Below are 58,186 nucleotides of genomic sequence, written 5' to 3' on the forward strand. Positions count from 1 at the left end.
GTTAACGAGGTCGCCGTAAGAACGTAGTAACAACGCAAGTCCGGTATGACATTGATATGTTCCAATAACAACAATATTTTCATGCTGTAAAAATCCTTATTAAGATGCACTGTCCTAATGATTTAGTATGTTAAACTCAGAAATGTACACACGTTATAATAGCATTGGTTGTAAGTTTAAGACATACTATGTTTCAAAAGTCGGTGGAATAAAGCTGAAACTGCCTAAGACATGTTACCGCTTAATAGAGGGATGGCCAATTATTTTGATTGTTATACTTTATAATTGTTTATTTTATCGACTTAGATATATATAACAAACATGCTTGGTATTGCAATCATCCCCATTTGCTAATTAAAACACAACAGCAGGAAAACAATTAACTACTATATTGTATTATTATTAAGTACAAGTTGTATATTAAAGGGGCCTTGCCACGTTTGGTTATATGACAAAATAAAAAAAATGTTTCAGATTCGCAAATGTTCGTTGTAGTTATGATATCTGTGAGGAAATAGTAATACTGAACATTAACCATGCTCTAAAATATCCATAATATAAATCTTTTCACGATTTAAAATCTGATAATAATAAAGCGTTAAACGCGATACGATTGAATAATTGAGAGAGTTTTGTTGTTTTCGTTATATTGTGTGATACTTCAAGTATTGCTTATATAAAGTATACAATACATCGGTCATTGTTTGAGCGCGGATGGCCGAGCGGTCTAATCGATAGACTTTTACTCCAAAGTCAGTGGTTCGAGCCCAGTTGAGGGTTACTTTTTTCTTTCTTAAATGTTAATATTGTTTTTTGTGTTCTTGAGCTTTTTAGATCCAATATTTACATTTATCAATATAAAACATTAAATGGTAAACTTCAATACATGCCAAAATCTGTGCAAAGGTCCCTTTAAACTACACGTGCAGTGTATGGACTAGGCTTGTTTGAGAATTCTTATCAGCTTAGTAAAACTCAGCTTAGTTTCAAGTCAAAGAAGCACATATTGTTTAATAAACATAATTTGATTGACATGATTAACAGTCTAAATAAATGACATTTCTCCATTAAATACCACAATTCATTATCGGTTATACAACTGAATATTATACGTTTTAATACATTTTATATATTCTACCATCAATTGCTTTTAAACTGCAATATAAACAATATGTTAAATCAAATATTTGTCAAACCATGGCTTCTTATGTTTCTTGCATCATGCGGCGTCTCATCTGGGTCTACGTTGTTTGCCAAGGCCTTTTTTCAAGAAGCTAGGCATAAATGGGTTAATATTTAATTTATTCCTCAATCAGGAGAGTGATCGATGGACAGACGGCCTCTTGTTAACTCCTTGTGACCGTTTATATAAATAGAGCAATGACGTAAATGCCACTAGGAGATATTCGTAGACCGGAAAACGCGTAAAAAGTACTTCGTTGGTATAATAATGGCATTTATATTGTTGATGTTGATGGTACTATGTTTGTAAGATATGTCTGAGACAACGGAGCCAAAGTGTTCTTCTTTCAAATACGTGGAGAAATTGTTGGAAAAGATGGTGAGAATGGAATTCAAAATGGAGCAGGCGTTAAAGCGTATTGATGATTTTGAAGGGCTTATTCTCAGACAGAACCGCACAATTCAAGGTGAGTTCATAACAGATTTGTTAACATGTGTCAATGCCTTTTTTTCTTGCTTCATGTATTATTTTTTTGCATAAGTGACAAAAAAAGATTATAGACCATAAACAACGCACACCAACAACACAAATGGTATATATGTTATGATAAAATGCATACTGTTTCTCGGAATTAAACAGAGCAACAAGAATAACATTTTGGTATATAAGCGCGTAACAAAAGTCTTTCCCAACGGCTTGCTACAACCATTGGATATTTTCCAAATACATTGTAATAAATTGTACAATTGACAACTGTGAAATGCTGTTCATTAGGCATATTTGCCTTCTGGCTCTGGGTGTTATTTTTTTTAATGTATTTCTTGTCGTTCCATATCTCATGTCGATACTGACATACATGTACCAAAATATAGCTTGCAGCGTAATAATGTTTGCAATTCTAATAATTTTATTAATGTATGACAGTTATTTTACAGACGCAATTGGTACGTAAAAAGACATTGAATCGAGACTTGATTCCAAATTATCGATGTCCTCAACTGGAGCAACATATATCCGATGGGGTCGATCATCGTGCCCTCATCAGAACAGCAGTCTCATGTACCATGGATTTGCGGCAGGCACTCACCATTCTATCAGCAGAGGAGCCGCCGACTTCCACTACCTGCCGAGCCTGAACTGGAAACTGTTGTCACAAGAGCCGACTATATAAGCAACATACACGCGTCAGAGTACCATACACACGGAGCAACAGCCTTGTCTTCATTGGTAGACCTCGAAGTGCCATGTGCTGTTTGTTTAACAAAAACTTCAACAACCATTATGATTCCAGCAAAGAAAACGTGTAACAGCCGATGGACATTGGAGTACCGCTGGTTTCTGATGACTGAGCGCGACACGCATGCTAACAACAAGCAATATGCATATGTTGACATGGAAGCCGAGTCAGCCCAGGGAAGTAATGCAGCAGATAATAATGGCGCTCTGTTTCACTTTGTATTCCCGACGTGTGGAACATTTAAATGTCCTCCTTACAACAGCGCATCTGCACTTGCATGCGTTGTTTATTCCAAAATTTAGGGCAATCAAGATGTCAAAACATGATAAAATATGTGTTTATCATCGACAGAGTGACAGCATGAGATTCTGACTAAAGAATATTTTAGAAACAATTATCTGGCCTTGTTTGTGCGTTAGAACAGTAACACACGTTAATAAGAGTGTATGACTATGATCGAAACAAAATGCTTCATATATCGTATAAATATATTTCACCTGAGCGATCAAATAAACTAAGTTAACTGTGATTTTTAAACTGATTGAACAAATTTGAGACTTTTTGAGTATAAATAACGAATCTAGAGTTGTTAATGACCCTATTGTCTATTCGGTCGTTAATAACTTTTTATATCCATGTATGCTCTACCATGCTTTACACGTACAGACATATCTTCGTATGCTGATAAAATGCAAATCTTGTAATTACTAATATTCTCTTCCTTGGTGACTTCCGATGACTTCTCATAATTTAACCAATTAAACGAACAACTTCTGCAAGTTAAGATTTGAACAATGTAATTGTTTCGACATGGAATATGAACCATACGCACACGTCGGTAATTTGCAATCAAATAAGGTTGATATTTATGGAAAACAATGTAACGTAATAACGCTATTGTTCTACACATTTACATTATAACAATCGTGTTTATGATTTCTTCAATAAACACTTCTTCAAAATATGATAAGTTTATATTTTGCAAATTACAAGGAAATACGTTACAACATGTCTTCACTCATAAGTTTTACGAATTCACAAAACGTATGCATTTTTTAATTGTACGCAAGATTGTGTTTGTTATATCAATGCGCAAGCTTCATTCGATCGCTCAGTACGTTTGCGAATTAGCGACTTGTAAGGATATCTGCGTAACATGTCAAAATGATCGTATTTTTCAACACAAAGTGAAATAACAACATTTTAAGTATAATGATACATGTTCAAACATTATTCCGGTGTTTTCTATAATTTGTTAAAATGTAATTAAAATACTGCCATTCACAAAGAGAGAGGACAGTGATAGCATACGACTAATGTAAACATTTACAAGTTATTCAAATAATTGTCAAAAAATATCAGCCTATTTGTCTCTCTGAGAAACGTCTGAACGTTTTCGTGCAGTTTTCTTTAGAACTGTGAAGCTGGGCCGAACGTGTTATACCAACATATACACCAAGTTAATGCATCATTTAACTTTTGAAGTTATGATTACGCTTTTGTATAGCTCACCTGAATATAGTACAATTTGTCGTGAGTCAGTCGTAATCATAGTCCGTGTTTAGTCCATATTACCTTTGCCAAAATGGATGTGACACCTTTTAAGTGGTTACTATGAAGCTTAGAAGTTTCCTTATACACGTATTGTCATATGAACAACTTAAAAATCTCAGTGAGCCAACACACTATCTAATTAATTCATTTAAGCGTTTAACCGCCGAAAGGCAAGGCACTCCCTTTTTATATGTTGGGGGAATCGCAGTGGGTATCAATTTAATTCCGCTCTAGTTAATGACTAATTAAACTCAGAGCAATAATCATAAAAACTGTTATAACTGTGTATTTTATTAGAATCATCAACGAAACACACCCAGAATACATTATTGGAAAAAACGGTTTTGTAAAATTGCGTTTCATGTATCAGACTGGCGTTAAAATAGTACCCTTCAACAACAAGGAAAAATTATTGGAATAGATGGTGGGAGTATAATTTAAAACGGAAATTTAAAAGTTTGTTTTACAATTATAGTGTTACTGCTCTTGATACAACGTGTTTCTTGGTTTGCATACATCTAAATTTAAGAATAATACTGTTTCAAAACAACGTAAGGAAAAACGTACATGTAATGTCTTTGCAAGATTACTAAACATGTATACTACCTCGCTACATATAGGAAAGAGAGTCTTAACAACGGTTTTGATTCAAACGATGAAAACGTCTTACAGAGCATGGCAAATCGAGAAACGGGTTTTTCATATGTCTGTGCGCGATATTCATTCTAACAATAAGCAATATACGTATATTGACAATGACGAAGAGGAAGCACCAGGAAAACGGGCATCAAAAACTAATGGTGCGTTGTTCAACTTTGTATTCCCGACGTATGCACCATTGAAATGTCCTCCACATAGCAGCGCATTTGCTCTTGCATGAATTGTTTGTTCAAACATTTAGAGCACACATCATAATATTTATTAGGTCCCGTTTATGTTCGTAAAAAAAGTTTGAATTACGACAGCATCCGGAATTGAGGTATTGTTTGCATTAAACAGAATTTTCTTTCCTGTTTGCGTTTCTTTTTGTGTTTGCTTTAAGATAATTGTCCGGTCGTTATAGTCAGGTTAGACGAGTTTGAATGCATTTGCTTCCTGTTTTTATATTTAGTTGCGGTTGTCAATTATAAATTTGGAATACCAATCAATCAAATGCGAGTAACTTGCACTTCAGAAAATAGTGTGATTTTCCTTTTTATTTATAATATGGCCTTATAAGCTCACCCGAATACACGTAGTCCTAATTCAGTTGTAAAACCCCATAAACATGATGTGTGAATCGAATTCTATCCTCCGTGTCAAGCGGTTAAGGAAATAAGCAACATCATTTCTTAATTAAAACAAACAATGCAATAATAAACGAGATACCTTCAAATATTCATGTAATTTCCGTTGAATACATCTCACAATTGTTTATTTACAGCATGTTAAATCACACAAAGCAAATAGTTCCATATATACCCGCAATAACATTCACTACGTACGTGGTTACCTGGAATCGAGACATCACACCAAAGTGGGCAAGTACTCAATTGCAATAGGCCTTAGGCCAACATAAATTTTGGCATATGTGTTACTTTTAAAAGAATGGATAAAATTAGCGACAGATTGGGACGGGGAATTTCCAATGAACATGTGTTTATCATCTGACGCGAGAGTGCGCGTAGATTTCATTTACTATAATGTTTCATGCAACATGTTCTGAGAATTGTGAGAAAGTGAATGTTTTTTAAAATAAATAAAATAAATAAAAGTTTTGTGTTTACACTAGCACAGTCGTCTGCTTCACTTCGCAAAATATGTGGAAACTTCATGAAAAAGAACAGTAAAATGTATGCAATATGGATGTATTTGTATTAGTTTAGTTGATGTAAGATTTTGAAATGCAATTCTACCAGTTTTTTTCCTAATTTTGGTTGTGTTTGTATTTATTTTCAAGCGTAGTAATGATAGCAAAACAAAATACTCGGAGCGCATGCATGTGACGTCATTAAGACAGCTTCATTTTTATTGTAAATAGAAAGATCGATACCAGGAGACGCACGATATGAGGGAACCGAACGATACAAACTTAATTTTAGTCTACCAGTGTTGTTAGCAACGGAAAACCTTTTTACACGATAATGTAATATGTTTTTAAACTTAAAAGTACATAACGAACTATGGCCCATCATTACAATATATTAAATTATCAAGCTAGCGATGTATCTTTAGAATATTGTAAAACAAATTAGGTGGAAGAAGGATTGTAAATATGCTTAATCCCCCTAAGACTGAAAATTGGTAAAAGATATGTACAAGAATCGTGCTGTCTTGAGAAAAGATATTATGGGATCTTGGTAGTTTTACAGAAATAGTCAAATATAAAACTCACAATTACTTATGAACTCACAAACAAAATGTTTCGATTCGTTTACAAAAATATTAGTAAGCTTGCCTTCAGGCGGATTTCTACGTGCGTTCTGTTTCATAATAAAACACCACCGATAAAAAAGACAACATCGAAAATAAAGCTTGAATAGGTTTTATTTGTCTGAAATTACAAATCTAATCAAATATTTATTACACTGTGGTTGATTGTTCATACTTCCAATCAATACTTAAACATGAAAATGTGTTACAATTATGAAATGAGTTCCCAACTATTTTCTGAAAGTGTCAAAGTGTCGGTCACATGTGCAAATTTGAAAATGCTGGTGATAACTCAATTAAGTACATGTAATTATTTGCAAAATCCCATTAGGTAAGCAATCGAGGGACTAACCGCTCTCTTCCTTACTCTTCGTTGGCGTATATATAAATAGCGCCATCACGTAACCTCGAACAGAAGCCATTCGTACACTGGCAAACGCGTTCTTACTACGGCGTATGCATGAACATGGCGTTTATATCGTTGATGTTGATGGTACTATGTTTGGTAGTTGTGTCTGAAACAACGGAGCCCTTATGTTCTCCTTTCAACTACGAGGAGAAATTGTTAGAAAAGATGGTGCGGAATGAATTCAAAATGGAGCAGGCGTTGAAGCGTATTGATGATTTTGAAGGGCTACTTCTCAGACAGAACCGCACAATTCAAGGTGAGTTAATTACAGATTTGTTTACATGTGTTAATGTATTTTTTTCTTGCTTCATGCATTCGAGTTTTGCTTTAGTAACAAAACATGATTATAGAGTAACAACAACGCGGAGCAACAACAAAAATAGTATATATGTCATGATAAAATGCATACTATATTTCGGAATGTAAAAAACAACAAGAACAACACTTTGGTATTTCAGCGTGTATCCGAATTCTTTCACAACGCCGTGCCATGGCCATGGGGTATTTTTCAAAAAATAAATTGTATAATTGAGAACTGTGAAATGCTGTTGCTTTAGGCATATTTGCCATCTAGCTCTGGGTGTTATTTTCCTTTCAAAATATGTATTTCTTGTCGTTCCATGTTCGAACTTGATTCTGACATACATGTACCAAAATATAGCATTTAATAGCATAATAATGTTTGCAATCTTTATAATTTGATAAATATATTATACTTATTTTACAGGCACAATTGGTACTTTAAAAGAAATTGAAGCAAGACTTGATTCCAAACTGTCCATGACCTCAAATGGGGCATCCTATATTCGGTGGGGTCGATCATCGTGTCCTCATTCGAACAACAGTCTCGTGTACAATGGAATTGCTGCGGGCACTCATTATTCTATCAGCGGAGGGGCAGCAGATTATCAGTGTCTTCCTGCAGAGCCTGAACTGGAGACTGTTGTCACAAGAGCCGACTATATAAGCAACATAGTCGGGTCCGAATATCAGACTCACGGAGCAACAGCTTTATCTTCATTGGCAGACCATGAAGTACCCTGCGCTGTTTGTTTCACAAACGCTACAACAACCATTATGATTCCAGCAAAGAAAACGTGTTACAGTGGATGGAAACTGGAGTACCGCGGTTTTCTGATGACTGAGCGCGACACTCATGCTAACAACAAGCAATATGTATGTGTTGACAAGGATGCTGAAGCAGCCCAAAGAAGTAATGTTGTAAACACAGATGGGGCGCTGTTCCACTTTGTATTCCCGACGTGTGGAAAATTGAAATGTCCTCCTTACAACAGCGCATCTGCACTTGCATGCGTTGTTTGTTCCAAAATGTAAGGCAATAATGATTACAAAAATGATAACATGTAACAAGTGATATGTGACAGCATGAAATTCTGACTTATTACTTGTACATTTTACAAACACTTATCTTGCTTGGCTCGTGTGTTGGAACAGAAAAAAAACGTTTGTGAAAGTAAATTACTATGAGCTGAACACAATACCTTATATTCATTTGCGCTTAAATATTCAATGAAATATGTTGCATATGAGCGAACGAATTAAAATTATGTATGTTAGCATATATTTCAACCAAAAGCACGAAACTTCAACTTTTAAAATTAAATTACGAATCTGTTAATAAGCCTGTTCATTTGTTGTCGTTAAGATTGTCTTATTTATCCTATATGTATGTTTTAACACGCTTTACACGCGGTAATCCGTTATAAGCTTATACAATGCAATACTGGTATATATGCAATGCTCTATTCATTTTTGAATAACACTATTTTATGCGTATTATTCATATTAATGCAAATGTTATGGACTTGAAGAACCCGTTGTTGACAACTTGTCATATCGTAATCACTTGAATTGATCACCTTCTGCAAGAGGTTTTGAAAGTTATAATGTAATTTACATGAAATATAAATCATCCGCGCGAGTCGGTAATTTGCAAACAAATAAGGCGTATTTTGATGAATTACTATTACATTTAACACATTCCCTGAATAACAAAATTTATTACGTTTATATAGTAAACATTAATAGCAATCCGCAATTAAAACAATATAAAAGTACTGTTTACATTTTTCATGCTGCAACCTGTTTCAGTGTAAGTATAGTACTATGTTTAAGCGTATTACGCTGTGTTTAATGTTAATTGAATAAAAGTCTTATTTATACAATATTATATTTAAAGGTTTTATGTGGTTGCATGACTAACACTATTATACTATGATAAACATTACTTGTGCATAGCTTTGTATAATATCTTATTCGATGTAATTCGCTTTTGGCACGATTTATTTTGTTTCACAAGTTTAACGATTGTTATATACCACAATAATATAATGTTTTGAATAAGTTGAATTCATATTGGCTTTGTTATTGAGCCTGCGGCCTCAGGCCAATTTGGCTGTCTAAAGCTCAATAACAAAGCCAATATGAATTCAACTAATTAATGACAATTTCATTAATTAACTTTATAACATTATTCGGCAAGAAAAGCTTCAATTTCACTTTCGAATTACAGGTTTTACAGGCTTATGTGTGTTAAATTATTGATTCATCCGCGTTGCCGGAAAGACAATTAATTGGATATTTTCAAATGCCGAAGCGGATAAAAGAGCGGACTATTCGTTATCGTACTGAATTTATTCCGCTTGTGAAACTGTCAACTACATAGATGCCTGAGCGTTATTATGTTGATTTTTAAAAAGTTAACGATACGTTTTATGAGCACGGCGTTTTCCTCAATTGAAGGAAAAGCAAACCGAAGACAGACAATAATAATAATTGATTTAAATTCAATAAACCTATACAATATCAATTATGAGCATTTACATTTTTTTTTAACTAAACGTTTTAAAAGACAACCAACATCAGCAATTGTCGGTTTAAGAGAACAGGGTATTACTGATAATAATACCGTATTAGATCGCAACTTTGGTCGTCGCGGTACAGTGATGCGCGCTTTCGCCCCAGGCTACATAGCGCATACATATTGCATACATACTGATGCCACATTGTTATATAATTGATTTTCGTTCATTCAACGTTTTTGAACTGGTATCCATCTTTCTCTTTCTCTCTTATTTATGTAATTACCTACCTAACTTTTGTTGTTGTGAAGAACTGAAATGATGACTACGAAAAAACTATACATAAGACAAGCCACAAACGCACAGTTGTGTGACTTCTATCGAAATTTTAGACTTTTCAACGCAAAAAAGCCGATTTGTGCATTATGAGTGACAGCATCTTTTCAGAACTTGAGTTCTTGTTTGTATTAAACAAATTTTCGTGTGACCTTCTGATTGTATGGGAACACAAGTAAACATAAGTGAGGGGAGATTATCTTGATCATAATGCAATAACTTGTATTCATGCGAAAGTGGAAACACAAAAAGATTAGCATTAGAAAAATATATAGAATATGTTTACAATTATTTTACAAAAGTGTTGACAGCAGGTGCTATTAAAATACAAGTTCTTTAATCAAATGTAGAATCTCTAAGTGTTTCTCTCTCTCTCTCTTGTGTTGACATTTTTATTATTTTTAATGTATTAGAACCACGTTCCACATGAACTGCACATTCGTTAAAAAAAATGTATACACTGCCCTTTATCCTTTGGAACAACAGTATTTTTTAATGTCTTGCAAAACACTCATATTTGTTGATGACCTGTCATGAGGCTTACAAATTGCAGATTTTGCTAATAAACTTTATGTCGAACATGCGATTATTTTGACTCTTATGCAAGCGATCCTGATTAGTCGATAATTCGATAATGACGATAATGAATGAGGCTTTTATGACATAAAAAGGTTGCATTATATCAACACATTCACAACAGTTATGTATTATTGTATGTCTGCATTTGCTTCCTGTCGTTGTATATTTTAGTTGCGGTTGCCAATTCTAAACTTGGAATACTAAGCAATCATATGCAAGTAACTTTAACTTCAGGAAGTAGTGTGATTTTCCTTTTTATTTGTAATACGGTTTCATAAGTTCACCCGAATAAACGTAAACCTAATTCAGTCGTAAAACTCTAAAAACATGATGTGAGAATCGAATACTATCTTCCGTATTAAGCGGTTAAGGAAACGAGCAACACCATTTCTAAATTAATGCAAACAATGTAACAATACCTTCCAAGATTTATGTAATTCCCGTTGAATAAATGTCACAATTGTTTATTTAATGCGTGTATAATCACGCAAAGCTGATAGTTCAATACATACCCGCAATAGCATTCACTACGCGGGTGGTTACCTGGAATCGAGACATCCCACCAAAAAGGACAAGTACTCGATTGCAATAGGCCTAAGGCCAACATAAATTTTGGCATGTGTTGCGATTAAAAGAATTGATAAGATTATCGACCGATAGGCATGGATTATTCCCAATACACATGTGTTTATCACCTGACGCGAGAGTGCGCGCAAATTTATTTTTCTACAATGTTTCATGCAACATTTTCTGAGAATCGGGAAAAAGTGATTTTTTTAGTATACCAAATAAATGAAAGTATTGTGTTTACACTAGCGAAGCTGTGTGCTTCACTTCGTAAAATATGCGGAAACTTAATGAAGAAGAACAATAAAATGTATGCAATATGGATATATTTAGATTAGTTTCGTTGATGTAAGATTTTGAATTGCAATTCTAACTGTTTTTTCCTCATTTTGGTTGTGTTTATTTATTTTTAGGCGTAGTAATGTTAGTAAAACAAAATACTCGGAGCGCATGCATGTGAGGTCATTACGACAGCCTCGTTCTTATTGTAAAGAAAAAGATCGATACCATCAGACGCATGATATGAGGGAACCGTACGATACGCACATAATTTTAGACTTCGAGTGTTGTTAGCAACGGAAAACCTTTTAACACGATAATGAAATATGTTTGTAAAGTTATTAGTACACAAAGAACTATGGCCCATCATTACAATATATTTAATTAAGTTAGCAATGTATCTTTAGACTATTGTATAACAAATTAGGTGGAAGAGAGATTTGTTAGTATGCTTAGTCCGACTAGTAAGAAAAAATGTTCTACTGTGTGCAACCTTTGAAGACTGAACATTGGAAAAGGATATGTACAGGAATCGGACTGTCTTGAAAAAAGCTACCATGGAATCTTACAGATATAGTCAAATAGAAAACCTACAATTACTACTAGAATAAAAAACAGAAAGTTTACATTCGTTTACAGAGATTTTTGTAAGCTTGCCTTCAAGCGAATTCCTACGTGCGTTCTGTTTCATAATAAAACACAGCCGAGAAACAAAATAACATAAAAAAAGCTTAAATAAGTTGTATTTGTCTGAAATAACAAAGTTATTAAAATATTTATTTTACTGTGGTTGATTGTTCAAACTCTCAATCAATATGAAACATATTGAAACATTAATATGTTTTTTTATAATTATGTAATGAGTTACCAACTTTTTCTAATAGTGTCAAAGTGTCGGCCACATGTGCAAATTTGAAAATGCTGGTGATAACTCAATTAAGTACATGTATTCATAATCAACTTGACAAAGTTTCATCAGGCAAGCAATCTAGGGAATCATGGCTCTCTTACTTACTCCTCGTTGGCGTATATATAAATAGAGCCATCAAGTAATCTCGAACAGTAAGCATTCGTACACCGGTAAACGTGTTCTATGCACGTCTTATGCATTCAAATTGCGATAATATCGTTGATGTTGATGGTAGTCCTTTTGGTAGTTGTGTCTGAAACAACAGAGCCCGAATGTTCTCATTTCAACTACGAGAAGAAAATGTTGGGAAAGATGGTTAAAAACGGAGCAAGCGTTGAAACGTATTGATGATTTTGAAGGGCTTCTGCTCAGACCGAACCATACATTTCAAGGTGAGTTCATAACATGTTTGTTAACGTGTTTTTAAATGTGTTCTCTTACTAAATGCATTCAATTTCTTCAAAAGTCACAAAATAAATGTTATAGATTTATAGAGTAAACAAAACGCGGAGCAACAACAGAAAAATGCACATATATATATAATTATCAAGTGAGTACTGTTTATCGGAATTGAAAACCCCCAACAAGAAAAACATTTTGTATCTCAGGCAATAAAACGATTCGTTCTCAAAGGCTTGCCATGGTCATGAGTTATGTTCCAAATTTTATAACGGCAAACTGTAAGATGATGTTTGCCTATCTGGCCCTTGGTATTATTTTCCTTATCAAATATTCATTTTACTACTAGTATCTGGCGGTTCCCTATGTTATATTTCAATAGCTCCATCGGTCGTAATCCATATAGTTTGCCCAATGTACTATTTTTATTTCACAGGCGCAATTGGTACTTAAATTTTTTTTTAGCTAGACTTGATTCCAAACATTGGCGCCTAAAAAAAACCTACAATGGTTTTTATGTGTCCGACGTTTCACAGATGTCGTGGTAGTAGGAAATTCGTGGAACAATTCTGAAATGGAGGGTGTGTGTGTAGCGGGGTTCGGTATAAGGACCTACAAACACCAACCGCTAGAGGCTAAACTACACTAATTTTGGGAACGTTTCAGAGAGTCAGACTCCAGAATAAGATTGCCTGTTTATATGGGGAGATTACAACATAGAATGTGATGATCAGTTCTATTAAACAAGTGCCCACCCGATATGTGAAATAGAGTATGCTTTTCCGAAAATACTAGAATACACATTTGTTTGAGATTTATACTGTTACTGCAGTTGGATATTTCATCCAATCTGCACAATAAAGTCAGCTTTTCCTTCGAAATATCTCAAAGTTCTTTTCAAATTGTGGTAAAATATGTTTCTTTTAAACATTTGGTGTAATACCTATTCATCAGCTTTGCTCATAACATGTCATTATTACTTTTCTTCAGTCAACGTGTTATATATTCGATATTCTATAGATAATGCATTTTTAACTTGTAAGGCAAAACACACTAGTAACCAGCAGAAAACGTCTACATATATTGCGTGTATTTTTTTTATGAATTCCTTGATACTAAAATGGACTTTTTAAGAGATTTTGGTTATTTTCGTCTTTCGACAGATTTAAGTATAGGATAAGATTTCAAAAGAATGATGCATCATGTTTCTAGGATGACCTTACAATTTGTATAAATAACTTTTTCTTGAATCAAGTTATCCTGCTTATAAATTCAAAATGGTATACATTTAACTTGAAATCATTTCATTTTAATTAGGTATACCCACCTCTGTACGCAAGAATGCCCAAGAAAATCTCATCATATTGCTGCTAGTCATATCGGGAGGTGTTCAGAAAACAGTGTTGTTTAGTTTAAAGCTTTGCAAATGTGTTGATGGGTTTACCATGCCGATGCTGACGAACATATATGTATTCCATTAAATGCACTGAATGCTCCTTTTCATTGCATGATCGAGAACCACTTGAGCTTTCTTGAGAATGTGGCTCCCATCGGCTAGAAGGCACATTTGGATTTGTATACTGTCAAAGTTTTATAGATTTAATAAATCCATAAAATCAATGTTTACTTCTTTGCCTTCATTCGAATATAGCTAATGAATAAAGGGAATGCAAGTGTATGCTGTTAAAATTTCAGTGTAAGTTAAGCCTGGTGTATGTTGAATACAGGAAATTTATTTCTGTATATTTGTATAACCCATGAAACATACATAGGGAGGATACTATGCCAATAACAAAAGAATGTCGGGGGTCTCGTGTTACCTGCTTCAGATTGAGTTGGATTTTTTTCCATGTATTTATACAGGATTGTACTACATATACAACAGTTTGTGCTCAACAGTTTAGTTGTTGTACTGAAAAAGTAACACATGCTTGTTCATCAATTCAGTTATACATTATTAACTTAATTCTGTATAAATCTATATTGCAATCTCGTATTTGACCTTTTCTACTACACAAGATTTATTAACATGTATGTACACATTCGTTTCTGTTGATTTCCTATAATTTGTCATATTCACAATATTTTGCCAACTTTATTTAATCATCTGGTTTTTAAATTTTCGAAGGATTGTTCAAAATGGGATATGGTTTGTCAATCACATCTTAGAGTGTGACTGATTGTTTTTGTCGGGTGTTTTGTGTAGCATATTACATGGATCATGAAGATCGCGCTGTTAAAGGCAATAAAACAGTGATTATATTATGCCGTATAATAACAATAATAAATAATAAAACACACGAACACAATTAAGCATATTGTATTTAAAAAAAAACACAATTTATATTAACTTAAGTTAATTTCTGTATTTTTATATAAGAAAACACCTTATTGTGTGGTATACCTTTTTACCACACATTTAGACATTTGCCTAAATGAATTAAAATCAGCTGTAAACATATATGTTTGCAGAGGGCGCTGGAGGAAGGGGCTTTTGTCCGAATGCCTGGATCGTTTTCGAAGGTTCTTGCTATCTGTTTGCTGACGAGGCCAACGTTTCCTGGACAGAGGCCATTGTAAGATAGAAGTAATTTAAAAAGCGAATCTCATGTAATTGTTTATACATATAACACCAACTCAAGTGGTTATAATTTTTACTATAATACCCTTGTAATAAACACACGCGTATTAGTAGGCGCTAACATTAGATTATGAGTTACGACTATTTGCAGAACTTCTGTCAGTCACATCGCCACGCACACAGGAATGCACACTTGGTAACTGTGGAGACCAGAGCTGAAGATATGTTCATCAAAGATACTGCTCGCAGATTGTTCAAAAGTACAAACAAGCAATAAACAGTTTCGCATACGATTAAACACTTATTCAGCTTCATTGATTTAGATCGTTTAATATTTTTGGTATGTCTAGTTACAAATGTATAAACAACGGTAAGTGTTTAGCTTGTTTTTTCTTATAATTATTCTTTGAAAAGAAACACATTTGTCTATTGAAGTTTTTAAATTAAGGAATCAAGCATGTGTTAACTCGTTCAGCTCTTAACTTGTGATGCAGGTGAACTCGGAACACGAAACTCCTTCTGGATGGGAGCAAGTGACCTCGAGGTTGAGGGCCCGTGGAGATGGTACCCCAACCACCAGATGCTGAACTACACTAGTTTCTACAGCGTCGCAGAGAGTCATACTCCGGATCAAGATTGCCTCATTCTGTGGGGTGCTTTCAACATGGGTTGGGGTGATTACTATTGTGCTCTCCAAATCCACGCAATTTGTTAGCTCGAGTAATTGTCTTTAAATAAGTTTTATTATCATGTAAACCATGTCCTATCTGGTGGAATTGGTAAATGACATTCTTAATTTTTCAAAATATATTTAAAATTAAAGGACTACACACACAATTGTACGTTTTATTTAAATTAATATATATTTATATTAAATTGTGTTATACATTTGAACAAACTTGCTAATTATAATCTGAACATGCATAGATTAAAATCGTAGATTCGGTAATGGTGTTTAAATAACCTTCGTAACTATAAACAAAGATTTGATAAGCGTTGCGGTTGGTTTTCTTTAACTTACATGTAGTATAATAAAAGTAGGTGTGCAATATTTCTTTTGTAAATAAATTATTTTTTCAATAATATGCCATTTCTTAATAGTTAATACATGTATATGACGCCAGCTAAGATAATTATAGATATATATGTGTAAAGATTAAACAAACACCAACTGTCCATTTTACGTTGCCATTACCATAAGATTGTTGAATCATTATAATTATGTAAAAATACTAGTATACAAAGGTAATTGAAATTATATAAAACTACATATCTTGAACATTACAAAAGTTAAGTTCAGTGTTTTCTTACTGTTGCATATAAGGTTAAATTACATACGCGAATATAAATAGTTAAAGACCCTAAGTCAAGTTGGTGTGGTGTGTTTACTTTCAGTATTCAGTAATACCAGCACTCTTTGGAAAACATCCAAACTCATTAGTATGTTGTTCCACGCTTTAAACGCACAGTTAATCCGTCATATGCTGATAAAATTGCATGCTTGTACTAATACAACGTTTTCATCATTTTATTTAAAAGAACAACACTATTTACATTACTTCCAATTTTTATGTAAAAAGCTCCAGTATTGTTTTCAACAAAGTACTTTTCATAATGACATGACATAAAACGAACATCTTTTGCAAAGGTTGTTTTGACAAGTATAATTGTTTTCACATAAAATATAAACCTTTCGGACGAGTCGGTTAATTGCAAACAAAGAAGTATACTTTTATATTATTTTTAATTTTACAATTTTGCAAACATGTTTAATACATTGTATGAATAACAAACTGTATTTAGTTTACATATTTTGAGGTTGATTGCAACATTGAAATGTCCTCCTTACAACAGCGCATCTGCACTTGCATGCTTTGTTTGTTCCAAAATGTAGGACACACATGATTCTAAAAATGATCAGATGTATGTTCATCATCAAAAAGAAAGTAATGAGTGACAGCGTGACAATCTGACGTAAGAACTTGTAAAATTTACAAATAATTATCTGCCCCTGTGGTTGTTTGAACAAAAGGAAGCGTTACTGAGATTAACCACAGCCACTTTTTTCTTGTGTGCATTTTTGGTGCGGGATGCGGCGCTATATGATATGCCCGGAAAATGTTCTGACGGTTTAATAAGGGAGGTGGGGTTTTAAAAAAGACCCCCCCGCTAATTTTGCCGGGCTAATTTTGTTTTCAATATACAATGTCAAACACTAATTGTACTACGAGAGTTGTATCGCATAAGTCATTACAAAAAAATGGTATAAATAGGAGATGAATACGTTAGTAAGTCTAAGAACGTTTGTTTGCAAACATGTCTGTGTACAGTCGTTTTGCGAGGCTTAGAAAATCTGAACCACGAGCCTTCAGTCGCTATCAAAATATGGACCAGAGACTTCAAACCTTTGAAGACAGGCCATCCAAACGCAGCGTGTCAAAGGAAGACCTGGCTAGCCAAGGGTTCATCTACGACCCTTGTGTCATCTCCGACACGAGAGAGAATTTCTCCGACACTATTTTTAATTGCGTTAGATGCGTGTTTTGCAATGCGCACATTTCCATTTGGAATATGGACAAAGTAGATGTGAGAGTTAGGCATCGACAGCTGTGCCCCGCTTGTCCTTTTGTGTTCGATTGGAACATGAACAAAGAAGAAATAGTGAGACTCAGTCATCGACGGTTTGGTCGTGCTTGTCCTTTTGAATTTGAATTTCTTGACTATGAGTTATGCGATAGGTACTTGGAAAACGAGTTTGAAAAGCAATATGAAAGAGATAATTATGGAATTGTGGAAACAGAAAGCGATCAAGATGTTCATTCTAGCGATGATAACCAAAAATATTCAAATAAATCGGTAGAAAGTCTTCAAACAAAAGATGACCAAAAGTATGACGAATACGATAATTATAGTGATTTGGATGAGCTGCTAATGGCGAAAATTGACAAGACTTGTACTCGTACCCGCTACAAATCTTATCAAAAACAAACTGAAAAGCAGCGTAAAAAGGCTGAAAACAGGCTGAAAAAGAAACGAAGAACAAAAATACGCAATGCAAAACGAGATCAAAAGCACACATATTACCAGGACAGAATCGACGATGATAATTACATACCTCAAAAAGGTTCCAATGATCAAGATGTAAAGAAACATGATAGAAAAATGTGTTGGGTTTGCAGAACTAATGATGCTGGCGATATACTGGAAGAACAGGTTTTCGAATCTTACGAACAGTTTTATCAAAAGCAAAAATATTACCGGGGCGAAATCGACGATGATAATCACATATTTCAAAAGGGTTCCAATGATCAAGATGCAGAGATACATGATAGAAAAATGTGTTGGGTTTGCAGAAGCCGTGATATCGATGATATGATAGAAGATCAGTTTTTGCAATCTTACGAAAGTTTTTTGGAGGAAAAATATAAAGAAGAATTCGACAATTGTTTTGCGGACGAAATCGGTGGCGTCGATGATGAAGAACAAAATCAAATTGAACGTGTACCCTATGTTCTATCGCCATATGAATATTTGATTGATAAAAAGGTGGAAGAAGAGGCCCACCATATTTATTTTTCTGATTATGAGGCATTCGATGAGGCATACGATCGATTGCTAATCAACGAACCAAAAGATATATACCATCAGTACGTAGCACAAGGATGGATATGAAAATCAACACATGCTTATCAACGACCCAAATTTATAGCATGTTTGTTCTGTTGTGTTCGATTGTATGTGTTAATAAAAAACCTTGAAACAATTTTGCGTGTTGTTTGTTATTTGAGTATGTTCTGAACAAATCACGAAAACACAAGCTATGATACAATACGTTTTATTGAGCAATCACGATGTGATACAATATTACTCATGGTAATTTTATTGGTATATCTAGTCATCGCGTGTGCGCTAAACATTTCAAAAACGTGCTCTGTTTCAAGAATATCTTTGGCAATATCTTTTGACTTTTCAACACCATGAAAATCAATTGCACCACATACCCAGTTTTCGGCATGAATGAAACTATACAATAAATCGAATCTACACAGGTTCGCTTTCGTAGCAAGAACGTTCAAGGTTTCTTTTGTCACATCTTTGATCAGAAACGACCAAATTGAAAAGGTTTTTCTTGAAGTACAAGAGTCCATTAGCGCATGTTGAATCTTGATTTTGCTTATGTATGTTTTGCTGCAAACAAATTCCACAATTTCATCAAATAGACACATTATCAACTTCGTTGGTTGTAGAGAAGCTTTGAGTCTTGCGTACGTTTCGAATTGATGTGCAAAATGTTCTCTTGTATTTATTTCTACATGCTGGAAATCTGTCCACAGACACATAGGAATGCTATTTGTAGTGTAATCCATGTGAATGACTGGAAGACAAATAACTTCAATTTGTTTGTAGAAAATACTTATATAGGAACTTTCCAAAATGACAATGCATCAAAAACTCGTCATGTATATGTTTGTGCATATAGTTGCCCTGTTTTTTCCCTTAGTTTTACAAACAAATGCGTTAGGACGTCCTAAACCAAATTTTTATGAACCGTCTTGTTTCAAGCATGTACAGGACACACCGATTGACGTTACGAATGGTTTATTTTATGTGTTGATAAACGTAACCTATGAGTATTTGTCATTATACGACGATGTCAAAGAAAATTTACAATTTTTCAACAAATGGATGCAAAACCCAGAGTTTAGTTTAGAAGGTCATGAGCAACAATGCAAATCCATAGGTCTATCTAGATGTCCGAACAAGAAAAAAGCGTTTTCAAAACCGGTATACAGTGTAGTTGATGGTTTTGTAGCGGGATCAATGTTTATCACTTACGACTTACCAAGTCTTTTAGTTAGATTGCAAATTGAGCCGAAAACGTACTCTATCAGTGAGTTTGTAGAATCTGTGTTTACTGAGATTTACACACACGCTTGGATACCTTTGTTTCCGTACAATTTTTCATTGACCTATGATGGAAGTGAAATTTGTGCAAATGGGATGCACGGTCATGCCTTCATCAGATTTAATACTGAACTGTGTACAACGTTCGGAACATGGTGCGATGTGAATTTAGAAGGTGCTAGTCCCGAGAAACAGGATCATGCGTAAACACGAATCAAAAATGCGTTATTGAAGAGAAAAATGAATGATTTGTCAGTCGCCAAGTATATCAAAGAATATGATCTAGGTTTGGAAATAATCCCTTCTAAGTCCAAAGAATTGCGAGACACAATTACACAAATAGAGCAAGAAATGAGTGAGATCCGCTTAAAAATCGATGATAAGTTCGACTTTGATCAATCTGACGAGGATTACTCTGACGAGGATAACTTTGATGAGGATTACTCTGACGATAATTTGGATGAAAAGCAAAGCGCTGAAAATGTACCAATTATCGATTTTTCTGACTTTTTTTTCAAAAACACTAAAGTTCTGTCAGTAACAAACAAACCTATCGTTGAACCTATCGTAAGCCAAAAAGTTCACGATATTCAAAATGCCAATACTTTCGTTAGCCAAAAATTTTACGATATTCAAACTTCTACCAACAAGCCAAAAAACAAGATAAGTCCAACAGTTAAAAAAAATACTGTTGTTAACCAAACTTCTCACAAAATTCAAAATGCTCTTACCAAGCCAAAACTCACCGTTAGTCTGCCAGTTAAAAACGATAACATTGTTAACCAACAATTTCAAAATATGCAAGATGCTATCAACAAGCATAAAATGGGAATTAAGCACCACAAGCAGACCGTTGCAGAAGTATCTACGTATGGATTGCAAAATTGTTACTGCCTAACATGTAATCGTTCAACTACAATCGGTAAAGTACATAACAATCGTTGCTATTTCATCAACTTGGATTCATCATTCAAGATTTCCTCTAATACGCATTTTTCTCCGTTTCGTGAATACACACTCTTGATTATCAACGAACGTAATCATGCTTTACGTGCGATGCTAAGTCAAATAGTGAAACAAGTGAGTAACGAAGTTATTCTCGCGAAAAAGGCTTCATCATATCGACTTACTGTCTTCAGCACCAAAGATGGCACAACGGTTGATAAGATTTGTATGTCGTTATTCAGAAATACGTATCAAATTGAGAATTGTACCGAGAGCACGAATGCTGTGCTTATAGCGAGAAATGGTCATTTCATTCGCGTACCACAAATACAATTGGCTAATTTCACGTACTGCGATATTGGTGCTGTGAAAGCGGAAAATGGCAAATGTTTTCGGATTGATGCAAATTGTTCGCACTCAAGTATTGCGAGTGTTTACGATTTGGATGATAAGTTAGTTTCATATTTGGTTAGCATTACTCAGAACACTGCACACAATATGAGTGAGGCAAAGTTTCAAATAAAAAATATAGATGACAGTTCTGTCACAAGCGAACACTTCATTGTGTACAACAAAAGGACGAACAGTGGACAAGAATGCACGTATGTCGATATGCGATCAAAGACCATTTCAACCGAAAAATGCAAACACAGTCCCACGATTTGCGAGGTTTTGTTGGGTAAAAGTACATTGAATGACGAACCGGGACTAAGAAAATTAACGTTTTGGGAAACTGTCGCTGTTTGTGTTGGTGGATTCATTGTGCTTGTGATAGCTGCTATTTGCTTCATAATTGTACTACACAGCATAGCTCGGCATAACGATACTGTTGTAAACAGTTAACATATATCAAAGCGTTTGTATCCGCTATTGTCATAACTCACAATGACTTCGTATGACAACATGTATACCATTGAACGCGAGAGCATTGGTAACACTCAAGAATTTTCCATCCACGTTTTTAAATGCATCAGTGTTTTAATCAATGAACAAGAACTGCTCGAAAGCATTTTTGAAACCATACTAGACGATATTGGAGACGAAAACGTGTTCATATTCGACTTGACAATCGAGTTTTGTTTCACAAAAGTTAGTAAAACTCTACATATCAGTCAGCTAAATTCGCAAAACTGTTCGTGTTTTGACATTACTTGTGCTATGCAGGAACACGGAATCAATTTCACGGTACCAGCTGATCTTCACGTCTCAGTAACAAAAAGCGTATAAACACATTTTTATTCACAATCTCGAAATATCGAAATTTGTATGGATTACAAAGTTAAACCATGTAACGGTATGCGTTGCACTTTATGTTCTCAAATAAAGAGTGGAAATAGTTTTCAGTTTAATTGCGGTTTTGTGTATATAGTGGAAGATGGAGAGAACTTGACTTGTAAATCAAAAGATGTTATATATGTTCTGAAGTGCAACACTTGCGGCGGTGAGTATATTGGCGAGACCGTTAATCTGAGAAAACGCATTCACACACACAACTCTCATATTCGAACAGAGCAGCATTATAGTCGAGCTACTGATCATTTGATAGAATGTGGGAAACACTTGTGCGATGTAAAAGAACGTTACACTGTATTCGTTTTGGAGACAGAGCGAGACAAGCATGTGCGTAAAGCAAAAGAGGCGTACTACATTCGATTATTCCAACCAATGATGAACAAGTAAGACGTGCATTATTTTTCACGCGTATATATATATAGCTGCAGCTAACAAAATAAGCACACTCGCAATCACTTTCTACGATGGCACAAGCAATGTTGACCTCGAGTTATGTTATGAAAACGAACAACCGAGAACGAATACAGCAGTTTGCGAACACTGTACTGAATCACGGCGTGAAAAGGAATTTGGTGTCTGAAGTCGAGTCAGGTGTCTTCTTGTCGCCTAACGATTATTTGAAGATAGAAGAACTTTCAGAGAAACTAAAACAGATTGATGCCAATCTAGCGCAGTACAAAAGCCTCAAAGTAAGAACGCAGAATCTGATAAAGGGCATCAAGAAAACAAAAAACCTGCAGAACGATGTTGTGAAGACTGTGAGCTCTAACGTTTTCGATCGAATTCCAATTGATGTGATTAACAAAATACTCGGTTCTGGGGAAGACGAAAACATGTTTGCGCTAATAGAGCGAATAAAATCTTCCAATGTTGAGGAAAAACGCAAATATGCCGATATCGACATCTCCGATACAGAAATCTCAGATACGCTAAACGATGATGAAAAGGAAATTATGAACGGTCTGGCTGTTAAAAGAATGCGCAAATCTGGTGAAACGAAAGCTGCAAAGAAACCGAAAAAGGAAAAGACTATACTCAGTGATCTAGAATTGAGCGATGATGACGAATGACTACGTTGTTGCAATATTGTATGATTATGTTGACGTGTGTGTGTTACATTTTTTGTATATGTTGTAAATAAATTGTATCAATGAACTGTAAACATTTGTTGCCTTATCAATGGATATCGACGAGGTTTTGATTGTTGACGAAGACGAACAGTTAGCACAAAACACCTACTTGCTTTCACCCATGTACTCTAGACATTACCACGAATGCTCGCTATGCATTTTTCAATACATAACAGAATATGAAGAACAAATACGAATATTCGAAAGCAAGCTAGTAGAAATGAACTCAAAACTCGGGTGTGGAATTCAAACGTGTGTCACAATGGTTCTCAATGAGTTCAAAGACGATGAACGCATGTCGTTGTTCAAAAAATTGACAACTAGCGAAATTACAAGCCATTTTGATTCAGTATTTGGCGATCCTATTTGTGGATACAACCGACTTAAAGCTTACAATTTTTTCTCATTGTTTGACGAAAGTACAGTTAACAATTCCACATACATCAAGTTTATTTACGATACATACAAACATTCGAGAAACACGTCACTATGTCCTTATTCGCTTCTAGGCGTTTATGTTTTTCTTGTCATGATCAACACTATAGGAGGTGATGCCCAGCTTAAGAAAAAACACGACTTTTTGTGGATGTTTAACTGTCTATGCAATCACAAATTACGGTTTGGAAAATTGAGATAAAAATCTATTTAAGGATAGTTTTTCTATAGAAACGCTAAACCCGCACACAACCAACAACCATGTCGACCATAAACATTAAAGATATTAATCGTGTCACTGACATCGAAGCCACGAATCGCTTGTTCACTAAACTGAAGTACGATATTGGCATTCAAATCACTTCGAAGCTCATTCAATCGCTTAAACAAAGCAAAGACAGGGTTTTATTTTATGTGGGAAAAGAACAGAGATCTTACCCAGCAGCAATTGTGAAAATGTTCACTAACGTTAAGACAAATCATGTCAAGATTCAGCCGAAGTACAGTGTTCAAGAATTGATGAACGTGTTTGAAATTCTCATGAACCTGTCTGAGTACCAATGTAACGGTCTCACGCTAGATTACTCGGATTGGCAGTCAATCTCTAGTCTGGTAAACATGATCGAACTCGCTGAGCACCTAGGCATGACAGAAGTGGTGATGTTTCTTAAACGCATTCCACAACTTCTTACATTTCACAACAAAACCGCGTATGATAACGAATTGCTCAGAAGAGAAAACGAGTCTAAGGAAAACCTTCAACCGAAGTCTGTCAACGAACCTAGCGAAAACGATGAAAAGCGGTCGAGAACTAGAAAGAGAAGCTTTACAAAAGTGTTCAGTCGTAGTCTGAGCCGAAAGCGCAGAGAAGAAAATGTTATGAACTAAATGTCGTATTTTGTTTGTTGTATGTTGAAAATAAAGAGCAAAAACAGTAAACTCGCGTGTTTGTTTTCTTCACGCAGCAAGATAAAACCCAAAACGTCAATATACTTGCATCTTCTCTACCAAACTAACAACCAAAACATAAAATGCATTTCAACATTTTATTTGACGATACTATTCAAACAAATACACACACAAGCATGCACTAAAAGTCATAACACTAATCAGTCCAATGAATCCGCTTTCAATCAAATATTTCAGATCTACAAACAGCGCATTTGTTCCCGTATATATGCATGTGCCAGCAACAGTGTCCGCAGAAAAGGTGCATGCATGGTGCTACGGCAAAGGTTTTCTCTTCATTGCAGCAAATTATACAAGTACGCGAGTCTTTCACTGCTTGTTCTTTTTCCAGGTGAAGTTGAGCCATACGTTTTTTGCAGTCTTTGCAATCACAGCAACTAATTGCTTGAAAGCGTTCACGAAGTTCTTTCATAACCTGTATGCATTCTTTTCGTATTTTTCTAACAGAAAACCACCATCGTAAGTCTTGAATACAGATCATCGCAAGCATTGTAACACCGATCATGGCTTCTTGTTGTTGTCAAGTTTAGTCGTTTTGCGATCCCAAAAATCGGGGTTTCGTTCTTCGATGATGAATCGAATAAGCAAAATGCCAAGAAATATAGTCGCAAACATCAACAAATGAAATGAAGCTTACTTTTTGTGCAGAGCTTTTATATGCAAATTTTGTAACGATCTATATCACAAACCATTTCACTTTGGCTTTTAACGTTGCCACATTGGTCACATTTCAAAACATGGAAAACTTTCAAAGCATATGCTTCAATGCTCGTTCAAAAACACCAGAGCAAAAACGTATACAGAAAAGAAAATGGAAAATCAAATCTCAATCTGCTGCGAATAAGTTGTGGGACATCATATCAAAGCATATGAGCATAATATCCACAGAGGAGCCTAGGGTGAAATTGTTTCGCATGTCAAAATCTGAAACATTTGAACCATATGCATTTTTTTCTCCTGACTATGAACCTCAACCCGAGTTCGATTATCAGATCAAAATCACATGCTTTGGACTAACAGTTCATTTGAATGTGTATGTAAGATTGGGTGAAGATGACGACGAGGACGACTTGATGCTTGTTATGGACAGACCAGACGATACAAAACTATTTTTCAACATTTTTGACCGCGATGGTGTGGTTGAGAAGAAACACGGTTTGCTTAAAACCAATGGTTCTGATATGTGCAAAGAAATCATCGATATGATTGGTCTCAAAGACATTAACGATGAGTATGAATTATTCGAAAATTTGGCTTCGAACATATCGTTATCTATAGAAAGTGAAGTTGAATGTGAATGCGATACTGAATAAAACAACTTAACACAAATTTGTCTGTTTCTACTTTTTATTCAACAAACTCGCTTACAATACTGTACAAACGATGTCCATTTGCCAGGTTGATTTGCAACCCAGTCAGTAAGTCTATATTTACGGAACACGTCTTGAATCTTGACCAGGTGGTAGAAGCCTTCTAGGTTGTATTTCGATAGTTCATTCACGACGGCCACAAACAAAACAAATGCAGTCACAAACACATCCCAGCTCAAACCACTGTTCAGCTTTTGTTCAAGCAATTCGGCGAAATAGTCTTCATCGAAACAAGCTATGGTCAGTTCATCCTTTGTTAGAACATGCATCGTTACCGTTCTATTTACAAGCAAAACCACACATTCAACAATGTCACAAAGAGTGTCATTTGAGTCCTCAAACTGCTTGCATTCCAAGTAATTTGCTACCATCGCAGCCACAAACTCACAGCTGAACATTTTTTTACGTTATGACAACTACTGACTTTGCGTGAATGGTTTTATACTCGAGTTAGGCGCTTGTTATTTGAACTGTTGTAGTAGTTTGTAAACGTCTAGATTGAAATCCTTGCAACACATACGCAATAACTATAACTATAACCAAAGAAACAACCACAAATGTTAGTGCAATAAATAAGACCCAAAAGCTGTTTATTTTGGAATCATCGTCACTCGGTGAATCCAGTCCCATACCAGGAATTCTAATTTGACACAGAGTTCGTGTTGTCGTACAATTTTCATACGAAATAGATTTTTCATTCACGTCGATATACAAGCACGTATTGTCCTCATCATATGACACTCGCGAATAAACTATCGCGTAATCGTTTAATTCGAGCGTTTCGTTCAGACTGTCAATTTTAAACATCAAATTTTGAGATATTGCATTCACCTTCGGGTCGTGCGTTCTGTTAATCAGATAGTCAAAAGCGTTTTGAAACTCTTCTTCTGTTTGCAGCACTGCTGGTAAGCACTGGCCATCTTCATTCACCACGAAACAAGTTTTAGGTGATGTGATCGACGCTGCTGCGTTTTCGTCAAATGAACATGTCTTGTACGCACGCGGATTGAAAGGTGACACAGTCACAAACTCTCCTCGATCCGCTTTTAACAGCGCTACGTTAGCCGTTTCGCATGAAATGCCCAAATATTTTCGTTTGAACAAATGAACGCATTGAGCAGGCCTATCTTTGTTGTTGAACAGCGCTATCTTGATAGAACCTTGGATGTTGTTTAAAATAAATTCGTTGCTTACTTGAGTGAAAACCGTTTTTAGATGAATGTTTTTATGTCCAAAAATGACCACATCGTATGCATTATAGTCGGTGCTGTTTACAGTTTTACGTACATTGACGTTCGTTGAAAACTGGTTTCCAACTTTGAACTGTTGCTCAATACTGATAAAGTAGCAAGATCCATCATATATTTTACCAATACTTTTAGTCGGATCACACACATTGCAATAACAGTTTTGTAAACCGTAAGAAGAAACGCTTTGAACTGTTGTGTCTGCGCGGACAACAATGAAAAAACACAAAATGATAAACGCCCGCATGCTTGGCTCAGAACATCAAGAATGACAAGATCCGTTTGTTTAAGTGTGTTTTATATTTATTTTAGTTCTTATGATCTTTTTATTACGTACGACATAAATCCTATTATTCCAAAAACGATTGCAAACACGACTAGAATGCAAAACACAACGTCGACAGATCCTTTTTCGCCATGTTCGTTAGCCTTTGTGGTTGTTGAGCCATTGGTGGTGATATTACCACTCGTTATGTTATCGATTTTACTGTAGTTCTGTTGTGTGCTAGTTTTGTTTGCAACTCTCGATGTGGTTGTTGAAGAAACGCTTTGAACTGTTGTGTCTGCGCGGACAACAATGAAAAAACACAAAATGATAAACGACCGCATGGTTGGCTTAGAACATCAAGAATGACAAGATCCGTTTATATGAGTGTGTTTTATATTTATTTTAGTTCCTTTGTTTTTTTTATATAACGTTATACACAAATCCTATTAGTCCAAGAACGATTGCAAACACGGCTAGAATGCAAAACACAACTTCGATTATAACAAGGACAGATCCTGTTTCGCTATTTTCGTTTGCCTTTGTGGCTGTTGAGCCATTGTTAGTGATATTACCACTCGTTATGTTATGGTTTTCACTGTAGTTTTGTTGTGTGCTAGTTTCGTTTGCAACTATCGATGTGCCAAGATCGCTATTTTCTTCAACCTTTGTGGTTGTTGAACCATCGCTAAGGGCATTGACAACTGATGTGTTATGTTTTTTACTTAATGTTTTAGTGGTATTTTCGTGTGGAACTCTCAGTGTTGCTTGCGTGCTTTTTTTGTTAACCTTTGTGGTTGTCGAACCATTGTTGGGGATGTAAGCAAGCGTTGTGTTTTCCATTTCGCTGTTTGTGTGTGTGTCAATTTCGTTTGAAACTGTCGATGTAACGAAATCATTATCGCTACTGCGTTTTTCGATGTCTGCAACATGATTAGATGTATTGTCTGGTACCAAGAATCGCCATAGAGAATCAGTAGCTAGCATCCTACCTATATTCGGGGTCAAAATCAAAAAGAGTTTGCCTTTGATTTGGAAACAAAACCTGTCCCTGTGATTTTCAATGGTCAAATAATTGTCTTTCACGCCCAAATTTTGATTTATGACTTTTCGTATGGCCTCGAGAATATCATATTGCGTTGTGTACATTCTCTCAGGAATATATACAATTTTGCGTAACTTGTCTAGCGCATCATCATAGGAAACGATTGAGAATGCACCATTGTATATACCCAGATCGCGCTCTGGCGATTTCTTGAAGCAGTTATCGTTACAGCTACATAGAGACACAAACAAGACAAATAGTATGAAGCGCAACATAGCTGGTTTTTATTTCATTCATCTAACAAAACACATGAAATAGCTATATAACAAAAAATTTGCACACAACAGACTACAACACAAAATCTGCAGGAATGTACAAAACGAGGCCGTTTGTCAGCAATTCCTTCGACACACAAAATGCGACAAAGTTCGGTGGGATGTGAATGTTGGGAATGCATGTTCTAACCGCTTGAGAGAGCATATCTTCGTGTTCTTCGTTTTGACACTGATTGATGAAGTAAACTTTACATGGGTCTTCTTCAGGTAACATTTCGCTAACGGGCATTGGGGCTTCTTGTACCTCTTGTTCTGGGATAAACGTTTCCGCAATTTCTTCTTTCACGATTGACAAATCGACCGGCATACTGATTATCTCATTTTGCTCCGAACATGCCTTCACATCAGAACAAGGCATTTCATTTGTTTTGCAAATTTTGCAAAGCATCTTTTTGGGGAGACTCGACTGATCCTTTGGATCTTCAACAAATTTGCGTTTGCGATTAGGAATAGCATTGACTAGTCTACCTTTTCCCCCATCGATCAGCTCCGTTTCAATGTGAAGACTGTTGATGTGCTTGCGGTACAAAGGATGCATCACAAACAAAACCTCTAACGCCTGACACAAATTTGTATTTGGATATCCATATTTTGGTTGTAGTGAGTATACGTTAGCATTCATCTCTCTCATTTCGATGCCAGTTTGCAACGCTTCGTATATTTCACCACAGCTTCTCACAATTTTCAGACCTATTGTGAGCTCTTTCTGTGTACTGACAAGCTGAAAGTTTTTACTCGGTAGCACTCCTTTTTTCACCAATATTTCCACGATATCATTTTCCGAACAATCGAGTAATGTCATGACTGCTCGAAAGTAGGTGTTCAGCTTCAATCGTATCTGAGTCCTTTCCAAAGATAGGCAAGTGGATTTCACCGAATAGACTTTGCTAAACTCCTCGATTCCGTGCAACTCCAACACTGGTATTATGCATATCGGCAGTCTGTAGTTTAACGTGGGATTCGACTGCATGTATCTACCCTTCTTTATGCACTCGTTTAGAGTTGCGAAATGTTCTGGTACTAATGTTTTCAATATTTTGAAGTAGCACATATCAATCTTTTCATCGGCAACAGAAAACATCAAGTCAACATATCGTTCAAACGCAGCTAGTGTCGGTTCATCGAGAAACACATGGTCCAGCGTTGGCTTGTAGTTCAAGTAGTCATACGGACTGTTCGTTATCGACGTAAAACGCAGTCCCTCGACATCTGTGAAAGGACATGTAACGCTAAACATGTACTTCTTCTGGTGACCATTCGCATTGAAATTTCTTTTCTCGCGAATGAATTTTTCGCACAATGTTTGGACGAACATGTTGTCGCTTTGGTTGTCAGATTGTAAATGAGACGCATTCAGTTAGTCGTTTCGCTTTATATACAACCCGTCATGTTACAAAGTTAGTGTTAAAAGCTTGAAAAAGTAGGTTTTGAAAACAGATATGGCTCGTTGCATCGAAAGGAAAGGCGAAAGCAAATTAAATGCACTCATCAAATCAAACCAACCCGAGTTGTTAGCAACACACATAAATCAAAACTTTGATTTTGATTCATCGTGTTACATTGTTATCAACGAAAACATGTTTTGCCTGTTAATTTCACACAAACAGATTTAGAACAAGTTGTCATTCATAAATCAAAATCTGAATTCATACAGTTTGTGAAGCTCAGGTTTAGTGATTCTAAAAGCAATGGGTTTGATTTTCTGCTGTGTGAACAGACCGATTACGAAGATATCTACGGCAATGAGGTTCATCAGTGTCACCTTTATTTTTCAAACACATGTACCAAAGATATGGCAGCTACAAGCTATTACTTGACAAACGCGTTGAGTATGATTGGAGTACTTACATTTTCAAAGCATACGCATGACAAACTGGCTTCGTGTCTAATCAAACGTTATGGTCAAACACTCGTACCCAAATGCACCACTGAATTTTGGAACAAACAACTTGACTCATTTCGCACAAAAAATATTCGTGATAAAATAGATAAGGTCTCACAACAAGATGACTCAACAACACTTCGTGATGAAATTGAGCGTTTGGTGCAAACAAAGTACAACTTTGTTTCTTGTCAATACAATGCTGCAAACAAAATTTTCAATATTCTGTACACGAACACAAGTGACAACAACTTTGGGTTAGTGGTTCTCAAACAGTCGCTGAATATAAAATGCGCTACATGACTATTGATTCAAATCATTTTTGATTTAAACACCAAAGCGACAACATGTCTGTACCAGCAAATAAATTTCAAGTTCCACAGACTGAGAATTGGGACTTAGAAATAAGCCAGTCCGAGATGAAAAGTAAGTTGTGTTGATAAGATATTGTGTTTTCATAGCAGTTTTTATTGTAAGCATTGTTCATTTAGTTGTTAACTTTTGCTTTTTCTGTTTCAGAAAATACCAGCATCGGGGTGGTAACTCCAAAAACGAAAACCGAAGACTGGGAAGCTGAAATTGCGGTGGCGAAACGTCCTCCATTCTTTCTCAGCGTGGGCAAAATAACACAGCGACGTATAAACCGAATGCACCGATGCTGGACCTGTCACTGCGTGCCTGTCAATTGTCGATGTGCAAAATATTGAATAAACTTGTTGAAACGTTAACATGTGTTTGTTTGTTTGGTAGAAAATGTTATATAGGTAGTAACTTGAAAATTGATTCTATACACCTAAACAATGCTAGCCGTTGAACTCAAAGATTTGGGATTTTTTCGACATATGTTGCGTTTGAATATTGAAAAGTGGAACAAAGCTGTCGAAATGTACATCATGGATCTCTATCCAGATGTGAAGTTTACATTTTCGACGCGAGATCAATGTTGGAAAGCGACAGATACGGAAATTGTGTACTATGTCGATATTGAGGTTATTCTGATCAATCCGAAATATGATTTGTGCTGGACACACCAAGATCCCACAAAACGACTTCAAACCATTAATGGGATTTTGTTGAGCTCAAAAGCCAAGAGAACAAAACTCGTAACGTTTGACCAAGAGTATTTTTGAGACAAAAAATGTATAAAGATGTTGAAATAACCAATTGCATGTGTAATATAATATCATATCATATCATGGATGATACCGACGCTTTTTGCACGAATGAAACAAGTATGTTTATGAACAACTATATCGACAGACTGAAAACGTTTGAGCATTGGTCTCCCCAAATACAACCAAACAAATACCAGCTTGCTTCTTGCGGGTTGTACTACTTGGGACAACACGACCGTTGCAAATGTTTTCGTTGTGGCATTGTGTTGTATCATTGGAAATCTACAGACGATGCGTTCTTGGAACACCATAAACATTCACCGAATTGCCAGTTTTTGCGAATGGTGGGTCCAGGAACAAGACTATTGATAGACACATGAGTAGGTTTTGTATGATCGTGTTGTAAATAAATATCATGAACCGTTCAATTCGTTTTGTTCTTATTCTTGTAGTAACATATACTTATTCGTGCAACTACCAAACGCAGAGTTGAAAAACAAGTACTATTGTGTGCACGAATGTTTGATTTCGCTATTGCGTTAGTTATTGATATAACCCAGTGTCGTATGTTTTCTCAAACTATATTATCCAACTCTAATCAAAGCAAATACAAACAACTATGTATATGTAGTTTCAAACGATTTTATTCTGCAACAATCAATATTTCAAACATTCAATCTTTCGCAACTACAACGTACAACAGTTTACATAGTCCACTAGATCAGCCCACATAGTCCACTCGATCAGTCCATCACAGATGCAAAAGCCTTGCTCCTCTGTTTTGACCGTAGCCCTGAATTTCGCCACACCATTCGCAGCGATCGTCGATCCGCGTACATGACACACAGCTGAGGGCCTCGCATCTACGGCAAAAGTTCACCATCGAAAAAAAGTTTTTGCACCTATGACACACAATCACTAACGTAGTGTCATACACAGTTGGCAGCATTTCGCCCATGCTCTTAATCCATCTGTCACAAGCTGCTTTGTTGTTTCCAGCTAACGACTCATTCTCACGATGCTTATTCTGCCTCTCTAACCATGCCTGGAAACCTCCACTTTTCTCCACACCTGACATCCATTGCTCGCAAGCTTTTCTGTCACTCATTATGCGTGTTGTTCGTTCGGTTTCAAAAATCGAAATGATTCAAACAGAAGCAATTCGCCCTTTTATAGTATGCCGTTATTCAACTCAACAGCATAAAAACTCGAAATGTATGTCCCTTTCCCAACACATGAAATTTCACAAAGTCGACAAAAGCCCCAATTGTATGTAAACAAAGTGTTTTATGTTTTCATCGACGAGTATTTTTATCAACAAGCCGAATTTTGCGGAATATGCGGTGTCATTAGTTCTAGAAAAGATAGTTTTAATTCATGCTTGACAAAAAGTTTGTAGTTTACTTTGTTTTTTGGAAAAATACAACGTTCAAAGATATGAGTTTCATCCGAACCTTCCGCAAAATAGGTGTTGTTCTATGTACAGTATCGATACGTGTATGTGAGGCATTTTCAGGCTTTCTTTCTTGGATTGAGAGTTCAAGAAACGACGAATTCTGTCAAAACATGATTACGATTACAAGTAAGTACCACCAAAATATATTTTTTTGTTTCATGATAGACAAAACCGTGTATTGTTGAAATGTCAACACATCTCAAATGTAAACAAAGAAAAATGAAGTACATGATACATCATATTGTGTAGATTTTTGTACCAAAGTTAAATGCTCTTAACAAAAGGCGTTTTGCAATTCAGATTATTGTGACCACTTCTGTTTTGTGTTTAAGAAGGCAGTTTGGAACTTGATATGTGTTGTTTTGTTTTTTATCTGCATCAGACCTTTTTGACTGTAGGTTATTTGTAAACATCAAACTCTGCCATACAAAGTTGATTTCTACAATGAATGAACACTCAGTATATACTTTTTACCGAGTGCTGCTAACACCGTGACTGAATATTTCATCTCATGTCATAGGTTGAACAATTTCTGACCAAAGTTTACATTCAATATGACCCATTTCATTCGGCAGACAATTGCCCCGAACTAAGCATACGCAAAGTCTCGAAGCAATCAACTTTCGAATTAAGGATGGATCGACCTAATTATTACAGAGTTATTGTTGTTTCTTTTCAAACGGAAACATGTTCAATGATTTGAGCAAAATATTTCTAGCACCATTAACGTCTCTGTGCGTGTTATAGTTACAATTATCACAATAAAATGTTTCACTCTTTTCAAGATTTTTATTGAGTTTTCCACACACTCCACAGGTCATCGAAGTGTATGCTTCATTTTGAACCTCAAATATACATTCGGTGTTCGTAGTTCGGTGAGTTAGCCTTTGGCGAAATCTGTAATGTTGCCAATATAGCAAATCCCTTTTAGCGCGTTTTGATAAATGTTTTTTCTTTACCATTGGTGCGACGTTGATTTTACCCAATGCAATATACTGATATTCTTTTACGAGATGTGAGGAAAGCTTTAAGTGGATATCATCAACGAATGTTTTAAGTTTAAAGTGTATTTTCTTTAGGGACACAATGCGTTCCTGTGCTGCTTTTTGTGTTGCGCTTTAGTCAAATGCTTATGGGCATGATAAATTTTATTGTGAAGTTTACTAATCACATACTGCTTGTCTTCTTCAATACCAACTTGGAAAACACTACAATCAATTGGGTCATAAACTGTAGCAAACGTTCTACCTCCAGGATCTATTCCACATACCCGTTTATCTATCGTATCGTTTGATGCATTTCTCCTTGTATACTTAGGATCACAGGGAATATTCATGATAAACATACCATCAGCACGCTTGACAATTTTAACATCGTGATCAATAGGCGGTATTTTTGTTATCGGTTTAGCAAGTTTCAGGAATCTTTCTTTAGGTTTAGACCGCTTTCCAAAATTGTCCGGTATCATACATATATATCGGTTCAGCATGTTTGTATTATCTGTAGAAACATCTTTGTTTGAAAGATGTCGTAGTAACACTTTTCGAACACAAAATGAACCTTGAACAATGTTCGATACAGGCATTGGTCGCTTTAGTTTCGACTTTAATGATTTGGCCGACTTGTAAGATGTAAAAAAGTTTTTACATGATGTTGTTTTCACTGAAGTCATTTTGTTGTTGAAGAACCAATCATCATTTTCCATCCTATACTGCGGATCCACATCACTTGCATTGGTTTTGCAAACGATTTTCTGTAGCTCAAATTGGTGTGGTCTTATACCTTTTTCGTTTACTAACCACAAGCACCAATTATACGTATAATTTGAAACGCGAAGCATTTCGTTAAGGACTTGTTTTTGATGTTTAGTAGGACGAATTCCAACCGAGAAAGACGTTAAAAAATCATCTGAATGTGTCTTTTGCTTTTTGACACTTGCAGACTGTAACAATTGAATTACATCGCAATCAGTTTTCTCATGATTTATTAGATCTTTCCTTCTAATGTACTCCCACCAATACCACATACTTTTGTGTTTGTGGACGTTTGCAGCATCCCATAGTGTTAAATCCTCTCGTTTGCGTTTCATTGCTGTACAATACAAAGCAACACAGTAATTCGTTTGCTTATATACAAATATTTGTAATAATCTGATATCAGAGCGATACGAATGAAACCGTATCCCGACTCAAATGGGATAAACATTTTAGTACACATCCAACATAACCGGTATGATGCAAATGCTTAGAAAAAAAGTATATAAATGCTTTTTAGAAAAATATGTTTTTTTGTCAGCACATTCATGTCTGTCCACAAAACTCATTGTGTGTGTTTGTTGTGCAGTGATTCAGTCATTCACAAAGCGCATCTAACAGTGTCTGCTTGAGCTAGCAAGCACAACCACAAGCCATGTTTTGGTTCAGATTTGTTTTATTGAGGTCCATAAGAGAATATTTGAACATTTTGATACATGGCTCTCATAACTGGTCTCATTCAAATGCTTAGAAAAAAAGTATATAAATGCTTTTTAGAAAAATATGGTTTTTTGTCAGCACATTCATGTCTGTCCACAAAACTCATTGTGTGTGTTTGTTGTGCAGTGATTCAGTCATTCACAAAGCGCATCTAACAGTGTCTGCTTGAGCTAGCAAGCACAACCACAAGCCATGTTTTGGTTCAGATTTGTTTTATTGAGGTCCATAAGAGAATATTTGAACATTTTGATACATGGCTCTCATAACTGGTCTCATTCAAATGCTTAGAAAAAAAGTATATAAATGCTTTTTAGAAAAATATGGTTTTTTGTCAGCACATTCATGTCTGTCCACAAAACTCATTGTGTGTGTTTGTTGTGCAGTGATTCAGTCATTCACAAAGCGCATCTAACAGTGTCTGCTTGAGCTAGCAAGCACAACCACAAGCCATGTTTTGGTTCAGATTTGTTTTATTGAGGTCCATAAGAGAATATTTGAACATTTTGATACATGGCTCTCATAACTGGTCTCATTCAAATGCTTAGAAAAAAAGTATATAAATGCTTTTTAGAAAAATATGGTTTTTTGTCAGCACATTCATGTCTGTCCACAAAACTCATTGTGTGTGTTTGTTGTGCAGTGATTCAGTCATTCACAAAGCGCATCTAACAGTGTCTGCTTGAGCTAGCAAGCACAACCACAAGCCATGTTTTGGTTCAGATTTGTTTTATTGAGGTTCATAAGAGAATATTTGAACATTTTGATACATGGCTCTCATAACTGGTCTCATTCAAATGCTTAGAAAAAAAGTATATAAATGCTTTTTAGAAAAATATGGTTTTTTGTCAGCACATTCATGTCTGTCCACAAAACTCATTGTGTGTGTTTGTTGTGCCGTGATACTGTGATTCACTGAGCGCATCATACAGTGTTTGCTTGAGCTAGCGAGCACAACCACAAGCCATGTTTTGGTTCAGATTTGGTTTATTCATGCATATGGATAAGAATATGAGAATTTTTATACATGGCTCTCATAACTGGTCTCATTCAAATGCTTAGAAAAAAAGTATATAAATGCTTTTTAGAAAAATATGGTTTTTTGTCAGCACATTCATGTCTGTCCACAAAACTCATTGTGTGTGTTTGTTGTGCAGTGATTCAGTCATTCACAAAGCGCATATTACAGTGTGTGTGTGACCTTGCAAGCACAACCACAAGCCAAATTTTTGTTCAGATTTGTTTTATTTGTCTATATGAATAAGAAGATGAGAATTTTCATACTCGGCTTACATAACTGGTCTGGTACAAAAAGAGATTGCCATTCCGAGCGCATATTACAGTGTGTGTGTGACCTTGCAAGCACAACCACAAGCCAATTTTTGTTTTCAGATTTCTTTTTATTCATAGGTATAGTATGATATATGAAAATTTAAGTACTTGGCTTACATAACAACCTTATGCGAAATGACCTTGACATTCAACTGTCTACATGGTATCTAAGTGCATCTGCTGTCTTGTTTCAGTGTCAATATTGGTGAAGGTTATTATGGGTGTGAGCTTGAAAGCCACAAGCCAATTCTTGGTTCAGATTTTTTGTGTATTAATGACTATAGACAAATATATGAAAATTTTAGTATTCAGCCCACATAACAGGTATAATGCAAATGATGAGAAAAAAGTATATAAAAGCAATTTTGGTTCAATGAAGAACGCCTTCTCTCGCAGAAGGAAATCTAGGTTCAAGCCCTAGTTCTGATATGAGTTTGTGTGTGAGCTAGCAAGCACAACCACAAGCCATGTCTTGGTTCAGATGGTTTTTGTTTTAATGACTATAGTAGAGTATATGAGCATTTTAGTACACAGCCTGCATAACAAGTTCAATGCAAAATGACCTTGACATTGCAAAGGAATCTTACATTGTGTGTGAGCTAGCAAGTACAACCACAAGTCAATTTTTGGTTCAGATTTGTTTTATTCGTGTCTATAGTAGAGTATATGAGAATTTGTATACATGGCTGTCATAACTGGTCTGATACAAAAAGAGATTGCCATTCCAAGCACATCTTACATTGTGTGTGAGCTAGCAAGCACAACCACAATCCAAATCTTGGTTCAGATTTCTTGTATTTATATGTATAGTATAATATATTGAAATTAGTACACGGCCTACATAACAGCTTGATACAAAATGACCTTGACATTCATCTGTCTACAAATTCATGTGATCTAAGTGCATCTGCTGTCTTGTTTCAGTGTCAATATTTGTGAAGGTAACTATGTGTGTAAGCTAGCAAGCACAACCACAAGTCAGTTCTTGGTTCAGATTTTTTTGTATTAATGACTATAGAAGAATATTTGACAATTTTAGTACACATCTAACATAGCAGGTATGAAGCAAATGATGAGAAAAAAGTATAAAAGGCAATTTCGAAAGCATGTTTATTTGTCAGCACGTTCATGTCTGGCCACAAAACTTATTGTTTGTGTTATGTGCTCAGTGATGATCAGTTTATATAATCAGAGTGGTTCAAGGAAGAACGCCTTCTCTCGCAGAAGGAAATCTAGGTTCAAGTCCTAGCTCTGATATGAGTTCACTGAGAAATCACTGAACGCAATTTACAGTGTGTGCGAGTTAGCAAGCACAACCACAATCCAATTCGTGGTTCAGATTCATATCTATAGAAGAAAGTATGAGAATTTAAGTACACGGCCTACATAACAGCTTGATACAAAATGACCTTGACATTCATCTGTCTACAAATTCATGTAATCTAAGTGCATCTACTGTCTTGTTTCAGTGTCAATGTTTGTGAATGTGTAAGCTAGCAAGTACAACCACAAGTCAGTTATTGGTTCAGATTCATATCTATAGAAGAAAGTATGAGAATTTAAGTACACAGCCCTCATAACAGGTCTGATGCAAAATGACCTTGACGTTCCTCTCTCTACAAAGCATCTTAGTGCATCTACACTCTTGTTTCAGTGTCGATGCTTGTGAAGGTTTTGATGACCTTCTTGTTATCAAAAAGCAGAAAGAATCAATATGTTTGTTGATGAGACTTTTCATTTCCAATTTTTTTTAAGGTTAACATGACCTTGAAGTTACAAAGATTGTTGCATAATAACGTTTGTTGATGTGAAGTCAAGTTCGAACAAGTGCTCAAGGTAAACATGACCTTGTAGCTGTATAAGCATATACGGTAACAATTTTTACAAGCATCATGTAAAACAAAACACGTTGTAAGGTTCTATACATTTTATTCATTATATGTATCAACCAATAATGCCATAGCGAGAACCAATTTGACATGTTGCATTCTTATCGTATTGATGTTTGCATTTCAGACAAATCAGTTGCCCAGAATTTTTGTTGTAAACGTATTCAAAATACTTTACTATGCAGTTCATACAGCAGAATCCGTGCCCGCACGTCTTGCTTATAATTGTTGGTGGATTGTCTTCATTTTTACAAACTCTGCACGAGTCGATTTCGCCACTGCTCTGTAATTCGCTAGATATACTTTCAATAACTTTCGAAATATGCGTTGTCGCATGTCCAAGGAAAGAGTTTTGGCTTGAATTTTCAATGGTACTTTCTTCAGATTTTAGCATCAGCAATACTTTTTTGAGATTGTTGATTCTTATCTGAGCTTTGCCGTGCGACGATTTTATTAACTGTTGTTTTTTTAAATACTCATCTACAAAGTCAGTCTTCTTATTTTGAGTTGTAATAGCGTCTAGTTTTGCATTTCGTGAGTCTTTATGTCTTTTGATACTTTGATCGTCAAAATTAGCCATAGCTTTGCGTTTATTCGAAGTCTTTGTACTAGTCGAACTTGTTGAGTCGTTGGAACTGTGCTGTGATGACTGAGCCTTGAAATTAGCAGCTGCATCGTTTTCTCGCGATCGATATTCTGTGTTAAATTCTTCGTCACTCATTGTGAGAAGTGAGTACAAAATTGGATTCTTTTGTATGATCTCACTGGATGTTGAATTCAATGGATGAGTTTCATCACCTAACTGAACACCAGTATTTGTAAGTTGTTTGGAGGCCATGTCGCTTTGCTAATCACACGAGAATGATTGAGTTTGTCAAAAGACTGGCTTTTTATCGTAAAATTTTGAGTTATATTATTTGTTTCTTATTTTGCTGCACATTGCGAAAAATGTTGATGCAACAAGATGCTAGATTCCACAATATGATCAAGGTCAACGTGAATATGAAATTGTGACGCTGTATGCAAGTTTCTCGTTCATGCATAGAAATGAGCGTAATGTCAGATATTGTCTGATCAAGTATTTTGATCCATCGCAATTCGATACGACATTGTTCGTAAGCTCAACGTTATTCTACTATACAATCAAACTATATCTAACCTGCTCGACTAACAACATACACATCATATGCATTTAAACATTTTATTTTACAACAAACAGCAAACATATGAAAACAGTCAAAACATTTAATCCGTGAAAAGCATTCGCACCCAGCCAGTAACGTCAGCTCGACACATAGCGCAGTCTCCATCGAACATCATCAGGCAGCAGTTTTCACAAAAAGTGTGCCCACACCTTGTCAAGGTACTGTTTTTTTGCTCATCGTAGCATATGGTACACGTTTTTAATCCTCGAATAGCCTCATCTTTTTCTTCTTGAAGTTTTGTTCTAAGCGAATCCAAAGCCTGCTCTTTTTCAAATAGGAGCTGCGCTATTATCCTATCGGTTTCGAGTTCATGTTGCTCTTTTAGCGCGCGTTCGCGTTTAGACCACTCATCCTCGAAGAAACGCTCTTGATCATCAACCAAATTTTCGCTCGCTTCTCGCTGATAAGATGAAGCCTTCATCAGACACGATACCATTTTCTTGCAGACTTCGCGACCTTCCTTTGACATAGCGTAGTCGCTGCTGTTCACAAACGCTGTAACCTGACTTCCAAGTCTGTTCAGTTGATAGCCGAACGACTTTAGATCAATTGACGCCGATTGTTCTGGTCGAGTGTATGGCTTTGTAGCATGTCGCTTGCCCTTGCCAGTCGTTTCGCTACTACCACTAGCAGCGTCTGTGTCCTCGAACTTTGGCAGTCGGTTTGCGTATTTCGGCATGATTTCGAGTCAATGTTCTCTCTTGGAGTCTCAAATCAAGAATGATGACCATACCTGTCCGTGTCGCTTTATATACCCAACGGGCTGGTGCGTTTTCAGTATATAGACAAAGCATAGCGCTTACATACCAAAGTCCTTGATAAAGATGAATAGCAAATTTTTTACGCGTGGTAGATGTCGACACTCATATTTGAGAAAAGCGCTGAGCAAAGTTGCATGTCTGAAAGATTTTGATCAAACGTACGTTAGCGAATTAGGTCAGTACTTCAGAAAGACATTTCCCACATTACGCGATGAATGTCGGTTGTACATAAAGCACGAAGTAACAATTCAGAACAGGCGACCCGATTTCGTTATTCATATACCAAATGTTGCCCTGATACTACTCGAATACAAAACATCGAATGTTACAACAAAAGTACGCAGAGAATATTTAACTCAAGTACTCGATACGTTTCACAAGTTTCGACAAAGCTTATGCACTTGTGAAAATTCAAGCCTTATACGCTTAATGAGTATTTTGCTCATTCGCAATTCTTCATCTCGACAAAACAAAATTGTGTGTGTGAAAAATGAGTCAATACCTAACAGCTGTTATTTGATATGAACTTTTATGAATATTTTTGCGAAATGTACTATGATCAAATTTCAACGCAACAGTGCAGTGGAGTATTTTTCAAATCACAATATCTCGCTAGTACAAATTTTTTTCCAATCCAATACTTCATCAACGCATGAGAAATTACACCCAGTACAGCGAGGTCATCAAGTGCAAATAATATCGAACGTCATTTCACAGTAAAGTACATAGATAGATGAGTATTTGCGAGAAAGTTTAACTGTACATTTCTCAACAACCAATGCAGATATTGGGATCAAATTTTGACTATGATATTCAACTTAGAAAGCTCCACAATGATTGTTCCAGACGTTGTATTCTTTTGTTTATGCTTCTTGGACAAAATGCGAGTTTTTGATCGAAAATAAAGCCTTTAAAAGAAATCTTTTTTGCCTTTTCGTTTTGCGATACATTGTTCAAAATGTGTACCGTCAAATATGAAGTTTTTGTGAGGATTTAATAATCACACATTGAAACGCCGATTTATCAGCAGAAAACTGAACTCAACTCTGATAATGTTTTTCTTAACATGGAGGTTAAATTCATAAAATGCAGTACGTCGTTTCGCTGTAAGTAAACAACCTTGGTGCAATATCGTACAACGAGGTTTAAGTGCATTTTCTTTGAAACCACTCAAAATATCAATATGAAATTTTCAGTACAGTACACAGATGGCTATATGCTACAATTACGTACTGATTAGTTTGCCCTGAAATATATGCTTCCATGTAAAATATCTGTCCGAAATCTTTTGTATGAAGAAAACTTTTTTGCTTTTTCGTTTTGCTTAACGAAATATGTACAGTTGAATTGGGAATTGTTTTCTGAAGAATTTGGTGTATAACACTTTGTATGTATGTGAATAATTTCGCTTGAACACGAGTTAAACGCAACATTGATATTTTTCTTTAAATCGCATCGCGCAAAAATTCATGAAATGTAGTACGTCATTTCGCTTAAATGTAAACAACCGAGGAAAGACTAAACATAATATCGGTTTAAGTTAAATATCTCCGGAACGATTCATGGCATCAATATCAAATTTCAAGTACAATACCCAGCTTATTGTTCGCTACAACTTTTCTATTGTTATTTTTGTTCCAACATACATGCTTATGTGATAAAAATCACTTTGAAAACGTTCGCAACAAGAAAACTTTTTCATTCTATCGCTTTTTGAAACAAAACTGATATCAACATGAAGAGCATGTAATTCCACATATTTTGATATGACATGCTTGTATGTCTATTGTATCGCTTGATCAAGACTAGCCGAAAACCATTTTGCCTGTAATCATGAATTGACTTTTAAAGCACACATGTACTGTAGCTCGAACGTCATTTCTATCCATGAAAACAACCTTGGCTTGGGTGCAATATCTTACCAAGAGGTTTAACTCAATTCTTTCGAGAACGCCTCATGATTTCGAGATGAAAATTTCAAAACAATATTCAATCGCATGATAGCTACATTTTTTGTCTCGCCTATATTGTTCTCACACGACTCATTGTGTCAGATATTCAACTTGGCAGAATTCGCTAACAAGAAAACTTTTGTATGAAAAGAGCATTCATCGTTATTTTGTATGATTTTGTAGGAAATTCAATTCCACGCATTTTGATGTATTACACTTAACCGTCTGTCTTAACACACAAACAATACAACGCAATAACGATTTTGTACTAAATGCATTTCTGTCTTTAACTTTAGATTTTTACAACGTCATTGCATTTCTATGCATGTAAACAAGCGAGGGAAAAGAGTTTAACATGCATCGGTTTAACTCAAATCTTTCGAGAACGTCTCATGATATTTAGATGAAATTTTCACCATAATATGTAATCCTATGATAGCTACATTTTTTGTTTCGCCTATATTGTTCTCACACGACTCATTGTGTCAGATATTCTACTTTGCAAAACTCGCTAACAAGAAAACTTTTTTGCGTTAAGAGCATTCATCTTTAGTTTGGTATGATTCTGTTGGAAATTCAATTCCACGCATTTTGATGTATAACACTTAGCTATATATCATAACACAACAATAAAACAGTCCGATAACGATTTTGTCATAAACGCATTTCTGTCTTTAACTTTAGATTTTTACAACGTCATTGCATTTCTATGCATGTAAACAAGCGAGGGAAAAGAGTTTAACATGCATCGGTTTAACTCAAATCTTTCGAAAACGTCTCTTGATATTTAGATGATTTTTTCACCACAGTATTGCATCATATGATAGCTACAATTTTTGTTCGCCTATATTGTTCTCACACGACTCATTGTGTCAGATATTCAACTTGGCAAAATTCGCTAACAAAAAAACTTTTTTGTGTAAAGAGCATTTATCGTTATTTTGGTACTAGCTTGTAGGAAATTCAATTCCACGCATTTTGATGTATTACACTTAACCGTATGTTAAAAAACACAAAAAATACAGCAATATAACGATTTTGTACTAAACGCATTTCCGTCTTTAACTTTAGATTTTTTACAACGTCATTCATATGCATGTAAACAAGCGAGGGAAAGGAGTTTAAAATGCATCGGTTTAACTCAATTCTTTCGAGAACGCCTCATGATATTCAGATGAAATTTTCACCACAATATTTAACCGCATGATAGCTACAATTTTTGTTTCACCTATATTGTTCTCACACGACTCATTGTGTCAGATATTCAATTTTGCAAAATTCACTAACAAGAAAACTTTTTTGTGTAAAGAGCATTCATCGTTATTTTGGTATTAGCTTGTAGGACATTCGATTCCACGCATTATGATGTATTACACTTTACTGTAATTCTAAACACACAAAAAATACAGTGCGATAACGATGTCGTACAAAACGCATTTCTGTTTTTAACTTTAGATTTTTACAACGTCATTGCATTTCTATGCATGTAAACAAGCGAGGGAAAAGATTCAGTTACATCGGTTTAACTCAATTCTTTCGCAAACGTCTCATGATATTTAGATGAAATTTTCACCATAATATGTAATCCTATGATAGCTACAATTTTTGTCTCGTCTATATTGTTCTCACACGACTCATTGTGTCAGATATTCAATTTTGCAAAATTCACTAACAAGAAAACTTGTTTGCGTTAAGAGCATTCATCTTTTGTTTGGTATGATTCTGTTGGAAATTCAATTCCACGCATTTTTATATATTACACTTTACCGTATGTTTAGACACAACAAAAAACCAGTTCGATAACGATTTCGTACTAAACGCATTTCTGTCTTTTAAAATAACTTTACATTTTGACTCAACGTCGAAAACTCTCTGCGAATAGAACAGTGATTTCGTACAAAGTTTAACTTCGCGTTTCTTCCCAACCATTTGACCGATCAACATAACATTTTCGCATTAATATGAAACGTGTTAATAGCAACAAGTTTTGTGGGGATCATTTTTTGTTAACATATTCGCATATAGAAGAAATTCTTAGCTTTTCGCATATAAATCACTTCGCTTACAAGAAAAAAAATTCCCATTTATGACAAGTACATAGCAATTGATACCATTCGATAAGGAATTCTGTTCTGCACATTTTGATGTATGATACTCAACAATAGGTCTAATTACAAGAATACTGCTGAGAGAAAACGCATTCGTGCTTATAGAAATTTTGAACTTTAAAGTATCGAGTTAAACCGAACGTCGTTAGATAGCGAATAGTTGATAAAACTGTGTTTGTATCGAAGCGGTTTATTTTAACTGTCACAATAACGCGTGAACGCATTTCGATGAAATTTTCACTACCATAACCAGCAATCAGAGAGGAACAATAAGAGTTTAAATATTTTGCAAGTAGATAAGTGGATATATGTCAAAATTTCTGTTTATTGGTAAAACTTGTGTTGATATGAAGAAAAGATTTTCATTTCGCAATATGATACAGTAATATTTGCATCATGCGATGGGGAATTTATTTCTGTGCATTTTGGTGTAACATACTTGATGTTTTTGTAAAACGCTGCAGTTATACGGGCAGAAAACCATATCACAACAAACACACATTTCGTGAATCGTAATTTTGACCCTTCGATGTCAGTGCAAATCGACGACGTCATTTCAATAAAACTCATCTTTCAACTTAAAGGGGTGTTGACATATCGATGATACAAAATTGTGTTTATTTGAAAGTGATTTAAGTGCAATATCTCTTGAACCCGTTGTCCGAATTCAATAAAATTTTCACCAGATGAACCGAAATTTCGATGCGCTCATACTGATACTATTTGTGTATACAAAATCGAACGCGCGAGTCATGAAATTTTGATTTTAACGCAAATTTTCTCGATATTTCAAATTTTCAAGAACAATTGTACACATAACCATACTATTTGTATATCATTGTGTAGGCGCCAGTGTGCTGAACATTTTGATATATGTGGTTTGATATTTATTTTCTATATCTTCGTTGTACTAGTACAAATCACAAAACACAGTTGAAAAAATCACAGCGCGATAGTTGCTCTTTAATAAAGTTAGTGCGAAATCATATCGAGCTGCTTTCGTCAGTCGAACGTCATGAAAACATTTGAGTTCTCGGAATTGAAAATAAATATTGAATTGTTCAGGCTATGTAGAAAACTAAATGGGTATACGGGAATATTTTGTGGTGATGTTAAATGTTCAGTAATAAATATTTTGATGGATTACTCACATATTTGATATGATCTAGGATTATTTCAGAATGATAGGTTAGTAAATCTATGTTTGACTAGATTTTTTTTATATACTCGCATTTTGTAGTTTTTACATTTACTCTAAAAATCTGCGTTGGGTACGTCTCATAACAAGATTTGAGACTAGAAGACCCTGGATTTGTTGTAAATCGAAGGAAATACTGGATGGATTGTACGGACTCATGCTTATCAATTTTTATGCCCATTCAAGCTGTGAGTGTGAATATTTCGGCTTGTATGGTCATGAAAAAATATCATCACAAAGTCAATATTTGTAGGATTTTTGCATGGTAAGTATGATTTTTAGATTTGTCATCAAATACACATTCAATTGTAACTTAAATCATGAAGTATAAACATTTTCAATGTGCTTTTTTGTCATTCTTCGTTTGGTCGTTGAAGGGTTCGGACGTGTTTTTCGAAGCTCTCGACGTCGTGACCTCATTATAATTTGAACTGCGCGGGTAAAGAACGCTCAGTTGCGACTTGGACATTGACCAATACGGACGTGTTTTTAAAGCGCTCTGAAAAAAGTTTTGACTTTTAAATTTTTTTTACTATGACAGAATCTTAGTTGACTGATGGTCTTTGACAAAGACAGACTTGTTTTTGTGAGCTAGGAAAAAAATTTGACTTTGAAATATTTTTACGATTAAAAAGTTTCAGTTCACTTTTGAACGTTGACGAAGACGGACGTACTTTCGTGAGCTCTGACTATTGATGAAAAGTTTTGAGTTTTACTGACTTGTACTTTGAGAGTAAAATTGACTTCGCGTTATAGAATAGCGACTTGGTACTCAGGTTGTTGAATGACTGGATGACTGTAGTGTTAGGTTATTGTTATGAGATAACAACTTGACTTTGACTTGAGTTGTGAAATAAAATCATACTCTTGAACGTTTAGTATGGACTGACAACGAACTTTTGTGAGCGTTATATATGAAATGTTTGACTTACATTAATTTTTTTGAACGACTTGACTTCAATTTAAGTTTTGACATCGGACTGATCGGACGTGTTTTTTTAAGCTCTGGCTGTTGTGAATAATTAAATTTATGTTGTGGTGTCAAGCGATTGACTGTCAGTTGAGGTTCAGATGTCGAGCTGTGCGGACGTGTTCATCGAGCTGCTGTCTACAAAAAACGTGAGTACAAATTTTTTTCGTTTTACTGTTTACAAGTTGCGTGATGATGTATGATGGTTGTAATGTGTTGGGTAGAAATTACTCAGTGCTGATACAGTGTCGATATGTTGTGATGAGCGATAATAGTGGATGATGGTGGAACAGAATATTCATTGAGCTATTTTGAGGAAGCGAACATATGATGGAAAAATGTTGCAAAAATATTAAATGACAATGTGTTGAATCGCTTTTGTTGATATGTATGATATTGATTAAATTGTATTTGCATGCTGTAACATTTCTATTCCATTTCAGGGGGCTGTGGTGAGTATTGTAGTATAAATTTGTTTCAATAAATCATGATGAATGAAAACTGATTTCGATTCGTTTTGTACAGGTTTACTTGTATAGAAGTGTAATGCGTTGGGTAGAAATTAGAATCTACTCAGTACTGATATAGTGTCGATATGTTGTGATTAGCGATGATGGTGTATGATGGTGAAACAGAATATGAGCTACTTTGGGGAAACGAACATATGATTGAAAAATGATTGCAAACATAGTAGATGAATGATATGATATTGCTTAAATTGTATTTGCATGCTGTAACATTTCTATTCCATTTCAGTGCGCTGTGGTGAGTATTGTAGTATACATTTGTTTCAATAAATCATGATGAATGAAAAGTGATTTCGATTCTTTTTTACAGTTTTAGGGATTATCACTCTATAACAACTCTGTCGGTTGGTGTTCATGAGTGTGAGCTTAATACAGCAATGTTTGAGTAGTACAAAAATGTTTTCGCTTTTGTGGTCGCCAGCTGTCCGTGATCTGTAAAGTGAAAATACACAGATCTATGAAGCATACAAATGTTTCGAAATTTTATCAATGATTGTATACTATGCATGTTTTGATTTAGTTCGTTTCAGATTTGACATGAGATGAAAACCTGACATGATTTGAACAGAGCTGGGAAATGAAAAGGTAAGTCTGTTTCATTCCACTATGAACACTTGTATTTTGACAAAAGAAGAGATAAAGTGAGTTACTTTATCATCATGGTTTCATTTGGTGTATAACACATGAACAGAGGTAAACCTAGCTAGCTTTTCGTGTACTCTATTTTGGATGATGAGTATGTCAGTAACTTTAATTGTACGGCTAGTAAAGTATGAACATGAATGCTTTGTTCAGATTTTCAGATGTGTGCTGGCAGTTGAAGTCTGGCAGCCGGAGTGAACAGTCGTGATTTCTGGAGCTCCAACACTATGCTAGAAGGTAAGTAACTATGTTTGTTTTGCATTGCATGTTTTCATATGTTTCAGACTTTCGAGCAGAGATGTCATGCTGACTGGAGTTGAGCACAGGGCAGTGACAAAGTGAAAGGTAAGTACTTTTGACTGAATGTTTGTTCTATGCATGTTTTGTTTTAATTCATTTCAGGAGTGCTTATCCAGTGATGATATGACAGTTGGAGTGAACAGTGGAGCCAAGCAATCTTGTTTTTGGAGCTACTCAACAAGCCTTGAAGGTAAGTTTAGAATTCCTCAATGTTAGTGAATTATTTAAAAAAAATGCTGTCAGTAAAGTACTGTCAGTTGCTTTTGGACAGTCGAACAGAACAGACGTGGTTGCGAGAGCTCTCATATCTGTTGTGTTAAACTGTTTTTATGATATGTTATGTTTGTTTGTTTGTTTGTTGGTGTTGTACTATTTTTCAGATGCTGTTGGCAGTGATGGGTTTTCAAGCTGACCTGAACAGAAAAGCAATCATATGGTAAGTACAAATAGTTGTTATATGGGATGTTTTGTGCATGCTTTTATGTTTCAGGTGTACTTGCAGTTAGAGACGAAGACGATTCAAGAAGAGGACCATAGGTCAGAAAGTGGATGGAACATACAAAGGGTAAGTTGAACCTGTGTTTTTGTTTGATTTTTACCATGCATACTTTGCTTTGCTCTGTTTCAGATTTCACATGCAGAAATTAAACAGGATTTCAACTGCTGAAACAGAATTCATCAAAAGTAAGGTAAGTTTTAATTCATTGATTTGAGTTGTACAATGTGTTCTTTACTTTATTTCAGATTCGAGTCACTGGTTTACACATGGAAGAAGATTTCCACGTCTGTTACTCAACTCTACAGAAGCAAGGTAAGTCGATCAAATTTTTGTTTTAGTTTGTACTGCTGTAATGTGATGGTAAACTTATGCTATTTTTCATGTGTGCTATGCAGAGATGGAGAATTCAATTTTAAGAAAGATTAACTGCTGCAGCTTAGCTCTGCTCTGTGTTGATTTTTGTTCAAAAACGTTTAACATGTATGTGTGTTTCCAGATGTTTTGTTTCAGTTGATGTCCAGATGGCAAGCAGTACAGACGTGTTGCTTGGAGCTGCCAAACAGTGAGTACAAACGTTTTATATTTTTCAGTTGTTTACTCATAGAAGTCTGTGAAAGATGATAACAAGGGTTGAATCTATCAGCACTTGTGTCTAAAAATGCTGATGTGTGACGGTTTACTGAAAAGGGTAAATGCTAGCCAGTACTTACACTTGAGCAACCGTGGGATGTCGAACTAACTGATGATGTACTATGATGGTGAACACTTACTATGTGTATCAAAATGCTTTTGTTGATATTTACTATAGATGATTTGATATTGGTTAACATTTGTTTGCATGCTGTTAACATTTCTATTTCATTTCAGGGAGCTGTGGTAAGTATTGTAGTATTAATTTGTCTCAATAAACGATGATGAATGAAAACTGATGTCGATTCTTTTTGTACAGTTTTAGGTATTAGCACTCTATACAAAACTCTGTCGGTCGGTGTTTGTGAATGTGAGCTTAATGTTTGAGTAGAACAAAAATGTCTTTACTTTTGTGATCGCCAGTTGTCTGTGATGTAAAGTGGAAAAAACACAGCTATGAAGCATACAATTGTTTCAATATTTTATCAATGATAGTGTGCTATGCATGTTTTGATTTAGTTCGTTTCAGATATGACATGACATGAAGAGTTGACAGTCGAACAGAGCTGAGCAATGCAGAAAGGTAAGTGTGTTTCATTTTAGTATGAACACTTGTATTTTGTTTTTATATGGTATGTTTTGTGCATGCTATGTTTCAGGTGTACTTGTAGTCAGCGACGAAGACGATTCAAGAAGAGGAACATTGCTGAGAAAGTGAATGGGACTTGCAAACAGGGTAAGTGTTACAATTGTTTGTTTGATTTTTACCATGCATACTTTGCTTTGCTCTGTTTCAGATTTCACATGCAGAAATGGTCTCATAGCAGTGCCAACAGTGAATAAGGATTTCATCTGCTGTGAAACAACTCAACAGAAAGTAGGTAAGCATTGAATGAATGCACTTGAGTTGTACAATTTGATGTGATGCTTTTTTCTGTTTCAGATTCAAGTTTCTGGTGTAGACAGAAAAATGTGTTTGAAGAAGGAATTCTACTACTGTGATTCAACTCTACAGAAGCAAGGTAAGTAGAAACAAAATTTTGGTTTAATTTAACTCATGTGTTTTGCACTGCATGCTATTTTTCAGGTCTCTCATGCAGTGAGGGAAAAGAAGAAGATTTCAAAAAAAAAATCACTGCTGCAACTCAGGCCTATAACATGGTAAGCGTTTACTATATTGAATACAAAATTTTTTTCTGTTTTACTCTGTTTCAGGTTTCAATTGCAGAGATGTTGCAGAGATGTTTTGACAGCTTGTGACAGAAAAGAAATTCAGCAGCTGTGTCTCGACTCTAGCCACGAGGTAAGTCAAAACAAATATACTGGTTTGTATGTAATGTTGTTATGCCCTTCTATGTTTCAGACTTACATTGCTGTGACTGTTCGACAGTGGGTCAAAAAAGAGACGAATACAGGTTTCAAGAAGAAAATTGGCTGTTAAAACTCTGCACAAAATATGAGGTAAGTAAACAACTCTTTTGGTTTGTTTTGTGCCTTGTTATGCTTAACTATTTTTCAGATTGAAATGGTGGGTCGTTACAGAGCAGACTTTTGGACTACTGAGAAGTTGAGAAACAGAGAATGATTCAAGATCAGCTAGGTAAGTCTTGATTATTATGCATTGCTAAATGTTTTTTTCATTCCAGTATGGCTGTGGTAAGTACACAAACTTTCTTTAATTTTCATATGGAACTGTTTTGATAACTTGTATTCTACTATGCAATGCTTAATGTATTTTTTTCAGTATGGCTGTGGTAAGTACACAAACTTTCTATAATTTCATATTGAACTGTTTTGATGACTTGTATTCTGCATTGTAAAATGTCTGTTTTTCATTTCAGTATCCTGCGGTAAGTACACTAACTTTCTATAATTTCATATTGAAATGTTTTGATGACTTGTATACTGCTATGCAATGCTTAATGTTTTTTACATTTCAGTTGCCTGCGGTAAGTACACTAACTTTCTTTAATTTTCATATTGAACTGTTTTGATGACTTGTATTCTGCTATACAAAATGTGTTTTTATCAGTTCAGTTGCCTGATGGTAAGTACAATTTGCTTCTTTAAATTGCATGTTGAAATATATTTGATGACTTTTGTTCTGCTATGCTCTTTTTCATTTCAGTTGGGCAGATGTAAGTACACTTCATTTATGTAAAAACTGAATATGATTGTTGTGCTATACAAAATGTGCTTTTCTCAATTTCAGGTCAGCAATGGTAAGTAGATTGTGTTTCTTTATGTATAATTTTGTATACAAATTGTTTTTTTCATCATAGCATGTCTGTCATATTTATGCTTTGTGTAAGTAAAATGTTCATAAATCATTCTTATCTTCAAACTAAAAATGTATTGTGCTATGCAAAATGTCTGTATGATTTCAGTTGCCAGAGGTGAGTACCATAACAGTTGAAAAGTTAGTTTTGTTTAGTTCAAGTTTTGGTTCACAGTTCTGTTTGTTATTTGGCAAAATTTACATGTATGCATTGAGTCTTGATTTCAGCTCGATTGTGGACTGAAGAAGATTGCCCGCAGAGGGATTGGATACAAAATACAAAGTAAGTACTGAGTTTCTTACTAAAAGTTTTGAGTTGTATTCATTGTGTGTTAATATGCTATGATTGCTATGAACATGACTTTTGTATTTCAGCGAAGACAACATAGGTAAGTAAAATTGTTATCTGTTTCATGTTTACTGTTACAGTTCAATATTGTGTTTATAAATTTTAAGTTGTACAAACACATTCAAAAGTTTCTAATCATGCTTTCGATTTCATTTCAGCTTTACTGCTAGACGAGTGTTCTCTACTACTTGACGAGTCAGCTTTACTACCAGGCGAGCAGTGACAACAAGGCGCCTTTGTGGAAACAACACAACAAAAAAGTGAGTATTAGTTGAACAATTGATTGAAATTGTTTTACTGTATGTTATACTTAAATGCAAAATTGTGCACATAAATTGTAAGTTGTACAAACACAGTGAAAGTTTCTTATCATGCTTTCTATTTCATTTCAGCTCTACTGCAAGACGAGCAGTGACAGCAAGGCGCCTGAACATGCAACACAATACAAAAAAGTAAGTGTTAGTCAAACAGTTTGTAGAGTTGTGTGTTTTTCTTTGGAAGTTTGTGTTTACTTTTTCATTTGATACAACGTATATCACACATGCATGCTTTTTATCATTTCAGGCTGTTTACTTTCATCGTTTACTGTTTAACACAATTTGCTTTTCTATTTTCAGTGCCAATTTGCAAACCTTGATGTGGACACCGAGTAGTCAATACATACGTGTGGCGTATAGCTGCGACAAAACCGTGGGTCCATCGCACCGATAACTTGAACATTGGCCCGTGTATGGACATCAGTGCAACTTTGTGAATCCATGTAACTTTGTGAATCCATGTAACATTGCGAATGTGTGTCGATCGAAAAATGTGTACATTCTGCACTGAAACGAACTCGGTGTTGCAAGTGGCAAGTGTTGACAGTGTGTATGTTTATGTTTATGTTTTTACATGAAAAATAAAGGAGATTGTTCTCCTACCTTTTTTTTCCTTGTTTTATTGTGCTGGCCAGCAATATTGATGTATTGATGTATGTGTTTGTGTATTAACAATGTATTAACTATGCAATACCAAAATCAAACAAAAAATAAACATTAATATTCATTAACTGTGTTTGGGCGGCCGAGGGGTTTAAGACTCCACAAGTGTGAAGCGCACTGATAGCACTTGGGGGTAAACACCTCGGTATTTCGGTGCTAAAATGTTTTCACGGTGCTTATTTTGACGCACTGTTAGAACTACCAACCAGTAAATGATTGCTTGATTTATAAAACAAATATTCAGTCTCTACTTTGGCACAAGAGACTCTAAGTATCAAATACCAACAATTTAGACGCAGACAATCACATGGTGGTACACCAGTCCGAATATACTCATTGCTCTAGCCAGGATTGCAAATTACTTGTGTTGACTAGCAAGGCTCCCTAGTAACGGAGCAGTGTTACTGGCGTTTTTTGGGTCGATAGTGCTTAGGTGAGGTTTTGCTCGAATCGGGAGCGGGTCACTCGCTTTGGCGAGTTAGTTTTCGCTCGTAGTTTCCAATCTGGCTAGATCAATGTAAGGTTGTCGTTGACTGCTATTTGGCAAGCAGAAAGACAACAGCGGTTAATTAACTGAGTATGGGCGACCGAGGTATGTAGGTGTCAATAGACCGACTCCACAAGTTGCGAAGCGAACCGATAGCACTTGAGGGGAAACGCCTCGGTTTTCGGTTCTAACATGTGTTATCCATGCAGTCGTTATACTCTGGCAAGGCTCCTCAATCTATCGCGAGGGACACTCATTATTGCCCGCAAGCTTTAGAACCTGACGTGGGTCGATGCGTATGCGAGTCCGAGGACGCGATTGCATTTGATAAGGCTACCAACCAGTTAATGATTGCATGATCTATAAAACCAATTTTAAGTCTACTTGGGCACAAGAGATTCCAAGTACCAAAATACCAACAATTAACAAGCAGACGCTTTTCAAAACTATGACCGCTGAGATTGATAGTCAGATGGAGTCCTGCCCATTTAGCTGTGTAGCGGTCTAGGGCGGGGTTGCAAGTCAATACGAAATGAGGCGCTATAAAGCAACTCGTCCCCGTTATGACCCTCAATACTTTCGACACTATCTGGGAATCCTTTCAACACCACATTGTTGCGCTGTTGGAAGGGTGGTAGGCACGCATGGTGACATGCCTGTGCTTTGCTATGCGACACCATGGTATTTTCGTACGGTGACACGAAATATCTTAATCTGGCTCTCTCAGAAACGCAGGCACGCGTTGACCGAACCTGACCGATGACCGAGCAATAACATTTCTATTAAGTGCTTCAATGCACAAAGTCTGCTAGGGCTGGGGTGGGAAGGCGACTTCTCTTGTACTCAGACAAGAGGAACGGTCACAAGTCCGTGAAAACGCCGAGTGTCACCACTAGCTTTCAATCGTACAAAGCAAAAAACTTTCAAACTTTAGTTTGAGGTGAAATGATAAAAAAACTATATAAACAACTAACCGTTATAAGATATTTGCCATATGGACACAAACTATGCTACTCAATGTTGCGTTGAACATTAATTGCGCCTTACGAACTACTCGTGTTGAAACTAACATTGAGTGACTCGTAAACTTAAAGCAGTTACTCGCTTTTGACTGCATACACATTTTGTACAACGGCTCGTTATTGGTATAACTTGTCTTTCAATGAGACACATTAACACAAACGTTCAACAGTATTTAGGCTTTATATTGCGCTTGTAGAATATACGAACAAAACACACTATATAATCTACAATCGATCGCATAGTTAGCTACTTGAGTTGATATTGACAAGCGCTGGTCAATCATCTCGTTTGTAAGCTTTCGAGTGTACACAGTAGTTTGCAGTTTTGTTTCACACATAATACAAAATATGGATGAAAAAAATCTATATACATAACAGTTTGCGATATTAACTACTTTTGCCTCTTGGCCAAATCTACACTCGATCGCATAGTTTGCTACCTAGGTTGATATTAACAAGCGCTGTTTGAAAAGCAGTATTACTTCAATGCTATGGTTTGGTTGTAAGATAAAATACTAGTATATGATGCATTGATGTAACAGATATGTAGGCACATTCGTATAGTAGAAGAAAATTCTCAGCAGCAGCTGGTCTGCAAACACTACAATGCGATTTTGCAGTTTGATACGAACGTGTTTTGTTCACGTGAAGTTGAAATGAAAATCTGTCGTGTCTGATCAATGAAATATATTTGATAAAATAACACAGTTGAAAGGCAGTAACATATCTAAGGTTGTGCTATGTTACAGCTCCACAAATAGTTATTCGTCTTGCAAGATACTGGAACAGATGTCCACATGTTATTGTATATTATCTGATTTAGGATATTTTGAGAAATTATGCAACAGAACATTTCTGCAAGATGTGAAAAAAATATCTATTTAAATGGGATTTCTGAGGTTTAGCCATCGCCGAAAGGCCAATGTTTCTTCGTTAATGCATGGCAAAAGTAAAGGCTATATTGTTTGCTAGTATGCTAGTCCGTATTGCATATTGCAAGGTGGTAAAGCGGCTCTTTTCATTTTGCTGTGAAAAGAACGGTCACAAGCCCGTATAAAACGTTGAGTGACACCTCTTGATCATGTAGCTTGTATGAAACGTGTTTACAAAACCAAAGTAGTTCAAAGCAAAACGCTTTTCCTTCTTTGAGGGAGAAGAAATCTGGGTGCAAGTCCCGGCTTTGGTTATAACACAAATACTCGCTGCTCAGTTGCAATATTCATACTCTTACACAGTCAATATAATCTCGGGACCAAATGCCACTAGGCTCGATTTTGAGTTGCTACACTCATGATAAAAATGAACCAACACATTGACATTGAGTACGTGATTAAAATGTACCAGCAATTTTTCGCTAATCGGTATGTAGTAAAACTATTTGACAAATCTACGTTATAACTAGCACAGTTAAAATTTAACGTTTAAGCATTCGCTGATAATAGGCATGCAATAGCAATCCAACGCTGAAATGATTCACACTCATACGCAATTAATTTTATCGCGGGACCAAATACCCATAGGCTCGATTTCGAGTTGCAAATGACGAACAAAGGATCCGAACAAAATGTCTAATTTTCATATGCCATGTTATTGTCAATGTAATACGTTTAAAATGAGCGAACATATCAAATATGTGTATGGTTATATAGCACGAAATACACACTTTTGAAAGCATAAAACGAATCTGATAACCCAGTTTCGTCTGCTGTCGTTTAGAAGCCAGTATATGTTATATTTATGTTTTACCACGCTTTACACGTACAAACAATCCGTTTTAGCGTATAAAATGTCGAATTGGAGTGTAAACAATGTCCTCTTCATTTTTTATATGCTATATTTTTAAAATTAATTCAAAACATGTGAATTTAAATAAACCGTATTTTGTTGACGACTTGAATTTATGTAATAACTTGAAGCGATCACTTTCTGCAGGGTATTTTTACAAATATAATTGTTTTGAAATGGAATTAACACCATACGGCCGAATCGGTAATTTGCAAATAACTTAGGCGTAAATATATTAAATTCAATTTTATATTATGACAATAATGTTTAATACATTTTCTGAATAACAAAATGCATTTACTTTATATAGTAAACATTAATATCAATCCGCAATTTAAACAATATAAAAGCACAGTTTACATTGTTCAATTGGTACTGAATACATGTTGTACCATGTTTCAATGTAAGTAAAGTAATATTTTAAGTGTACACTGTTTTGTAGGAATGTTAATAAAACTGAAATTGCTAGTTCTACAATATTATATTTATATGTTTTAATATGTATTGCCTGACTAACAATAATGTTATGTGCTATTAAATATTTTACTACAATTTACACTACTCTTGCATAATATTTTGTAATAAATAATTTTCAATTAATTTTCTTTCGGCATGATATATTTTGGTTTCACAAGTCTATCGATTTGTATATACCACAATTAAAGAAGAATATTATAGCATATATATTAATATAAATATCATATTGATGTCATTTAAACGTAATAAACCAACACACTGACACTAATGAATGGAACAGTTGATCCATATCAAATTTCGTTTTGTGTGTGTATTTTTTAAAATAAGCGTCGAAAAAGATATTGCCTATCTGCAACTGTTAGTGAAAGAGAGTACGGTTTTAATGATAATAAAACTGTATTATAGCACCAATTCGATCATCGGGGTTGAGTGACACGAACGCTTTGTGTGCCGTGACGATCTGAAATGATTACAACGAAATTACGAACGATACCGAAGTGTGTGTGTGGGGGGGGGGGGGGGGGTCACAAATGTGCAGTGACGAGACCTCTTTCCAAATTTGAGACTAGTAAACGCGAAGATGGCGATTTGTGCATTCTGAGTTACAGCATCTGTTCAGAACTTGAGATCTTGTTTGCATAAAGTAAAGCATTTCTAACTGAAG

At 35.4% G+C, this 58,186-nt stretch overlaps 2 protein-coding genes and 2 long non-coding RNA genes across 8 annotated transcripts; all 4 read left to right on the plus strand.

Annotated features, from left to right (window-relative positions):
- Window positions 1–1,516: 1,516 nt before the first annotated feature.
- Window positions 1,517–8,785, plus strand: LOC127874045 (short-chain collagen C4-like). Of its 2 annotated transcripts, none has more exons than XM_052418156.1 (2): window positions 1,517–1,649; window positions 7,523–8,785. In XM_052418156.1, exons 1-2 carry the CDS (start codon window positions 1,559–1,561, stop codon window positions 8,128–8,130), a joined length of 699 nt encoding a protein of 232 aa, XP_052274116.1. In that variant the 5' UTR covers window positions 1,517–1,558; the 3' UTR covers window positions 8,131–8,785. The 2 variants fall into 2 exon arrangements, with proteins under 2 accessions (XP_052274116.1, XP_052274115.1); XM_052418155.1 differs by lacking the exon at window positions 1,517–1,649 and adding an exon at window positions 6,808–7,051.
- Window positions 8,786–14,826: 6,041 nt separating this feature from the next.
- Window positions 14,827–16,088, plus strand: LOC127872434 (perlucin-like protein). The gene is made up of 4 exons (XM_052415765.1): window positions 14,827–14,836; window positions 15,160–15,263; window positions 15,420–15,528; window positions 15,763–16,088. The coding sequence occupies exons 1-4, from the start codon at window positions 14,827–14,829 to the stop codon at window positions 15,981–15,983; spliced, it is 444 nt and encodes a 147-aa protein (XP_052271725.1). The 3' UTR covers window positions 15,984–16,088.
- Window positions 16,089–31,336: 15,248 nt separating this feature from the next.
- On the plus strand, window positions 31,337–31,817 carry LOC127872046 (uncharacterized). Its single transcript, XR_008045711.1, has 2 exons — window positions 31,337–31,515; window positions 31,609–31,817. It is a non-coding gene; the product is annotated as an uncharacterized LOC127872046 (long non-coding RNA).
- Window positions 31,818–49,030: 17,213 nt separating this feature from the next.
- Window positions 49,031–53,787, plus strand: LOC127875450 (uncharacterized). 4 transcript variants are annotated; one of them, XR_008047425.1, is made up of 6 exons: window positions 49,031–50,880; window positions 51,088–51,166; window positions 51,360–52,705; window positions 52,930–53,031; window positions 53,164–53,223; window positions 53,389–53,787. It is a non-coding gene; the product is annotated as an uncharacterized LOC127875450 (long non-coding RNA). The 4 variants fall into 4 exon arrangements; XR_008047424.1 differs by having other exon boundaries at window positions 49,037–49,826; window positions 50,011–51,166; XR_008047423.1 differs by having other exon boundaries at window positions 49,037–49,826; window positions 50,025–51,166.
- Window positions 53,788–58,186: the final 4,399 nt, after the last annotated feature.

The sequence above is a fragment of the Dreissena polymorpha genome, chromosome 3 (assembly GCF_020536995.1).
Source record: "Dreissena polymorpha isolate Duluth1 chromosome 3, UMN_Dpol_1.0, whole genome shotgun sequence".
Lineage (NCBI taxonomy): Eukaryota > Metazoa > Mollusca > Bivalvia > Myida > Dreissenidae > Dreissena > Dreissena polymorpha.

What these genes read in the sequence shown, in the direction of transcription:
- LOC127874045 (XM_052418155.1), top strand. Translation starts at nt 6,847, where the DNA reads ATGAACATGGCGTTTATATCGTTGATGTTGATGGTACTATGTTTGGTA. An exon ending in ACAGAACCGCACAATTCAAG is followed by an intron (nt 7,052 to 7,522) that starts GTGAGTTAATTA and finishes CTTATTTTACAG; the next exon opens with GCACAATTGGTACTTTAAAA.
- LOC127872434 (XM_052415765.1), top strand. An exon ending in TTTCCTGGACAGAGGCCATT is followed by an intron (nt 15,264 to 15,419) that starts GTAAGATAGAAG and finishes GACTATTTGCAG; the next exon opens with AACTTCTGTCAGTCACATCG. An exon ending in TGCTCGCAGATTGTTCAAAA is followed by an intron (nt 15,529 to 15,762) that starts GTACAAACAAGC and finishes CTTGTGATGCAG; the next exon opens with GTGAACTCGGAACACGAAAC.